At 36.3% G+C, this 71,651-nt stretch overlaps 6 protein-coding genes across 7 annotated transcripts; 5 read left to right on the top strand and 1 right to left on the bottom strand.

Moving 5' to 3' along the window:
* The first annotated feature begins 3,328 nt into the window (after nt 1-3,328).
* On the top strand, nt 3,329-8,884 carry LOC142617415 (uncharacterized). The gene is made up of 4 exons (XM_075790290.1): nt 3,329-3,748; nt 4,266-4,363; nt 8,268-8,336; nt 8,424-8,884. The coding sequence occupies exons 1-3, from the start codon at nt 3,490-3,492 to the stop codon at nt 8,319-8,321; spliced, it is 411 nt and encodes a 136-aa protein (XP_075646405.1). The 5' UTR covers nt 3,329-3,489; the 3' UTR covers nt 8,322-8,336; nt 8,424-8,884.
* Nucleotides 8,885-31,300: 22,416 nt separating this feature from the next.
* LOC142636220 (G-type lectin S-receptor-like serine/threonine-protein kinase At1g34300) lies at nt 31,301-32,105 on the top strand. The gene is made up of 2 exons (XM_075810362.1): nt 31,301-31,373; nt 31,510-32,105. Exons 1-2 carry the CDS (start codon nt 31,301-31,303, stop codon nt 32,103-32,105), a joined length of 669 nt encoding a protein of 222 aa, XP_075666477.1.
* Nucleotides 32,106-34,274: 2,169 nt separating this feature from the next.
* LOC142636214 (uncharacterized) lies at nt 34,275-38,583 on the top strand. Its single transcript, XM_075810349.1, has 7 exons — nt 34,275-34,940; nt 35,089-36,195; nt 36,253-36,434; nt 36,550-36,812; nt 36,969-37,117; nt 37,193-37,700; nt 38,018-38,583. The coding sequence occupies exons 1-7, from the start codon at nt 34,275-34,277 to the stop codon at nt 38,581-38,583; spliced, it is 3,441 nt and encodes a 1,146-aa protein (XP_075666464.1).
* A 2,758-nt stretch (nt 38,584-41,341) lies between these two features.
* LOC142609616 (G-type lectin S-receptor-like serine/threonine-protein kinase At1g34300) lies at nt 41,342-43,470 on the top strand. Of its 2 annotated transcripts, none has more exons than XM_075781254.1 (2): nt 41,342-41,735; nt 41,883-43,470. In XM_075781254.1, exons 1-2 carry the CDS (start codon nt 41,702-41,704, stop codon nt 43,058-43,060), a joined length of 1,212 nt encoding a protein of 403 aa, XP_075637369.1. In that variant the 5' UTR covers nt 41,342-41,701; the 3' UTR covers nt 43,061-43,470. The 2 variants fall into 2 exon arrangements, with proteins under 2 accessions (XP_075637369.1, XP_075637361.1); XM_075781246.1 differs by having other exon boundaries at nt 41,880-43,470.
* Nucleotides 43,471-64,446: 20,976 nt separating this feature from the next.
* Nucleotides 64,447-65,850, top strand: LOC142631230 (G-type lectin S-receptor-like serine/threonine-protein kinase At5g24080). The gene has a single exon (XM_075805378.1). The coding sequence runs from the start codon at nt 64,538-64,540 to the stop codon at nt 65,627-65,629; it is 1,092 nt and encodes a 363-aa protein (XP_075661493.1). The 5' UTR covers nt 64,447-64,537; the 3' UTR covers nt 65,630-65,850.
* A 1,137-nt stretch (nt 65,851-66,987) lies between these two features.
* Nucleotides 66,988-69,961, bottom strand: LOC142631155 (rust resistance kinase Lr10-like). The gene is made up of 2 exons (XM_075805283.1): nt 69,689-69,961; nt 66,988-68,455 (listed from the first exon to the last, which is right to left on the bottom strand). Exons 1-2 carry the CDS (start codon nt 69,873-69,875, stop codon nt 67,152-67,154), a joined length of 1,491 nt encoding a protein of 496 aa, XP_075661398.1. The 5' UTR covers nt 69,876-69,961; the 3' UTR covers nt 66,988-67,151.
* Between the last annotated feature and the right edge of the window lie 1,690 nt (nt 69,962-71,651).

The raw sequence follows: 71,651 nt of genomic DNA, 5'->3' as shown, positions 1-71,651 counted from the left end.
AAGCAGAAACTTCAACAACCCAAGCTTTGTCTTCAACAAGTGCATTCTTCAAACAACACCATGAAAATTACTATCTATGCGTGTGTCACAAACTCTTTATGCTTGGTATCAACTAGTTGACATTTCTCGGTGTTTTTTACGAAGAAATTTTTTGTTTAAATCTTTTCTCTCATATAGTAACTATCAAATTATCGGAAAAAAGAAGTAGAGAAAAAAATCACACACTATAAAAAATTTTAAGTATGATCATCATACTTAAATAGAAAAGAGTGTTTTGGATATGGTTTGAATCAAGAGAATATTAAAACACTAAAATGAAAGTAAAAACAGCAAGAACTCTCAAGAAAATAAGCTTGAAAGAGACAGAGAATTTTAGAGAGAAGGGAGGGGGCTTACTATAAAATTCTAAGCTATAAAGGCACTGAGCAATCTTGTGAGTGTCTGTGTTTTTTTTCCTTTTTATTTTTTAGGTAGAACAAAATCTTACAACATTTTTACAATAATATGAGTTGTTAGCCCACAAAAGGTCCAAATAAAATGAGATAAAATAAAATATATATGTATTTTATCTGAACTTATCATAACTCAAAACAAGACTGTTGACTGTTGTGAAAATGTTGTGAGATTTTATTGTGTCAATTGATTTTTCTCAAGATGCTATTCGTAAAAAATAATTTTTTCGCAAAAACTTCCTTCAAAACACTTGAAATAATTGTTTGAACGATTGAGACTTTAAAGTCAACGAAGACCCATTGAATTCTCATTCAAATTGAAAGGGTATTTGTTTTAGATGAGACTTTTTTCTTTTTTTCTCATAAGAAGGTTGTAAAAGTTTTTTTTTTTTTTTTTGAGAAGAAGGAAGGTTGTAAAAGCCGTTCAACAACAAAATTAAATTTCAAATTTTAATAGTTTTTTAATAATGAAATATTAGGAAATTCCAAATCTTGTTTTATGAATGATGGGAGACAAAAAATAAAGCATAAGTTCTAAAGTCTGTGGCTTTTGGTTTCTATAGATCTATACCATTTGAATTATTGAATTTGTGAAGACTTAGGGCCCATTTGGTTTGTAATTTGTCATCACTCATCACTTAAAATACCCCAATTTTTCAAATCCTCTATTTGACATCTTAACTCAGACCCAGTTTTCAACTTCAACAGTTGGGGGGGGGGGGGGGGTTTCACAGGAAAAAAAAAAAAAAAAAAAACCCAAAGTTTGTCAAACATTGCGGCTGAGTTTCACCAAAAAAAAAAAAATCAGTCTTTTGTCAAACATTGCGGCTGGATATATGGGGTTAATTATGAAAGTGTCATCATAACTCTGTTTCCATAACTTGAAAACACCTAAAATGTGTTTTCAGTTTCTATAACTCATCACTCAAAAATCATAAAATTGAGTGATGGAAACAAGAGTTGAAAACCAAGCCAAACAAAAAAAATTTATGTGGATCCCACGTGTTTTGATACCTCAATTATGAGTTTTGGATCATATCACTCAAAACTCCTCTAAACCAAATAGCCCCTTACTTATTCACTAGTCCTATGGTTGATCTAAATACATCTTAACCGAAAGTTTTGAAGATAGAATTTGTGAAGACTTACTTTGGAATTTAGTAAAATAATAAATGTTGTTGATAACTTTTTATATTTTCCATAAAAGTGGTGTCAAAACTTTCTTATTATGATTTATTAACAATTGCCTTAAAGACATCCATTAATATGACCTATGTAAGTGACATATTACTAGATCAAGTAAAGAAGATTTTTGTTGGATAAGATTTCTCTCCAAATTAATCTTACATTTTTTTGTTGGATATAAATTTTAAAAATCTAACTGTTAGATTACATATTCTTTATATGCTTAACACGCATATCAAATTTCATTCAAATTGGATATTGTTTATTATATAATCAATAAACTTATTTTTTTTATGTATAATTTTAGACCACAAAAACTTGAAATTTAAATATTTAATTGATGATATAGCTATTAATATTTATTTTTCTTGAAATTTTGTAAATACGGAGGATATAATAAGAACATATAATCTAACAGATATATTTTTTAAATTCACATCCAATAATAAGATTGCGAAGGGTTTGAAATGTTTTTCTCTAAACTTTATTTTCTCCAAAATAACACTTAAAGTAGTGTGATTGTGTGAACTTCTATTTGAGGCAAAATCTAGGACCAATAAACCATGGGTTGTGTTAATACGCACCGCAAGGTGCCTGTTAACCATAATTTTTTTTTAATACTTTTTTCAGACAAATTTTGTTTTTTTGCAGTTTGTCATTTTTTTTTTTTTTCAGTTTTGTAGGTACTATTTGGTGTCTTTTATGACTTTTTCTGAAATTTTTTTTAAAAATCTTTTTTGCACTGAACGTTCCCAATAAACTATTATTATTATTATTATTTTTTGGCTGAATTTTCATGATCTTTGTTGACACAAACACGAAATATTGGAAAAAAAGCAACGGGGTAGTCAATGCTGTTTTGGTTTCCACTTTGAAAAGTTTTGAACTTCCTAGTCGTTACTAGTACAGTACTACTAGTTAATACTTAATAGTTACCACTCCACCGCAACACTCCAAAGTGCAGGCCAAACTTACCCAAGTTTTCAAGTACAACATAAATCGAGTAAAAAAACAAATGCCCAAGTTGCCAACTGCCAAAACATCTTTAGTCCCCACACAACATTCCATGCCAGGCACACATGTTATCACATGAATCATATTCTTCTGTTCCAGTTCTACCCCTCTATTTTTAACCAACTATAGCATGCTACATACATGTCTTTTTTTCTTCTTAGTAAATACAAGGTTGGTATTTACTTTAGTTCTTTATCGATTTTAATCCCTGAAATTTAAAATGATTTTAAGTCTCTTAAAGTATCGTTTTTACTCTTTATGAAACGAAGCCCTCCATTTCAAGTCCCATTTCTTCAATTTTATGATTCAGATTAAATTTTATAAATTTGTTTTGATTTTCATGACAATTAAAAGTTATCATACAATAAGATTAAAAGAAAAAAAATGGACGAAATGAATAAGATTTGATACTTGGAAAATCCCCTTTCCTATATGTATATGTTCAAATATTTCTCAAAAAAAAAAATTGAAATTTTTCTTGTTAAAAATATTATAAATAAAATTAAAAACTAGCTGAAATAATATAATACGACTTATAAATAATATTAAAAAATAAAATAACACTCATAAACAACAACAAAAATAAACTGAAAAAGAAATAAGCTTTTTAGCCGGGTAAAAAGTGCACTTGGCATTGATATTTTAGTAAAAAAATTACCAAAGAGAAAGATGGTTGCGTGCAAACTGCAAACACACACACACACTCTCTCTCTCTCTCCAACTTTATTCTTACTCTTTAGCTTCACACTTTCTCACTCACTCTCTCTCTCTCTCTCTCTTTACTCTTCACTCTCTTTCACTTCACTCTTCTTCTTCTTCTTCTTCTCTTCACTCCTCAATGGCTATCAACAGAGACTCAACGCCTCCACCGATGATCGGCAAAATTGGACCATACACTGTGTTCATGACCCCACCATCCACTCCTTCCCCAAAGCCTTTTCAGCAACCTGTCTTCGATTCACCCAAGAAGATCGTGGTTCCTCCGCCGCCGCCGGTGCAGCCTCCGCCGCAACAGTTCACTAAGTCTCTTCAGTCCCCACATTCCAATGACTCTGTTGTTGGTTTCTTCAAGAATGCTGTCACCAAGGTCCAAAATGGTATGTGGGGTCTTTCAGTTTTGGCTCAGTTTTTATGGATTTTTTTTATGATTCTTTGGTTTTTGGGTGAAATGAGAAGGAATATGAAAAACCCAGTTGCAAAAATGTGTTCTTTATGCTCATTTGTTAATGGAAAAAACATATAATTTAACTAAAATTTTTTAAGTACTTAACTGAGAAAATGGAGGAGAAATAAGATTAATAGAAATAGTAAAAGAGAACATGTCATTTACGACTTTGGATAGAATAGAATGGCAGAATAGAATACATAAAAAGTTTGGGACTAAGGCTTGGTGGTTGTTGTTGTAGTATCTATGAAAGCTCAAGTTGGTAGGATAGTCTAAGTTGAAGTTGGTTGTTGGGGGCTGGGTTTGGTGGAGGATTTTTTTTTTTCTCAAATATTTTGTAATGAAATTATGTGATTTAGTGTTTTTTGGTTTAGTAATGATATTGTTATTTATGCTTTCTTTGTAATCGGACAATTTGTAAGAGATTTTTTTTTTGGGGTATTATGCAGCACATTCAAGTTTGGATGACCATTTGGCGCGGTGGTTTGGGTTGAACCAGTCCAAGTATCAATGGGCGCTAGATGATTATTATGAGAGCAAGGGATTGGTAAGCACTTGATTTTGAAGTAAATGTGCACCGAGTATTTCTTATGACTTTGGTTCTCTGAATTTTAGCAGCTTTAGTGGAATGGTTTGGTTGGGTACAATATGTTGATATTGACTGTTGAAGGTATATGGGGAGTAGCTTGTAAGCAACTATTACTTTGCAATGATTATATTGTTTCATTGTGCCTTTGCTACATCATTGATCAAGATTAAGCTTAAAATTTTTTTTTTTTGGAACGTATTCATTATTCTTTGATTTCTTTTGTTGTGATTTTAGAAAGTTAGTTGTGTTAAAGGCTTAAAGCATTTAACCCGAAAACTCCCTCTTACATCCAGGTTGACTAGGCCCAATATAAACCAAAATGAAGACAATCGGGTCCTATGACCCAACCAAAACAAAGACAAACAGGCCTGGTGCACAGATTCCAAGAATAAATAAACCAATATCTGATACCATCTTAAGTCATCCAACTCAAAAACATAAGCCAGTAGGTGGAGTGGTCCAACTTTATCTTAGATCTGAAATATCCATTTAATAGGCTAGCATGCTGTCATTCAGAAATTTAGTTAAATGGCCATGCTTTGCTTGTTTAGTTGAACTTGGATATCCTGATTCTTAGATATGAAACTACTGCAATTTGACAACACCAAGAACCCATACTGCCCCAAGCCATATCTGCCATCCCGAATTGTCCACCCAAAGCCCATGAATGCCGGCCAAGTGATCCATTCAATACCACCGCCACCTTGTGATTTTAATCCTTCATTAAAAAAAAAGAAAAGAAACCTCAATGATTACTTGTGAGCCCTTTTTCACCAACCTTGCCTTGCCCATTGGTTTTTGAATTTTGTGTGCACTATGTTATGTAATTTACAGGCTGCTGAGGGGAGTGAGAGAGAGAGTAGAAGAAGGAAAAAAAATTGAAATGGATTTTAGAACCTTTTTCTCTATTATCAAATTTTAATTTTTTATGAAATTATTGTCATGTGATGTGATAGTATTTTTGTCGATTATAGCACTCCCGTAAGGGGGATTGGGGAGGATAAGAGTTGTTGGCTGCCTTGTAAAAGTAAGGGGTTCACGGTTAGTGCTTACTACCATCTCCTAGTTGGCCATAGTGAGTAGTTTTTCTCTTGAAAAAGCATTTGGAAGCAGAAGATTCCCTCTAGAGTGGCCTTCCTTGTATGGACTGCAGCCTTAGGGAAATGTCTGATAATTGACAACTTAAGGAAAAGAATGGTTTACATTTTGGATTGGTGTTATATGTGCAAGTGCAATAGTGAAAGTGTTGACCATCTTTTTCTCCATTGTCCGGTTGCTTTGGAGTTGTGGGATATGGTTTTCGGTTTATTTGGAGTCTGTTGGGTTATGCCTAGGTCTGTTGTTGGACTTTTGGCTTGCTGGCAAGGTCGTTTTGGTTGCCATCGTAATGGAGATATTTGGAAGGCCGTTCCTCATTGTTTGATGTGGTGTATTTGGAAGGAGAGAAATAATAGATGTTTTGAAGACAATGAGAGTTCCATGCCTGATCTCAAGCTTCTATTTTTCCGAACATTACTTGAATGGTTCTCTGTGTGGAGAAATCAACCTTTTTCTTCTCTTTTGGATTTACTTGACTTTTGTAATGTTCGTTGTGTACTTGGGTGTAATGTCTCTCTCTTTTTATTATCAATGAATCTTTATTACTTATAAAAAAAAAAAGTATTTCTGTCAATTAAACTAAGGGAATGATGACCAAAGGGTCAATTTGGACATTTCTCAAAATACAGGGGTTTTAGTTTCAAACAAAGACTAATAGGCCTGGCGCATGTAGTCTAAGAACAAATAATCCATGCTCTGATACCATCTTAAAGCATCCAACTCAAAAACTTAAGCTAGTAGGTGGTGTAGTAACCAAGCATACACACAATTGATTTGTGATTTCTTAATAAATTGAACAATTTAGATTCATTAAGTTTTCTGTTCATTTAAAATATATAGCATGGTATTAAATTACATCTGCCATAGGGAAAAGTTGCTAAGTTGCTTATGAAACTACTTGCAGTAGGAGTATCTTAGATATGGAATATCCTTTTAATAGGTTAGCATGCTGCTCAGAAATTATTAGGACTATGCTCTGCTTGTGTGGTTGAACTTGTTCTTCCCCAATATTAGTGACCTTATCTTCTTTTTTGCAAGTTTCTATTGCCTGATAAGTGATATGTGATTTCGTTTTCTGTGAATACCATTGATTTAACAATATTTTCACAAATACTGTCTAAGCGCCATAATTCCATTGATTTAGCAATAATTTCACTAATCCTGGCTAAGCGGCAACATGAGTTGAGGGATAACAAAGAATGTCTCCTACTGATTGAATTGTGCAGCTTAGGTGAAACTAGGTTTTCTGATGTCATGATGTATTAAAAGCCTCCATGTGGTGTATTAGGAAGGGGTTTGTGGCTCTTTCCTTTGCTTATTATCATAGACCTCGTATTCCTGTCTATCAGTTTCTACTTGCAGTACTACCTATAAATATGATCCCACTGAATGCAACTCCCATTGATATAATGAGATTATTAGGAAGGGGTCTTCAGCTCCTTCCTTTGCTTAATATCAGAGACGTCATCTTCCTTTTCTAAGTATGGACTCTGATATAAGGCCCTAAGACACATGGGTACAGATATGGGTACGGGTATGAGGATACAACATTTCTTGAAAAACTTAGGGTACAATATGTTGGGGATACGTTTATTAATTACTTATTAGATATATTTTTTATATATTGTTAAGCATATATCAATTTAAAAGCAATAATGGATGATAAAGTGAATCAATAACCATTAAATGCTGTGTAGAATACAAATCAAGATTCAAAAGAATAAATAAAAGATAACTAGATAAGTATTCAACATTGAAACCAATATATGAAGCATATAAATAAAATTCTTACAAGTTTGGGCTATCTCTCACTATCGGGATTGGGTTACAACGGTATCTAAGTCGTATCATAGATGCATCCTAGATGTATTGGCACTTAAAAAAAAAAAATTGATTGGGTGTGTATCTTAGAGGTATCCAGTATGATATTGGTACAATACGTATTGGATATGGGTACGTGAGCAAAAATGGAGTATCTGTGCATCCTAGATAAGGCCATAATATTCAGTTCATGACTGGTTACTGGCTTAAAATAAAATAAACTTGATATAAGACCGTAATATTCAGTGCATAACTGCCTTTTGGGTTAAAATTGAGTAAACTCTGGTTAAGGACAGACAGTCACAGCATTGCGTCATGTTTCTCTCTGGTTTAAGGTAGGACTGTTATTTTTGAATCTGGTTTGCCTGTTTGGATGAGTTAGACCTTGCGAATAAAGTGAAAATGCTACCCCAAGTGGAATTGTTTGGCATTTCTCTGCAAAGTTGCTTCCCTGTGGTACAGGAATTTCCCTGGTATAGCTACTTCCTGCCCTTGTAAGAATGGGGAGGGTAAGGTCCTTGGTTCCAACTAGGTCCCCGTATAACTTACCAATAGAATAAGAAGAAAGGGATTGCCATCGAGCTGGTCAGATAAAAACATGACTGAGATTCAATGTAGACAGTGGCATGTGTTCCTCAACTTGATTTAAAGCAACTATGCTAATATCAAAGAAACAACTAGTTTGCCAAGAGCCTTTTCAAATCCACCCAACTCCGTTGTTGAACTTGTAACCATAAAAAAGAGCCAACTAGTTTTTTGTTTTGTTTTTTATTTTTTATTTTTTATTTTGGGGTGTGGAATAATGCATGTGAACTTTTATGCTGCAATGAATAATGTCGAACCTAGCTTCATGATAGATTTTCAATTACATGGTCTTTATTGCAGTTTCTTGTATTCAGCTCCTATTTTACCATGTAAAACATTTTGAAATTCACTACTGCAGGAAAAGGGGGATGCAAAAGCTAAAGATTTATCTAGCAAAATACAGAGTGTGTAAAATGCTTGTTGGCTGGTAACTTAATATTTGATTTTAAATTTCTGCTTTAACTGGAATTTTTATTGGAGGTTCTTGAACTCTGAAATTTTTTTTGTTATGCAGAATTTATTGAAAGTGGAAGTGTCTGCAAACTACTTTTGAGTATACTATATCTATATACCTATCTATGGAATAGTGGAATTGCATCGAATTTGTAAACGATCCTTTGATCAACATATGTGATCTGGTTAATGCAATTCTCTCTCCTAGTGCAACAGCTAACTGAACTTGGTTGTGTGATGGCCTGAGGCATGTAATCTCTTTTTTTTTTTTTTAGCCAAACTTTTTATTCATGTACTGCCTTGAACTGTTACCTAATTTAGTTTGGGTCAAGTTTTTGGCTTGTGTACCTTGGAACTGTTAATGTGTTTTGAATTTGTATTGTATTTAGTAAAAGCAATTATTTGTAACTTCCGATTGTGGGAGGGCCTTTTAAGCATGTAGCCATATTATTATTGAACTGATATAGGATGGTTAATGTAATCAGGTTACTCAGAATCAGAATATTTCTCTTAATTTAAAAAGGTGTGGAGAGCAGGGTGAGCATAAATGATGGATGGATACATAAATGAATGATTAATGATTGTAGACTAGATTAAGAAAACAATTGCCATTTTCATCTGCAAAATACCGGATTGCGGTCAACAATTTGTCACATTGTTTGGTTCATGTGAATTCACAGCAGTTCAAGAGGGAATTTATGCTTGTGGCTTATTGTGAATGTCGAGAGTGATTGGATTTTGGCTGAGTGAAGACTATAGGGAATTGCAGTTTAAAGGTTTGCCTTTGGACTATGTGACATGTTTTCAGGAAGAATGGGAGACATGATCGATCATTGTACTTAAAATAAAATAGACATGGTTTAATTTAGGGATAATTACAGTTTTTCCACCAGTGGTTTGGGATGGATTTGTTTTGTCTGTGTGGTTTGATTGGTTTCAAATATAACATTTTGTCAACCAAGATCGAATCTTTAGCTTTAAAGGGGTAGAAGGGTGTCTTTTCCTCTTTTCTTTTTATCTTTTTCATCACCTCCCTCTCCCTTAGCTTTTGTCGATTCTCCTCTCTCTTTTCCCTTGATTTTTTTACCTAGAAGCTTCGAGTGTATCAACACAGCATTGTTTTCTCGTGTCACAGAGTGATTTTGGTATGTTGAGAGATCCGGCCCTTTCCAAATGGTGATATCTCCCTCTGACATATCATCATCTCAAGGAAAGTGGGTTGTTAAAAAAATGAGTGCTATTGGTGCTTATTTGGCACTTAACAAAGACATCAACAAAGGACATGGATTGAAGGACTTTGTTTCCAAACCCTATGAAACGCTAGGGGTCTTAATTTACAATTTAAACTTTAGGGGACAAATATATATATATACACACACATTTTTTTTTTTTTAAATTTGGCCGATAAGGGAGTTACAAAAGTTAATAGACTCCCACTTTTAAAACAAGAAGTTGGCAAAACAAATCCGTCCTGAACTACATATGGATAACATGAAAATTGTATTTGGGAGGGTAAAAACTAGTAGGATAGAAGATATTTATTTTCTACTATGTGTGTTTCGTTGGGAGGACGGAAATATATATATATATATATATATATATATTTTTTAAAATTTGGCCGATAAGGGAGTTACAAAAGTTAATAGACTCCCACTTTTAAAACAAGAAGTTGGCAAAACAAATCCGTCCTGAACCACATGGATAACATGAAAATTGTATTTGGGAGGGTAAAAACTAGTAGGATAGAAGAGATTTATTTTCTACCATATGTGTTTCGTTGGGAGGACGGAAAAGTGGAAGGATGTAAATTTCCTTTATTTGCTTGGGAAAAAAAAAGAAGAGAAAATGAAACATGTAATTAGTATAAATTTACTCTCATGTCCCAAAAAATATCGTTTGATTCAAAAAGAAAAAAGAAAGAAATACAAAAGAGAATGATGTAAATGAGTCATTTTCTTTCTATCCCCTTCTTTCATTTTCTTCTCAAATTAGAGAGATTGATTTTTGGTGGGCCAAAGGGAGAACATCTAAGCTCCACCAAAATCCAACCCATTTTCACCTCTCAACCAAACAACCAAAAACCTTATCTCTCTCTCTCTCTCTCTCTCTCTCTCTCTCCTAAATCACCCCAACCAAATGGACACTCAAAAGAATTTTGGTAAGCATTTGGCTAGCTTATTTGAGATAAGCCAATTTATTTGCTAAAGTTTTTGTTGTCTCATCTTTAAGCAAATAAGCTTGACCAAAAACTCAAGGTCTTACAAAATTAAGCTCGGGAAGTTGCTAGATCTGTTGGTTGTACTTGGTGATTAACATAAAATAAGTGGCAGAGAATTAATGGCCAACTAATAACACAAAAATGAGAACTTGGACGAATGATGTGGTTAAGAATATGAGATCAAGACAGTGACTCTTTTTAAAGAAGAATTGATGACTTATAATAATTTTTGAGAAGTTTGAATCAAGAGCGGAGGGTTTGATGAATCTACATGCTAGGCAAGGATTTTGTGGCAACATCGATGCGACTTAGTGCTTCTTCCTTGTATTCAAGAACTACGTAGATTTGGATTTTTTTTTTCACCATGCATTTGACATTGTTTTATCACTAATTTTGATGATTTTATAATCAGTAGTCACATTCGTCTACATTATAAAACTTAAAGGATTACTGCTGGTGCCTGACAGAGGACAAATTATACATGTCTGCTTCCTCTGCATGTCATAGTCTTATGACTTATATGTTCATGTTATGGCCAGGCCGGCAGGCTTGTCATTTTACCATTTCAATAAGCAAGCCAAGCCCCACATGGATTCAAGTATATTCATAGTAGGAAGGGACAGATTAATGAATTGAACTAGGAATATTGGTCAAAGCATGGCTCTCATTTTGGAAGTTTCATTGAATTCAAGATGTGCTATTCTCTCTTTTGTTGTGAACTTGATGTTGTACCAATCATCTATTCACCTTTTTTTACTTGTAAGTTCGTCTCTTTCACATGCCATAGACTATAGAGTTTGTGGGGGTAGTTTTAAGTCTGTATTTCATTTCCTGAATAATGTCCCCAACAGAACTTCTTCTTCTGGGCTTCGGTAAGATTTTAAATCCATCCTTTGAGGTCTATGATAGTAAGCAAAGTACAGAGTGTGTAAAATCCTTGTTGGATGGTAACTTAATATTTTATTTTAGTTTCTGTTTTACTGGAAATGTTTATTGGAGGTTCTTGAACTTGAAAATGTTTTTGTAAGGCAGAATTTGTTGGAAGTGGAAGTATCTGCAGACTTTCCTGTTGAGCATACTATATCAATATACCTATGTATGGAATAGCAAAGTGCATTGAATTTGTACAGGATCCAAAAAATATCTGGGATCTGGTTAATGTGATTCTCTCCTAGTGCAGCAGCTAACTGAACTTGGTTGTGTGACAGTCCATGAGGCATGTAATCTCATTTCATTTTTTTTTCCCTTCGAGCCAAACTTTTTGTTCATATACTGCATTGAGCTGTTACCTAATCTAGTTTGGATCAAGTTTTGGCTTGTGTACCTTGGAAGTGTTAATGTGTTTGTATTTGCATTGTATTTTAATTAGTAAAAGCAACCGTTTGTAACTTCTGATGTGGAAGATGCTTTCAAGCATGTAGCCATGCTATTATTGAGCTGGTTGACCAATATAGGCAGCATTAAATGTAACTAGCCGCGAACCCGCGCGTTGTGTGTGATAATTATTTTTATGGTAATTTTATTAACTTTTTTTTTTTTACAATTTAAACTAATTTAATAAAGAATAATGTATTTCATAATCATATTTTTCTTTATTATAAGAACAATCATAACTATAATATAAGAATAATCATAAATCATAAATATAAATTTTGTCGTACCAAAATGAAAACAATACAATTTTTCTCAAAAATTCAAAAGGCCAGTTAACAAAAATATTCATTTTTTAATAAACGTTATTTATAACATTTTGTGAACCATTAAAAAGATAAAATTTGGAAATTATTTTTTTAGTTTTAAACAAACTTTCTCAAACCTTATTTTTTCTACCACCAATCCAAAACACTAAAAAATGTAACTAAGAAAATTAATAAACTTAATAATGATTAATTGGATCAATTAGGAAAAACAATTTGTTGTTGATAATCTATTAAGGTTATTTTCTTTGTAGAAATTGTAATTTCATCCACCCAAAACATATTATAAAATAAACAATTATTAGCAAAATCTAAGAATTAAATTTCTATATATGCATTGTTATAAAATAATAATAACAATTAAAGTAAAATTGCAAAAGCTAAAATTTGTCACCCATCTAATTATTTTTGTTTGGCTAGCCTTTACTTTTTTCTAAATAAATGACATTATAGAGTACTTCGAATACAATTATTAAGAGTACTGTGGGGAGTAAAAATATCTTAAAAGGGATATGGGCCATTGGGCCTCGCTAAGGAAGGCCGACCTACTCTTGGGTTTAGGGCTTGTTGATACTCTAGGTCGGCCCATACGCCGAGGATCCGAGGACCGAGCCGAGGATGCTTTTCCCCTCGGACTGACACCAAAGAACCCGGGACTTCATGGTACAGGTTAGGGAATGGCACGGTCAAGACCAATGGTTAAAGGGGGTGAACCTCAGAATGCCCCGGAAGCACCGGTGTTGAAGAAATGTCAAAAATAAAGGCTGCTACTTCCACATTAAAGACCCTGCACCTACCACCCTGGCTGCATTAATGGGGAGGTGACACTTGAACAGTGGAAGGAAAACTTCTAGTTACTGTTCAAAGGCACTAAGAAAAGAAATATCTAGGCTAAGGGAGGAATTGGGGCAACACGTGGATAACGTATTAAAAAGAGGAGTATTTAAGGAGGGACTTGGAACAGAAACAAGACGGAACTTTTTGTAACCTAAAAAGACAAAAGACAAAGGGAGAGATATAATATAAGAACAGCTCTCGGCTTACGTCCGAGGAGGCCCAGTTACAATATTCCTTGTTGTTTTCAATTACTTGCAATCTTTAGTTTGTCATTTAATCCTCATATACTTCTAACCTGGGTTTCAAGCCCACACTCTACAAATTCTTATTGTTTAAGGCTCATTGGGCCTGAGCCCATAACTATTCTTGGGTCCAGGTGCAATTGTGCGCTTACAATTGGCGCCGTCTGTGGGAAATCTAGTCTAGAAGTAGTAGGGATATTATGGCAGGCTTAGGCTCTCACCATGCAGAGTCACAAGGATCACAACCGGAAGATCATTTCGAACGTCTTGAACATCGTAGGGATCGTGAGGGAAGCGTCCATACAGAATATCCCGGGGCTAGCCATACTCATGGAGGGGGTAGCACTACCCACGATGAGGGCTCTAAATCCATGTAGAAGGAAATCAATCGTTTGAAGAGGAAGTTACGCTGTGCTAAACGTAAGGTTTCCCCGTCCTCATCTAGTTCTTCCTCAGAGAAGGATGGGGGACATGGCTACGGTTCAAGGTCATATTCCCCCACCAGTGCAACATCCTCTGGTGAGGAGAACGACCAGCCAATCCGCAGACGTAAGAAGCTTCGTCCTAGGGGTTTAGGCAACGATACCATGAGTAGGGCGTTGCACCAACTCTCTAAATCTCCGTTTTCACGTAGGATTGAGAGGGGGAGGCTCCCCAGGAGGTTCACCCAGCCCACGTTTACCATCTATAATGACCGGACTGATCCGGTGGAGCACGTGAGTCACTTCAACCAAAGGATGGCAGTGCACTCACACAACGAGACTTTGATGTGTAAAGTCTTCCCCTCCAGCTTGGGACCTGTGGCTATGAGATGGTTCAACGGTCTCAAGTCGGGGTCTGTAGGCTCGTTTGGGGAACTAACTAGGGCATTTGCTTCTCGGTTCATTACTTGTAGCGAGTCCCTCGGCCCTTGGACTCATTGCTATCCATGGTCATGAAGGAAGGGGAGACACTGAAAGCATACTTCGACAGATATTGGGAGATGTTTAATGAAATAGACGGCGACTTTGATGAGGTGGCGCTAAATACCTTTAAGGTAGGCCTCCCTACTGATCACGACCTAAGAAAGTCTTTGACGAAAAAGCCCGTCCGCAGCGTACGTCGTCTTATGGATCGTATTGATGAATATAAAAGGGTAGAGGAAGACCGGCAACGGGGAAAAGGAAAGGAGAAGGTTATCCCGCAGGAGAGAAGCGATTTCAGGTCTTACAGATATCACAACAACAAGCCGAGGAGGGATTATTTCGGACAATCCGGCTCGGCAGCACCCCAAGCTGAAAATACTGTGAACCGAGAACCAAGACATCGCTTATTAGAAAAAGTTCGTAAAGAGCCCTTCTTTAGATGGCCCGGCAAGATGGCAGGGGACCCTGCGAGAAGAAATCAAAACCTTTTCTGTCAGTACCATCAGGATGTGGGCCACACTACTGAGAACTGCCGGACCCTGTGGAACCATCTAGAGCAGCTCGTCGGAGAGGGAAAGTTGAAGCAGCATTTGTGTCAGCCCACTGGGCAGGTCAGTCAAGTTGGTTCAAACAACCAAAGGAACAGTTCATCTCGGCCAGCATTGGGAACAATTAATGTTATCTTCGCCGCACCTGGTAGGACCGGCTCAGGTCCCACTAGGGTCATGGCGGTTTCCCATCCGCAGGCCGAGGATGTGGGTGGTAGGCCGAAGAGATTAAAGAGCACTTTACCTGTCTTGGGTTTCTCCGAGGAGGATAAAATAGGAACTATCCAGCCCCATGACGATGCTCTTGTGGTTACCCTCAGAATAGGGAATTATGACGTGAAGAGGGTGATGATAGATCAGGGCAGCGGTGCAGATATCATGTACCCTGATCTATTTAAGGGGTTAAGGTTGGAGTTGGAAGATTTAACTCCTTATGACTCACCTCTTATTAGCTTTGAAGGGAGAGCCGTTGTGCCAAAAGGACAGATCCGTTTACCTGTTCAATCCGGCACAGAAACGGTTGAAGTAGATTTCATTGTGGTTGACGCGTACTCTCCATATACAGCCATCCTCGCCAGGCCATGGCTGCACGCCCTGGGAGCCGTCTCCTCTACCTTGCACGTTAAGGTTAAATTCCCCTCGGGGGAACATGTTGAGGAAATCCTCGGCAGTCAGGTAGTGGCCAGACAATGCATCTCCGCTGCAGTACTTCGTCAGTCAGAAGTCGAGTTATCAACCTTGCCCATCCAGGAGTCATAGCAATTAACAGCTCCGGAGGCACCTGGAGCGATGACGGAAGATGAGGCTGTTTGCGAGGAGTTAGAGAAGTTTGTAATAGCAGATGATCCAGAGAGGTTCTTCCAAGTTGGCATACTTTTGCCATACCAAGAGAAGATGGAGTTGTTGCAATTTCTGAAGGACAATATAGATGTCTTTGCGTGGGACCCTTATGAGGCTCCAGGCGTAGATCCGAGCTTTATTTGTCATCGTTTAAACGTCAATCCGGCCATCGTTCCGAGGAGGCAGCCACCTCGGCGATCTTCCCGAGAACATTCTGAGGCTGTGAAGGAAGAGGTTCTTAAACTCAAAAGGGCGGGGGCTATTAAAGAAGTTTTCTACCCTGAATGGTTGGCTCATACTGTTGTCGTTAAGAAGAAAAACGGCAGGTGGAGAGTATGTGTGGACTTTACTGATCTGAACAAGGCCTGTCCTAAAGATTCTTTCCCAATGCCACGGATTGATCAACTGGTAGATGCTACTGTCGGACATCCTCGGATGAGTTTCCTGGACGCCTTTCAGGGTTACCACCAAATTCCCTTGGCGTTAGAGGATCAGGAAAAGACTGCTTTCATTACTCCAACGGGGAACTATCATTATAAGGTCATGCCATTTGGGTTAAAAAATGCTGGGGCTACTTATCAAAGAATGATGACCCGAATGTTTGAACAAAGAATCGGGGAAAACCATAGAAGTATACGTGGATGATATGGTGGTAAAGAGTAAGACGGTACCTTCGCACATGACAGATTTGGCCGACACCTTCCAAATGCTGAGGAAGTATAAGTTGCGCCTTAACGCCTCCAAGTGTTCTTTTGGCGTGGGATCTGGAAAGTTCTTAGGATATATGATCACTCATAGGGGCATAGAGGTGAACCCAGTGCAGGTTAGGGCTATTCAAAATTTGAATCCGCCTAGTAAACAAATGGAGTTTCAGATTTTTACAGTAATGTTTGCTGCGTTGAACTTATTTTTTTCTCGGTCAGCTGACCGGTGCCGCCCTTTCTTTCAGTTGTTGAACAAGTGGAAAGGGTTTCAGTGGACCGAGGATTGTGAGTCAGCTTTCCAACAGCTTAAGCAATATCTATCTCGGCCACCCATTTTATCTCGCCCTGAGGTGGACGAGGTTTTATTCGCTTATCTGGCCGTGGCTATTCATGCGGTGAGTCTAGTCCTTATAAGGAATGAAGATGGAGTGCAGAGGCCGATCTACTATGTTAGTAAGTCCTTGAATGAAGTCGAGGTGCGCTATTTGCCCTTGGAAAAAGCACTTCTGGCTGTAGTCCACGCCACGCGCAAACTTCCTCATTATTTCCAATCTCATACTGTGGTTGTTTTAACCCAGTTACCGCTCAAGGCTGTGTTGCGTAGTGCTGATTATTCTGGCAGAGTGGCAAAATGGGGAACCGTTTTGGGAGCCTTTGATGTTAAGTACAAGCCTCGCACCTCGGTGAAAGGTCAGGTCCTCGCTGATTTGGTGGCAGAGTTTGCTGAACCATTGTTAGAAGAAACTTCAAAGGGAGCGCACATGGGTGAAAAACCAGTTGGTGTGATCACAGCCGTATCGCCCTCGGCTTGGAAAGTTTATGTGGATGGGGCTGCTAATCATAAAGGGTCTGGCGTTGGACTTGTTCTAATGTCCCCTGAAGGAATTGTCTTTGAAAAATCTTTGAGATTGGCTTTCTCGGCTACTAATAATGAGGCCGAGTATGAAGCAGTCTTGGTAGGCATGCGAATGGTACATAAGATGGGTGGCAAGGAAATCCATGTGTTCTCGGACTCTCAATTAGTGGTCGGCCAAGTCATGGGGACCATGGAGGCTAGAGACCCCAGAATGCAAGAATATTTGGCCCAGGTTAAACGTCAGCGAGCTGAATTCGACTCATTTGCCTTAGCTCATGTCTCTAGGAGAGGAAACACTCATGCAGATTCTTTGGCTACATTGGCCACATCCTCGGCACAAGGTCTACCAAGGGTGATTCTCGTTGAGGATCTGGTAGAACCTTCTCTTATAGCTGCTGACGCACCTCGCATCCATCTAATAAGGCCTGGTCCTAGTTGGATGGATTCGATCATATCTTTTCTCAAAAATGACATCCTTCCCGAAGACAAAGTTGAAGCAGAAAAGGTACGTCGAAAGGCGCCGCGTTTCTGGTTGTCCGAGGACCAGAAGCTATACAAACGATCCTTTTCGGGACCGTATTTGTTATGTGTACACCCTGAATCAACAGAATCATTACTGGAGGAATTGCATGAGGGAATTTGTGGAAGCCACACTGGAGGAAGGTCCTTAGCCCATAGAGCCCTGACTCAGGGTTATTGGTGGCCCAATATGCAGAGGGAGGCTCAGGACTATGCCAGAAAATGTGATCAGTGCCAGAGGTTCGCCCCTAATATCCACCAACCTGGAGGGGTTCTTAACCCTCTCTCCAGCCCTTGGCCTTTCGCGCAATGGGGCTTGGACATTGTAGGGCCCTTTCCGAGAGCTGCTGGAAACAAAAGATGGTTGCTCGTGGGAACAGACTACTTTACTAAGTGGGTCGAGGCTGAGCCTTTGGCCAATATCCGAGATGTTGATTCCAAGAAATTTATCTGGAAAAATATTGTTACTAGATTCGGTATACCACATACACTCGTCTCGGACAATGGCGTTCAATTTGACAGCAAGGCCTTTAGGCAATACTGTGGTGAGATGGGTATCATAAATAGATACTCTACTCCAGCTTATCCTCGAGGAAATGGGCAGGCCGAGGCCGTTAACAAGGTCATAGTCAACGGGCTTAAGAAGAGGTTAGACGATGCGAAAGGCAGGTGGGTAGAAGAGCTCCCTCATGTCCTGTGGACGTATCGGACCACACCGCGTAGGTCCACTGGAGAAACTCCATTCTCTATGACTTATGGAGCCGAGGCGGTGATACCACTGGAATCCGGTTTTCCTACTCTAAAGACAAGTTCTTTTAGTCCAGAGAAAAACGAGGGACTTCTAGAGAAAGATCTTGATTTACTTGAGGAACGGCGTGAGGCAGCTATGGTCCAATTGGCGTATTATCAGCAGAAGCTAAAACGAGGGTATGATGCCCACGTGAAGCTAAGGCCACTTGCACCTGGTGATCTTGTATTAAGGAAAGTTGTAGGCACTTCTAAGAACCCAGCATGGGGTAAGCTAGGACCTAACTGGGAAGGCCCCTACCGCATTGTTTCAATAGCAGGCATAGGGTCATATAGGCTAGCTGACCTAGATGAACGAGTTGTACCACGTCCATGGAATGTAAATAATCTTAGAAGGTATTATTATTAATCAAATAAGCTTTTGTCAATTAATATTTCAAAGTTATGGCTAGCTCTCACGTTTGAAGTTACAATTTTTGAGAATCAAACAGAAACTTGGTTAAGTGTAGTCCTCGGACCACAAACCTTGTGGAAATTGATGTCTTATCATTTGTTAAACAGAACCTTAGTTATGCCGGGTCTTCGGACCTCCTACTTTGGGAAAATTAACATTTGAAGTTACAATTTTTGAGAATCAAACAGAAACTTGGTTAAGTGTAGTCCTCGGACCACAAACCTTGTGGAAATTGATGTCTTATCATTTGTTAAACAGAACCTTAGTTATGCCGGGTCTTCGGACCTCCTACTTTGGGAAAATTAACATTTGAAGTTACAATTTTTGAGAATCAAACAGAAACTTGGTTGAGTGTAGTCCTCGGACCACAAACCTTGTGGAAATTGATGTCTTATCATTTGTTAAACAGAACCTTAGTTATGCCGGGTCTTCGGACCTCCTACTTTGGGAAAATTAACATTTGAAGTTACAATTTTTGAGAATCAAACAGAAACTTGGTTGAGTGTAGTCCTCGGACCACAAACCTTGTGGAAATTGATGTCTTATCATTTGTTAAACAGAACCTTAGTTATGCCGGGTCTTCGGACCTCCTACTTTGGGAAAATTAACATTTGAAGTTACAATTTTTGAGAATCATTAGGATACTTGGTTGAGTTTAGTCCTCGGACCACAAACCTTGTGGAAATTGATGTCTTATCATTTGTTAAACAGAACCTTAGTTATGCCGGGTCTTCGGACCTCCTACTTTGGGAAAATTAACATTTGAAGTTACAATTTTTGAGAATCAAACAGAAACTTGGTTGAGTGTAGTCCTCGGACCACAAACCTTGTGGAAATTGATGTCTTATCATTTGTTAAACAGAACCTTAGTTATGCCGGGTCTTCGGACCTCCTACTTTGGGAAAATTAACATTTGAAGTTACAATTTTTGAGAATCAAACAGAAACTTGGTTGAGTGTAGTCCTCGGACCACAAACCTTGTGGAAATTGATGTCTTATCATTTGTTAAACAGAACCTTAGTTATGCCGGGTCTTCGGACCTCCTACTTTGGAAAAATTAACATTTGAAGTTACAATTTTTGAGAATCAAACAGAAACTTGGTTGAGTGTAGTCCTCGGACCACAAACCTTGTGGAAATTGATGTCTTATCATTTGTTAAACAGAACCTTAGTTATGCCGGGTCTTCGGACCTCCTACTTTGGGAAAATTAACATTTGAAGTTACAATTTTTGAGAATCAAACAGAAACTTGGTTAAGTGTAGTCCTCGGACCACAAACCTTGTGGAAATTGATGTCTTATCATTTGTTAAACAGAACCTTAGTTATGTCGGGTCTTCGGACCTCCTACTTTGGGAAAATTAACATTTGAAGTTATTGTTTTAAAGAATCAAACAGAAACATGGTTAAGTGTAGTCCTCGGACCGCAAACCTTGTGGAAATTGATGTCTTATCATTTACAGTTACAGTTTTGAAGAATTAAACGAAAGATTGCTTAAGATTTATCTTCGGACTATGACTTTGATTAAACTTAACTTCTGATTGTGTCTGGATGTTAATACCTTACTGTTTATTAACTCGGATCTTAAGTTTTATATCTCTAAGTATTGAGGAAATTTGTGTAAGGAATGGTCCTCGGATCTTACAACTTACTAAAAACAGTGTTATGCATTATAAGGGCTTAATTGTTATATGAAGTCCTCTTTCCTTTTTTAATCGAGGTATTATTCAAATGAATTAACCATGTCACCTTGTATTAAATCTTTAATAATATACGCATGATTATGTGAAAGTTATGACTATGCAATCCTTGGAGTTAGATTTTGAGGCTCTGAGAAACTTCTGATATGACTTAATGGGAAAACTTTTGTAATAAGTACATAAAGAATAAAGAAAAAGCAGACACAATCCAAGTGAAAAGCAAACGAAATTGTTCTTCATTAATCAAGGTGAATATACATTACAATATATAATTCAAAAACAAAAAAAAGAATGGAAAAAGAGAAGCCCTAAGCTAAGTCCTAAGCTGTTGGAGGAGGATCTTGCTGAGAGGTACTAGTGCCCTCGGTCTTTCTCAACTCCAGCTCAAAAGGAGTCATAACCTGCTTTCCTTTATCCGCTGTCTTTGTTGGAAGGACGTTGGGTTCCACTATCTGGTTCAAGTCCTTCTCTGCATCCACTCCTCCTTCCTTTTCTTTATTGGAACCAGAAGGTTCTGTAGGATCAGGAATTTTTTGTGGGACCATCGGAGGTAGGACAGGAAGAGTTGTCTCAGGGGTAGGAGTAGCAGCAGGAGCCTCTTCAATCTCCTGTATTTCTAGGGGAAGCCAAACGTTCTCGGACTTCCTCAAATCCGAAGACTGGGGAACTCCTGCTACGTTTAAAGCTTCCCCCCATACTTTTTGACAGTATTCGCGGCATAAAGCCGCGAATTCCTCTGTCAGCTGTTCCTCGGTGGTCGCTACCCCTTCGTCAAAACTTGCCTGCTTGGCAGCTTGAAGAGAGAGTTGGAAGGAGCTGGCTTCTTCCTTCATCAGAGCCAGTTGTTTCTTCAGATCCGAGCACTCCCTTTGAGCTTGGGAGAGCTCTTCATTTCTTTCCTTAAGGAGTTTGCGCTGTCCTTCTATCTGGGTCTTCATGGTCTTCAAGTTTGACTCGACCCCATTCTTCTCTCTCCTCAGCTCTGCTACCTCCGAGGTCAGCTTCTCGTTCTCGGCAAGGGCTGTACCTAAGGTCTTCTCAGTCTCCACCCTAGTTTCGAGCTCAGCCCTGGCTACTTTCCGAGCGTCTTCAATAAACTTTTCAGCTACAAAGACCTCCTGAATAGCCTGTAAAAAAGCATGATGGAGTTAGGAATAACAAAAACTAATTTACTTATAAATATTGTTAAAAGGAGAAACACTTACCAGTGCTAAGTCTCTTTTTAGAGAGAGGAATAGTTGTGGTTGGCCCATCTTTTCCAAGGTCTCCATGTCCTTGGGCAGCAGAAGAGGGCGTTCTAGGACCTCGGCCAGGTGGTGGGCGTGGCCTTGTTGAACTGCCCTTATACTGGACTCGGGGAGATAGGAGCGCCGTCCAGCTTTAGATCGGGGGACCAGGTGGCCGGTGCTCGGTGCACTACAACCTCATCCCTGATTTCCCCAAGTTCAGCTGAACGTGCTCTACCCTTGCACTTGTCCAGCTTCTGCTGCTGGGCCGGTGGGAGTTGTTGGCGTGGTTTCTTGGGGTCTTTAGTGATCGCCCCGTCATTATCCCCCTTTCTCTTCTTCTTGGGATCCTCGGCTGGCAGTTTTGGCTCAGCTAGAGGAGGAGGAGGAGGAGGTAAGGCTGGGGGAACTTGGGACGTCCCCGTTTTCTTCTTCTCTGCAACTTTGGCAGCCCTATTAGTGAGAAGACCCTCCATTCGTCCCATGTCTTCTACGGATTCGTTCTCGGGAAGGGCAACTACAAACCCTGCGATTCCAGAGGCCTCGGTGGCTTCTTCCTCCTCGTCGGAAAGTACCACGAACTGGTTTCCGCGAGGTCTCTCGGTGTCTTCGAGATGGAATTGGTCTATCTCGTCGTCAAGAGTGTGTGAAGAAGACACCTCCTCTTCTGGAACGACAGTTGTTTGTGAGTGTATGGCGAGCGGGACTGCTGCTATCGGCCGGTTGTACAAAATAGTGTCAGGAGCGTCCGGGAGGTCACGGTCGTCCAAAAAATGGGGCCGAGCTACGTTTATCCTCTTTCGTCTTCGGTCGCCGGCAATAATGGCGTCCTCTATCTCCTGAAAGTCTTTGGAGAGGGGGGTGTATCCTAGAATAAGATGAGCAGCCCGGAGTTGTAGGTCTGCACTAACGAATACCTCGGAGCGAAGTACTCGGTTTAGATCGGCAACGTTACAGTGACTCAGACGAGGACGCACGTGCTGCTTATCTGCAAAAAAGACGTCAAAACAAACAAACCTGGTCAGATTCACACAAATATTTAACGAATTTAAGTAAATACAAATACGCATTTCTGTGTGTGTGTTAGGAGAAGTTGTGTTGTGGGGAGATTAATCCTATGGTGTCGCACCTGGATCCCCCCACTGAACTGGGCAGTGGAGGCCGTCGTGCCAGTTCCCAGACACGATCAGGTAGTCGTCCTTCATGCCTTTGTTTGATTTGGGCAGACAGGAGATTAGCCTAACGGTGCTAGACCGAGATTTCATATAATAGCCTACCTTAGAGAGCTTGTGGGACTCATATAGGAACACGACATCGTGCCATGTGAGGTTTAAACTCATCTGCTCGTTTAGAGCATCTACACTACCTAAAACTCTAAAAACATTTGGAAGGCATTGGTCGGGGCACAACCGGTGGTTGCGAAGATACTCCCTCATTACGGGTTTCATTGGTAGGGTCATCCCACCCTCTATGAAGGCTATCATAGGAATGATAACCTCTCCCTCTTTCCTAGAACCAGCCACGGCTGTTGCTGGGCAGTATTCTAACCCTACGTCGCTGGGAATATGGTATTTGGCTCTAAAGCCTTCCATCCCAGCGGCGGTATCAACTAAACACTTGAATCTTCCCATTACAGAGAGACGATAGACTAAACTTTAAAAGGGAGAGTGATTGTATTGGTAGCCGAGGACTGTATCCGAGGAGAAAAGGTCAAGACTAGAGAGAGCAAGAACTTACAAAGTTGAAGGTACGGGTTTCCACGGTTTTCTGCTGGTGAAGAATGATTGTTGTTGTTTTGATGGGATTGATCCCTGATGACTTAAATGAAGGCGCAGGTTCCCGAAGCGTCACGACGTGCGAAAAGGCGGCCTCGAAAATTATGTCTGTCCCGCCTAAAATTTCGTGGAGTGAGGAGAACCGTTGGATGCCCATCTCACCGTTGTGCGTGGGAGACAAAGAGTAACTTACAGTAATAAATGCGCGCGTTTTTGAAAATGAAACCGCCAAGTGTCATCTTCTGGGACGCGAAACGATTTCCACACGTGCCGTCACTTATAAAGTGTGTAGAGCAGGTTCTCGTCGGATCAAAACCCTATTTTTCTCCTCGGACGTTGAAAATTAGAGTTTTGAGGGGCTATTGTGGGGAGTAAAAATATCTTAAAAGGGATATGGGCCATTGGGCCTCGCTAAGGAAGGCCGACCTACTCTTGGGTTTAGGGCTTGTTGATACTCTAAGTCGGCCCATACGCCGAGGATCCGAGGACCGAGCCGAGGATGCTTTTCCCCTCGGACTGACACCAAAGAACCCGGGACTTCATGGTACAGGTTAGGGAATGGCACGGTCAAGACCAATGGTTAAAGGGGGTGAACCTCAGAATGCCCCGGAAGCACCGGTGTTGAAGAAATGTCAAAAATAAAGGCTGCTACTTCCACATTAAAGACCCTGCACCTACCACCCTGGCTGCATTAATGGGGAGGTGACACTTGAACAGTGGAAGGGAAACTTCTAGTTACTGTTCAAAGGCACTAAGAAAAGAAATATCTAGGCTAAGGGAGGAATTGGGGCAACACGTGGATAACGTATTAAAAAGAGGAGTATTTAAGGAGGGACCTGGAACAGAAACAAGACGGAACTTTTTGTAACCTAAAAAGACAAAAGACAAAGGGAGAGATATAATATAAGAACAGCTCTCGGCTTACGTCCGAGGAGGCCCAGTTACAATATTCCTTGTTGTTTTCAATTACTTGCAATCTTTAGTTTGTCATTTAATCCTCATATACTTCTAACCTGGGTTTCAAGCCCACACTCTACAAATTCTTATTGTTTAAGGCTCATTGGGCCTGAGCCCATAACTATTCTTGGGTCCAGGTGCAATTGTGCGCTTACAAGTACTTTGTCCACCGCAAAATATTAAAAAATAAGAAAAAATTAGTAAAGTCTCATAGTTTAACATCTAAATTGAGCACTATAAAAAATCATGATGTGTCATAGAATAAATACCAAATTATCCAAATCATGCTATGTAATAGAATAATATTATATTTTTATATGCTATATTTAATTCTTTATAATGCAATAGGATAAAATTTAACAATCAAAGAGAACAAATAAAAATTTTAAAAATAAAAACAATAAATACCAAATTTGACAAATCATGCCATGTAATAGAATAATATTATATTTTTATAGGCTATATTAATTCTTTATAACGCATGACGATAAAATTTAACAATCAAAGAGAACAAAAAAAAAAAAAAAAAAAATTTAAAAAACAAAACTAAATTGCATTAACCTAAAGTAGAGTTTTAAAGAATATAAAAAATTATTAGCCTAAAGTTGAGACACAAGAAAAATAAAAAATCCACCAAAAAATTGAGAGAGAGAGAGAGAGAGAGAGAGAGAGAGAGAGAGAGCCTTTGTTTTGTGAGGGAAAACTATGCATAGAATGGAAGAGATAATGATGAATTTATAGTAAAAAATGTGTGAATAACAAAAGACAAAAAAAAAGGAAGATGAAGGGGAAGAGGAAGAATGATATTAATGTAGAGGGTAGTAGAGAGGTAAAAAGGTAAGAGAAGGAGAAATGTTGGAGAAGTAGTGGAGAGATGAAAAGGTAAGGGAGAGAGAAAGGTTGGAGAAGAATAAATATTAAAAAAGTAAATATTAAAAAAATTATAGGAAAATTGAAAAGAAAAAAATAATAACATGAATGCTAACGTGGCTCAACTGGAGCGTAGTAATAATAAATGCTACGCTTATATATAGATATAGCTATATCTATAGATTGGTTGTTAAGAATCTTTCTCATGATTCAAAAAAGTGCGGAGAGCAGGGTGGGCAAAAGACAATAAAACTATATGGAGTCGCCTAATTTTGGTTGGATATAAATGAATGACGTTTATGATTATAGACTTGTTTAAGAAACCAGTCGCATTTTCTTCTCAAAAGCAGATTACAGTGCCAACAAGTAGACGAAGTGTCCACTGTAGCAAGTAGAGCTTTAGTAGTATAGTTTGTGCAATATAGAGTTGTTGATACTCATTTTCGCGACACATTTCGTACAAGCCCGACTCAACCAAGCTCGACTTCCTTATGGACTTGATTCATGTATTATATTTTATTTATTCTTTTAAGCATGGCCCAAGCCCATGCGACATATGGGGGAAATTGAGGAAGTGTAGTTTGGAGGGTATGGGTCGGTTCTTTTTGGACCTTTTGCATGAGCCCAACCCATGCGTGCTACTAAGTGGACAAGGAACACTAGTAGCACCTTAGGTTCATGGAGGAGGTCTTGTATCCAAAATTTTTACCCCAAAACAGCTTTTTTGCTCTAGGTGACTGTGGCCCAACTTTTCTGCTCCACCATTTTTTTACCTAAAACACATAGCTGGACCTAAGTGGCTGGCCTTGTCTGCTGCAACAACCAAATGTAGACTCCAAGGGCTTGCCATGTTTAGGAAACATCAGCCCGTGAATTTAGGTCACTCCATTTCCCAAATTATGTAAAAAGCAAGTCAACTCTCTTATCCAATTAAAGCAAATCTAACCATAACCTCTTTGATGGAGACCTTGGGGGTTCAAAGCCTCTTCTATTGACCAAAAACCAGTCACTTAGAGCACCCCAAGTTCAATACAAAACGCCCCAATCAGATTCAAAAGGGGGTAACCACGTTCTACCTAGAGACCTGAAACTTCAGAGCAAAAGCCCATTCATCCAATCAACAATCTCACAATTCCGAACCTTAGGGGTGGAAATATGGGTACAGAGGAACCTTCCCTCTCTTCCTCACAACCTCTCTCAATTTCCTCTTCTCGGTGACTGTAGGTCGAAGTTTCAGACCTGTTGAACCACGTTTTCCCCATAGAGCTGAAACTTGAGAGCAAAAACCCACTGAGTCAGGAAACATTCTCACAATTTTGAACCTTAGGGGTTGAAATATGGGTATAGGGGAATCTTTCCTCTCTTCCTCACAACCTATTATGTTTTTATACTTTTTCTACACTTTTGTTATTAGCATTTTGATTTTCTCTTGTAAAAGCACCATTAGTCTTTTGTTCATTATACATTTGGAATTTTGGGCTTGATTCTCTACAATAAACACTTCTAAAGAACCCAAGGGCAGATTTGGGCCATTCTCACATTTTTGGCCCCTGTCGCAATACATCCCGACAAGAGTTTTAATTGAAAGCTCAAATTAAAGCCAATAATGCTTTAAATTTTGGATTTATAGAGACCAAGCTCCAAATTTTAGTGTTAGTTATTAAGTTGTTTTCAAATTTAAGGACCCCCTTATAGTTCTGGAAATTTCAACTAAGAGAGCTATAGCACTTCTTGACTTCAAAACAAAAGCCAATAGGCGGAAAGTATTTCTTTTGAATAGCAAACCCATTCCAAACCACAAGTGGAAATTGTCGAGGTGTCTAGTTGTGTCATGCCCTGAACCCAACCATAAATATAGGCACGTGACAATGGCCGCACGCTTATAAAGTAATCACCCTACAAGTATGCAAGGCTTTCATAGAAAAATTATCCTCAAATAAATTAATAATACCTCAAAATTTTCTTTATGAATAGATCTCAAATAATTTAAAAGGAACAAAATCCAAACCTCATATACATAATGCAAATTGGTCAAAAGATATAAGACTATTACAAGGTCATCTAATTCCAAAATCACTAAGCTTCTTTTTCTGCTCACAACACAACATCAAAACTCCAAAAATTTGCTATTATTCACAATTTGAAATTGGAGGGGAAAAATGGGTGAGCTAATAACTCAATAAGTAACCAGAATCCTAATAAGTTCTATCAAACAATAGATCTGCAAAGTAATAAGATGTAATATGAGTTTTCAAAAGTTATGATATACTATGGGTTTTCAAAAATAACTGAAAAAGTTTCATAGTCTTAAAATAATAAGTTGCAAATAGCTTACATACTTTAATCTTACAAATATATCATAGATGGTTTAGAAAGTAGTCAGTTTTCCATATATCAAAAGCTATAACTTACAATAGGTTCCAAAAATACATAAGCAGTTTTAATGACTCAAAATAGTTCAAATATTCAAACGTAATTCATATTCTTAAATATCTTATGACTATGGTCACGCTATATCCCTGTGACTAGGCATCAGAGTACCAATGAATAACCCCCATTGGTTTGGGTATCAGAGTGCCAATGAATAACTCACATTGGTTTGGGTATCAGAATCAATTCATAATCAGATTGTCCATAATCATATATATGAAATCATAGTTTCTAACAAAAATATATCTTATTCAAATACATATATATATAATCATATATTCAATATTCAAATATATTTGTGATATTTTTATATTCTTTACTTTAAATCAATATAGCTAAAAGAACAATAAAATAAAATAAATCTTATATTCAATGCTTATATATATATTTGTGAAAATTCTTTATTCTTTACTTTGAATCAGTATAGCTAAAAACAATTAAATAAAATACATCATATATTCAGTAATCAGATATATTTATGATAATTCTTTACTTGAAATTAGTAATACAATATAAATAAAATTGTAAAAACTATAAAAAAATTTCAATAGTTAAAATACGCAAAATAAAACCAATTAAGATAAGGTTACTTATCTTCAAAAGCCATACCAAAAGGAACTTCTCCCTAACATTTCGTCTAAAATCCTTAGATATCATCTAACAATTTTACAGATACCATTTACTCAATATTCAAATAATTTTAAAATTTTTTTATAAAAGTACCCAATCAAAAGAAAAATTGCTAAAAATATCAAATAATTTTCCACTATTATCTCACACCAAAATTCCACGTATTCATAATACATATTTCATTTACTTCCTACTACTAATAGTTTCCTACGAATAAAGCCTATAATACGCTATAAACAGCCATATATGGTCAAAAGTCAATCTGAAAAGGACACCACCTAGATCTATCTTCTATACGTGTGCTTTTTTTTTTTTTTTCTTGTTTTTTTTTTCTTTTTAATTTATTTGTCAGAGACTTCAAGTCCACACCATGACTTTTCCTATTCACCAAATCCACAATTCGGTACAACTTCTTAAGGCAGAAACTCGTAAAGAATCGGACTCACCATGCCTCACTTTGTGCAACTTCCATCTACATACACAACAGTGGGCATAGGAAAAAAAATCACAATACCGAGGCAGAAAAAATTTGCAGGTACCTAGCATTCAAATTACTGAAAATATAAATCTAAATTCTTCTTTGTTTACATTATAAAATTCATTAAATATTTAAATAGTTTCACTATTGGCCAAAAATACTCACATAAAAAATATTTTAATTCCAAATAAAGCTTAGATTTGACAAAGAATGTGATTCTTAGGCTCTTACTTCAAGGGTGTGGTCAATTCTTCTCTACTTCAGTCTTTTGGATAGTCTTCTCTCTCAAAAAATCTCTCTATATACGTTGACTTAATAAACTTATATATAGTTAGGGTTTCAACCTCATTTTCTAAAAAAATTGGCTCCACAAAAATTTACTTAAATACCCCTCCTTTTAATCCCTTTTTTTGTTTTGTTTTTTTTTTTTTCGGGTATTACAAGTTGTTAATGATAGATGCTAAAGTGATGTTAGTAAGAACCTTCCAACGTAACTATTGTGAAAAATTTTGTAAAAATTGTTTTGCTTGTAGAACTATTCATTGCAATTGGCTCAATACTCAAAAAGTGTTTAATAAGTGAGACAAATGGTCCGTTTAGATAGAACTTATTTTGCTGAAACTGAAAACTGAAAACTGAAAACACTGTAGCAAAATAATTTTTAAATGTGTGAATAGTACCGTGGGCAGTGGCGAAGCCAGGATTTGACTTCAGGGGGGGCAAAATTTATATACACTATAAACATTCATTAGGACATGTATATGTATATTATTTACTTGATATAAAAAAAATAATACACACATATTTTAGTGATATTTTAATGTAATAAGACCTGCATAATTTAAAATAAAATAATAGAACAATACTATTACTTCTTAAAATATAGAACTTTTTAAGAAAAATACTATATTTTTGGACTGAAACTCTATATTTTTGGACTGAAACTCTATAAGATAGCAAAATACTATACTATTTTTTCTTAAATTTGTTATAAGGCACCAGCACTTCAGATTCTTTTTGGCGGGCCAGGGGGGCAGGTGCCCCCCCTCGACCCCCCCTGGCTCCGCCCCTGACCGTGGGACCCATTTTTAATGAAAAGTTGCCGAAAAGTAAAATTTGTGGGACCCATGAACAGTGCATTTGTGCACTGTTCATGGCTGAAAAGTCCAACCTTGCGGCTGGGTTAAAAAAAAAAAAAAAAAAAAAAAGAAGAAGAAGCAAAACGCAGACGCAGCACTAATAAGCTGGATCCAAACCAGCACAAACTACATAACACTGAAAGAAATAAGAGAAATGCTACGTCTACAAAATTGAGCTGTGGAAATTACTAATCTGTTGGCTTGTACTAGGTGAATAACATAAAGAAGTGGCAGAGACTTAATGGCCAACTAACAACAAAGAGATGAGACCTTGGACGAATGATGCTGTGATGTTAAGGCCAAGGTTGAAATCCTAACAGTGACGAATTGTATTGATCCTATCCTATGGACGGATATGCCTTTGTTTCTTGTCAAGACTGACATCCAGAAACAATATGAGATCAAGACAGTGATTCTTTTAAGGAAGCCTTGGCGACTTATAATAATAATTGTTGAGAAGTTTGAATGAAGAAGGAATTTGAACACCCCTCTTTTATTTTAACAAGAAGAAACTTCACAACTGGAACCCACGTTATGACGAGAGACTTTACAACTAATTGGAAGTTTGGAACCCACCATGTTCCTTGTATTCAAGCACTATGTAGATTCGGAATATTTTGTTTCACCATACATTCCACATTATTGTATCACTAATTTGGATGATTTCCCTTTCATTTTATAATCATTAGTCGCATTCGTTTACATTAAAAATCTGTAGGATTTCAGCTATTTCCTGAAAGAGGGCAAGTTATGTCTGCTTCTTCAAAACTCGTTGCATACATTGTCCTAGAAAATTCAATATTAGTGGTGCATACTATGGTCCTTGGTTGGATTATTCTTTTGAGAATGTCATAATCCTATGAGTTATATATTCATATTTGGCCAGGCCGGCAGGAAGGCTTATCATTTTATCATATCATTAAGCAAACCCCAATTGGATTCAACTTTCAAGTATATTCTTAGTAAAGAAAAAAAGATTAATGCATTGGAATAATACTTATTGGTCAAAACACGGCTCTCATTTTGGAAGTTTTGTAGAAATCAGGAAGTGATTCTCTCTCTTTTGTTGTAAACTTGATGTTATACATATCATGTATTCACCATTTTTTTTCTTAGAAGTTCATCTCTTTCATGTGTTTTAAGTGTATGTATTTCATTTCCGGAATAATGTCCAGTCCTCCAAGCAATGGAGGGTCCGTAGATACAACAACAACAACAGTTGCTGTTGTTGTGACCTTGGGTAAGATTTTAAATCCATCTTTATTATTTTTTTCTTTCCCAGCTTTGTTTTCTCATTACTTTTTGTTCATTATTATCACCAATAATCCTGAAGAGCCATGAGGTTCTTATCGAGTTAAAAATTTTATACTCTGCAGTAGTCATCGTTATAAAGATTGTTATTGTGGTTATGGTATGCCAAAAAAGGGCTAAAATGAGAAGCAGCAATGTTAATCCGGAGTCACGATTTATGACACTCACCATGGATAAATTTCTCAACGATATGGAAAGAGAGAAGCCAATCAAATTTACCTCTCAGCAGCTCAGGATTGCAACAGACAACTTCACTAATTTGTTGGGTTCAGGAGGATTTGGATCAGTCTATAAGGGGATCTTTAGTAATGGATCCATAGTGGCAGTAAAGGTTCTGTATGGGAATTCTGATAAGAGACTTGAGGATCAGTTCAAGGCAGAAGTGAGTACAATAGGAAGGGTTCATCACTTTAATCTGGTACGTCTATATGGTTTCTATTTTGAGAAGAGCCTGAGAGCACTTGTTTATGAGTACATGGGAAATGGCTCGCTTGACAAGTATTTGTTCCGTGAAAACAAGATCTTAGGATTTGAAAAGCTTCATGAGATTGCAGTTGGGACAGCCAGAGGGATTGCATACTTGCACGAAGAATGTCAACAACAAATAATCCATTACGATATAAAACCAGGAAATATTCTTTTGGATGCAAACTTCTTTTGAATAGCCATTCCAGCACATGTTGGCTATTCCTGCGGCTCCTTCCCATCCAACACAGACTGATAGCACTTCTATTACAGACTATTCCTCTCAAATGAGCTTTGTATGTGCTACTCCTGTGATGAGGAAATATGAGATTGAAATGGCCTCTACTTAGGTGGGCTGAAGAGCGTCAGTTTGTGTGTGTGTGTGTGATCAATGTATTAATTTTTCACATGTACATGATTCAAGGACACTTTTTCTCTGTTTATACGAAAATGCATAATGTGCCATTTGAACTGCATTATTTACAGACAAGTAATCTGTTTAGGACGGACCATAGAGTTGGACGTCTGTTTGAGCTCTCTTCGTGAAGGTTCCTTCACATCTGTTGCTGCCACCATCTCAATTGACCTGTGGCATTCGCGTCTAGGTTATGCATCTTTCTCGTGTCTTTCTGTTATTTTTGTTAGTTTTTAGAAGTTTGATTGAATGTCTTATCATCTTGAAAACAAACTTATTTACCTTTTATAAAAGTGATTCCTTCTCTTCTACACCTTTCAATCTTGTTCATTGTGACATTTGGGTTCCAGCTCCGGTTATCATTGAGGAAGGATTTCCTTATTTTGTCATTTTTGTTTACCATTTCCTCTATGATAAAATTAGAACTGACACCTTTTTATAGAGTGGGCTCCAATTTCCTGAAAGTAACTCTCAAACCCACTGAATTTTGAGAGAAAATACTCATTTTCCTCACCAAAAAAAAAAAAAAAAAAACCACTCTTTACTCTCCCAATTCATCAAACACTTAACTCTAGATCATTGGAGACATCCTACCATTCTCATTCTTTAACAAGAAGAGGTAAAGGTACAATTCCCTATATGGGGAACAAGGAGATGATCCTTGGTTAGCTAGATTCAAAGAGAGGAGCAACTGTACTTTTCACAGGCACAAAAGTTTGAGGATCATCCATTGACCTTGTCTTTGTTTCCCTATGTGGGGAACAAGAAAAAATCCGAGCTCTTTAACACTATTTTTTCCAGAACTTTGAGACGAGAGATTTGAATACCCTAAGCTACTTCCTTGGCAGTAAGATCACCTCCTCCTCTTATGGCTACTATCTCTCACAGGATAAATAAGCATCGAACAGTCTTGCAAAGCTGGCTTGGTTGAGAGCAAAACCGTTCTAGTCCTTTAAAGGTTAATGCAAAGCTCACTATAGCTGATGGCTGATGGGGAGCCCTGTCAGGGATATTTGTGGGGATATTTTGTGGTGTAATTGTAATGGGATTTTGGGGGTATTGTTGGGCTTTGTGGAGCCTAGTTTATGTTTGATCTGGTTGACGACCCGATCCGACCCGAATAATATTGCGTGGTTTTTAATGTAGCCCATTCACAGGATGTAGAAAACCGTGATTTTGTGATTAGGGTTTTGGTTAAGTCGGTTTTGGAGAGAGATAAAGTGTCTGTAGCCGCAACTTATATTTTCTCTGATAATAGTGAAATCCCTGCAACTCCGTGGACGTAGGCAAATTGTTGAACCATGTAAATATTGTCTTGTGCGTGTGATTATTTTCTTTGGCGTGTGTTTTCTCTTTTTTTTTTTTCTCACAGGTTTAGGAATTAGTGGAAATTCCCTACAAGTATGACTATAAGGCCATTGTGCACGTGTAGTGTTGGATATTTGGGGGTATTGTGTAGTGTTGGGTTGTAATTGCTGGTGCTGCAATTGTGTATGCAAGGCAGTGACAGGGTGGCAGGTTAGATAGTTAGAAGTTAGTTAGGATATTGGGTTAGTTGGAGTAATGGTTAGTTGGAGTAGTACCAGACACGAGTTAGAGGGCTAAGCATTAGTCAAAGGTATAAAAGGAAGTTGTACAGAAAATATTAGATATAAAATAAGATGATTGTTCCCAAATTTACTTCCCTATTTCTCCGTTTCCTTTCTCTGTTATCTTCTCTTTTCCATTAGAGGGCCAGTTGACCTCAAATCAGCTAGAAAAACCCAAATCCATCTATTCCAACCCTAACATTTGGTATCAGAGCCTTGTTCCTACGTCACCATGACTGAAACTCGTGCCGCTGCCATGAACGTGGTGAATGAAGCTCTTGCTACTCTGCGTACCACTTCGGACCATCACAATAGAGAAATCCAAGAAATACAAAAGATTTAAGGAATCCATACCAGGACCATGAATGAAATGAATCAAAACCTCAATGCCATTCTACAAAAGTTGAGTTCTCAAGATAGCCATTCACACTCTCCTCAAAGAACGAGTCTAGTGAATCAGAGTTCTTCAGCCTTGTCATTTGCAAGATCGGTGAAATTGGACTTCCCACGCTTCTCAGGTGATGATCCTGCTAGTTGGGTCTATAAGGCAAATCAATATTTTGGCTATTATCAAACCCCAGTTACAAAGAAATTGCTAATTGCTTTGTTTTACATGGAATTGGAGGCTATGATTTGGTTCCAAGAGGCTGAGGAGGCAGGTGTGTTCACGGATTGGGATTCATTGGTGCAGGCTCTACACGTGAGGTTTGGGTCAAGTGCTTATGATGATCCTATGGAGGTGTTAACAAGACTGAGACAGTCTTCCACAGTGGCATTGTGCAAGGTAGAGTTTGAAGCTGTGTCTAATAGGATTAAGGGTCTGTCTCCTTTACACAAGCTTAGTTGCTTCCTAAGTGGCTTGAAGGATGAAATTCGGCTTCTAGTAAGGATGCTGAATCCAAGCACCTTGAATGAAGCATTTGGATTGGCCAAGATTCAGGAGGAATATGTGTTCAGTTGCAAGAAGAGTTCCAGATTTCAACAAGAAACATGTAAGAGTTCTATCTTGGCCTTACCAAAGAATAATGTAGTACTAGAAGCTAAATCTAAGATACCAATTAAGAGATTAACCCCTGCTTAGATGGATGAAAGAAGAAAGAGGGGGCTTTGCTATAATTATGATGAGAAGTGGGGGGTTGGGCACAAATGTAAGAATGCTAAACTATTTTTGTTAGAGGGAATTGAATGGTAAGGTACAGTCTGGGGTACAAATCACTGAAGTAGAGGAAGAATTAGGAAGTGAGGTTGCTACTAAGGCTGTTAGTCAGGAAGAAGAGGTGGAGATTACCCTGTATGCACTCATAGGAACTCCTACACCTGGTACTATGAGGGTGAGGGGTAAGATTAATAGTAATGGGTTGGTAATCCTAATAGATACTGGCAGTACCCACAATTTTGTAGATGTTTCTTTGGTTTCTGGGTTACAATTAAGGAAAGACGTTTCTAAGATATTGGAGGTTAAGGTAGCCAATGGTAGTGTAGTTAAAACTCTGGGTTTTTGTAGTAATGTGCTAGTGTGCATTCAAGGTGTGAAGTTTTGCATTCAATTCCATGTTTTAGCATTAGGGGGTTGTGATGCAGTATTGGGTACCCAATGGTTAAGCACCTTAGGTGAAATTCAATGGAATTTTAAACTCTTAACAATGGGTTTTTGCTATGAGGATCATCAAGTACCGCTTCAAGGGTTAACTCCATCCTTGGGATCTTCCATTGTGGATTGTAAGCCGTTTTTCAAGGCATCTGTGAAGAAGGGACTGTTGTTACAGATTGCTAGTGTGGAAGCTATTGTATCAGAGGTTAGGCTACCTGCTGAAGTGGACTCATTCTTACAAGAGTTTGAGCATGTTTTTGAGACTCCTACAGGGTTACTTCCTCTTAGGGGCCATGAGCATCCCATTGTTCTTAAAGAAGGAGCTCAACCCGTTTGCCAAAGACCCTATAGGTATCCATTCTACCAAAAAAATGAGATTGAGAAGATTGTGAAAGAATTGTTGTCGGTGGGGTCAATTAGGAACATAAGTAGCCCCTTTGCCTCTCCTGTTTTGTTAGTAAGGAAAGGTGATGGATCATGGAGGATGTGCATTGATTACAGAGCATTGAGCAATATAACTGTTAAGGATAAATTCCCAATTCCAGTTATTGATGAGCTGTTGGATGAAATGAGTGGAGCTGTCATTTTCTCCAAGTTGGACTTGAGGTCTGGATATCACCAAATCAGAATGAGGGAAAAGGACATACCCAAAACAGCTTTTAGAACACATGAGGGCCACTATGAGTTTTTGGTGATGCCATTTGGTCTAACCAATGCTCCCTTAACCTTTTAATCATTGATGAACCAGGTATTTAAACCTTTCCTTAGACAGTTTGTATTAGTGTTCTTTGATGACATATTAGTTTATAGCAAGTCCTTGGCTGAGCATGTTATCCATCTAAGAAAGGTTTTGGAGATTCTAGCTACTAACAAGTTGTATGCTAAAAAGTCAAAGTGCATGTTTGCTTGTAAGGAAGTAGAATATTTGGGGCATGTTATTACTGCTGAGGGGGTTCATACTAATCCTAGGAAAGTTGCTGTAATGTAGCAATGGCCTATTCCTAAGGATATTAAATCATTGAGGGGGTTTTTTGGGACTGACTAGGTATTATAGGAAGTTTGTCAAGGGGTATGGCCAAATTGCAGCCCTCTTGACAGCCTTGTTAAAAAAAGATTCCTTTTGCTGGTCTAATGAGGCTGAGTTGGCTTTTCATCAACTTAAAGATGCTATGGTTAAACCTCCAGTGTTAGCCTTACCAAACTTTGATCATCCAATTGTGGTGGAGTGTGATGCTTCTGGAAGAGGGATTGGTGCAGCGCTAATGCAACATGGCAGGCCAATAGCTTACCACAGTCAGGCTCTTAAAGGTAAAAACTTGGCTTTGTCAACATATTAGAAAGAGTTGCTAGCCTTAGTGGTTGCTGTCAAGAGGTTGAAAGCTTATTTGGTGGGCAGGCCTTTTACTGTTAAAACTGACCAACAAAGTCTAAAGTACTTGTTGGAATAGAAAATTGGCACACTAGCCCAGCAGAAATGGTTTGCTAAATTGCTGGGCTATGTCTTTGTTGTTGAGTACAAGAAGGGAAAAGACAATCTAGTGGCTAATGCATTGTCTAGAAAGGCTGATTTTGATGATTATACTTCTTTGGAAGTTTCAGAAGATCATAAGGAGGTCTTGTGCATGGTTTCATTTCCCTCTCCAGCTTGGGTGACTGATCTTAAGGCCAGTTATGCTTCTGACTAGCAGGTTCAAGCTATTCTCCAAGCTTTTCAGTTGGGAAAAGGGGTTCCAAAAGGGTATGTTGTGCAGAATGGGTTGTTGTTGTATAAAGGTAAGATTTTTCTTGGATCTTGTGATGCTTTGAAGGCTACTATACTGCAGCAAGTCCATGACAGTTCTCTAGGAGGGCATTCAGGGTTTCTCAAGACCTTACATAGGGTGCAGAGAGACTTTTATTGGCCTGGTTTGAGGTTTGATATGAAGAAGCATGTTAGGGAATCTGATGTATGCCAAAGACTGAAGTATGAAACCTATTATGTGGCTGGGCTGTTACAACCCCTACCTACACCTGACAAACCTTGGCTTGATGTAAGCATGGATTTTGTTGAAGGCCTTCCTAAGTCTCAATCCAAAGATGTGGTTCTAGTAGTAGTGGATAGGCTTACCAAGTTTGTCCACTTTATTCCCTTGTCTCACCCTTATACAGCTGCCAAGGTGGCTAATCTCTACCTGCAACATGTGTTTAAATTGCATGGTATGCCAGCTACAATTGTAAGTGATAGGGATCCTGTTTTCACTTCTCATTTTTGAAAAGAGTTGATGAGGTTGCAAGGGGTGCAGCTGGCTATGTCCTTAGCTTATCACCCTTAGATAGATGGACAAACTGAAGTAGTTAACAAGAGTCTAGAACATTATTTGAGAGCATTTGCAGCTGATAGACCTCAGACTTGGGTGGAATGGCTACCTTTGGCTAAATTTTGGTTCCATACCAATTTTCATACTCTACCAAGTTAACTCCTTTTGTCGCTTTATTTGGCTACCCTCTTCCCAAATTATTGGATTATATTCCAGGTACCACTAAAGTTGATAGTGTTGATGTGCAATTGAGGACTAGACAGCAACTTCTGGTCTTGTTGAAGCAGAATTTGGAAGCAGCTCAGGAAAGGATGAAGGTGAATGCTGATAAGCACCTGACTGAAAGGGAATTTGCTGACGGTGATTGGGTATACCTTAGGTTGCTGCCTTACAAGAAGAAATCAATGAAGCAGAAGCATTTGGGTAAGTTGGCACCTAGATATTATGGACCTTTTCAAGTCTTGCATAGGGTGGGCAAGGTATCCTATAGGTTGGATCTACCACCAGATTCTAGAATCCACCCTACATTCCATGTTTCATGTCTTAAGGAGAAGTTAGGCAAGCATGTGGTTGTGGTTCCTTCATTACCTTTTGTGGATGCAGCTGGCAGTTTGAGTCTTGAACCAGTGACTATTTTGAAGACTAAAACTCATAATTTGAGAAGCAGGACTATTACTCAAGTCCTGGTGCAGTGGCAAAGGGAAAGTGTGGATGATGCCGCCTGGGAAGACCTGTACCTACCGCAACAACAATATCCTCACCTTGTGGGCAAAGTGTTTTAAGGGGAGGGTATTGTCAGGGATATTTGAGGGGATATTTTGTGGTGTAATTGTAATGGGATATTTGTGGGTATGACTGTAAGGCCATTGTGCACGTGTAGTGTTGGATATTTGGGGGTATTGTGTAGTGTTGGGTTGTAATTGTTGGGTGCTGCAATTGTGTATGCAAGGTAGTGATAGGGTGGCAGGTCAGATAATTAGAAGTTAGTTAGGATATTCGGTTAGTTGGAGTAGTACCAGACACTGGTTAGAGGGCTAAGCATTAGTCAAGGGTATAAAAGGAAGTTGTACAGAAAATATCAGATATAAAATAAGATGATTGTTCCCAAATTTACTTCCCTATTTCTCTGTTTCCTTTCTATGTTATCTTCTCTTTTCCATTAGAGGGCCAGCTGACCTCAAATTAGCTAGAAAAACCCAAATCCATCTATTCCAACCCTAACAAGCCCCTTCTAGGTGCCACGTGTTGGGTATGTTTTTAAAATTTAAAGGAAACTAATTTTATTAAATTGTAGGTGCCACCTGGATTGCTATTGACCAAAATTAGTGGATGTAGTTGGAGAGAATTAAATTCACCAACCCCACCATCAGCTTTACCCCATAACCCACGACCTTGTCTCTTTATTTTACAAACAAAATCAGCTCCTCCAAAATATCTGTACTTTCCTTTATCACCCTCACCTATCTCGCATTAGCCAATTCAAATCTCTAGCCAATATTCCTATAATACCAGCAGATGTTGAAGGAAATCAAAGGAATAATTATGGAGTGCTTATATCACGGCAAATTCTTAAATTTGTGCTGGGTTTTGTCAACTCTTTTGCTCATATTCCTTTGGCTCTTCTATATAGCCAAAAAGGCCATTCCTCTTCCAAACGGGGTGTGAAGTAGAGAAAAAAAATTTGAGTTCATCTAATATACTATTTCCTCTATTTTTCTTCAATCTTTATATTGGGCATCTAATGACAAGTTCGAAGTTCTGTTTGTGAGTACACATTAACAGAATTGCTGTTGTATCTTGGAGAGTGACCGCCTAAGCCATTTGCACCGACATAGTCATTCTAGTGGAGGCAAAATCGCTTCTTTAGGACAACAAATTAAGTTCCGTGTCTTGGCTCAAATCGATAAGTTTATATCTCTCTACACTCTCATCTTATATCTCTAATCTGCTTTGTATTTGATTATTAATTTGGGCAATTTTCAAACCTTATTTCCAACACTATGTACTCTCTGCGGCTAGCTAGTTGGTGTGAGCGCCCTGTAGCCCATGAATCATGTCTACCAACAGAATAGCTTTCTTGGGGATTGACCAATGTGGATCTGTTGAACACATTAGATATGGGAATACGCCACTGACTCGAGTTAGGACAGAAAATGGAGTTGTCACCTAGTTATAGGTTCAAAGAATCAACTTTGACCCATGTTCAAAAGGCAAAATATAACCAAACCATAAGTTTAGAGTTAGTACAAAAGTAGAAAACAGTTAAGCACCTAAGCTTGCCTGATCGAATGGATTGGCCTCCACTTCATGCTTTAAACCCACTTTCTAACAAGCAATCCAATATGCTAGATCCCTTGCCAACATGCAAGTTCGAAATAAAAGAGATACATATAATTAGTTAATTACTCCCTGTGATAAAGTGTTGGTTGACACTACGACGGTTTGATTGCTTGGCTCTAATTTTGAATTTTTAGTTTTATTTTTTATTCTTTTATACCAATTTTATAATTATTTTGAGGATAATTATAAGTTTTAAGCCAATTTTTAAATCTTTCAGTGATTGGATTAAAACATTGTTATGGATTCCATTTTATTCCGGCCGAAAAATATCAAACTGGTTAGCAAACTAGAATGAAAAAGCCTCTAATTCCACATTGGGAAAAATTCTAGTCTATTTTGACCAATTTCGGTCGATACTCAAATTTTAGCCGGTATGATTTTGCTCCTTTAATAACTACTAGTTGCATATCCGCATGATGCATAGAAAAACTTGACGATTTGTTTTTTTGTTGAGTGAAAAATGAAAATAGTAAACGAGACTTATAAGTGTTAATCCCAAACATTTCTTAAAATTATGAATTATTTTCTATCAAAGTATGATTGATACAATATATTAGATTTTTAAAATTAAGCTATCTATATTTGTTATTTGAAAGTGTTTTAAATTTTGTAAGTGTTTTTTTTTTCTTCAAGGAAACATAATACAATTTGCATTCAATTATTATATTTTGTAAATAATGTAATATGTTGATGACATTTGTTTTATTACTCGCTACACGTCCCCAATAGCATAAGAGGAAGCATATATAAGTAAATTCATCACTTATATTAAAAAAAATAAAATACTTAAATAATATCAGAAAAATGTAATTTTGTCATAAACTTATCAACATTACGCTGATAATGTGACATAATTGTCAATGAAAAAACTCATTTCTACACAAACCTCTCCACCCAAAGTATCGTCGAGAGATCTTTCTAGAACCCATAATATTTTTTTCATAATCAATCTTGTGTGGTAGTACTATAAGGAGGCATTTTCCTACAACAATTTGTTTGTAGAGCTTTTGCTATTACAAGTCTCCTCAAACTATTTTTTACAAACTGCTGTTGTGACAAATTCATACAAAAGTGAGTGATGTTGGCTAACATCACTTTTTCACTTACCAATAACAACTCATCATAATTTGAGAAAAATTTTGTAATTTTTTTTTTTTGGTAACTATAGCATTTTCCGTAATTGAGAAATCAGAAGTTTGAATCAAGACGGAAGAACACAACCCCTTTATTCAACGAAATTCAACGAAGACAAGAAACTTGGAAATTTAGAACCGACCACATGAATTGAATGTCACAATCCTCTGATAATCCCAGCAATTTCCTTCATATTATGGCCTGGCTGGCAGGCAGGCTTGTCATTTTCACATATCAGTAAACAAACCCCACACGGTTTCAACTAAATTTTTTAATTATAGTTGGTTGTGTGTGCAACAGGTTTTTCCCAAAGATTAATGCATTGAAATAAAACTCAAGTAAATTCATCATTTCTTTTCTCATACAAGTTCGTCTCTTTCAATAGAGTTTGTGGGAGTGCATTGTCTGTATTTCATTTCCTGAATAATGTTCGTACCAGCTGCTATTGTTGTGGGCGTGGGTAAGGTTTTAAATCCATCTTTATTATTTTTTTCTTTTCCAGCTATGTTTTCTCGTTACTTTTTGATCATTATTATTAGTTATTACCAATAATTCTGAAAAGCTGTGAGGTTCTTATTGAGTTAAATTTTTTACATTTCTGCAGTAGTCTTTGTTATGGTGATTTTTATTTGCTTTGTGGCAAATCAAGCATGTTCTGACTGTGATAGCAGCAATGTCACTCCGAACTCAAGATTTATGACACTCACCATGGATAAATTTCTCATCGATATGGAAAGAGAGAAGCCAATCAAATTTACCTCTCAGCAGCTCAGAATTGCAACAGACAACTTCACTAATTTGTTAGGTTCAGGAGGATTTGGATCAGTCTATAAGGGAATCTTTAGTAATGGATCCATGGCGGCAGTGAAGGTTCTATATGGGAATTCTAAGATAATTGAGGATCAGTTCAAGGCAGAAGTAAGTACAATGGGAAGGGTTCATCACTTTAATCTGGTACGGCTTTATGGTTTCTGTTTTGAGGAGAACCTGAGAGCACTTGTTTATGAGTACATGGGAAATGGCTCGCTTGACAAGTACTTGTTTCGTGAAAACAAGATCTTAGGATTTGAAAAGCTTCATGAGATTGCAGTTGGGACAGCCAAAGGGATTGCTTACTTGCATGAAGAATGTCAACAACGAATAATCCATTATGATATTAAACCAGGAAATATTCTTTTGGATGCAAACTTCTTGCCTAAGGTAGCTGATTTTGGTTTGGCAAAGCTATCTAACAGGGAAAATACACATATCACCATGACAGGAGGAAGGGGGACCCCTGGTTATGCGGCACCAGAAATGTGGATGCCATATCCTATAACCCAAAAGTGTGATGTTTACAGCTTTGGGATGCTATTATTTGAAATCATAGGTAAGAGAAAGAACCTTGACGATAGTCTTCCAGAGAGCCAAGAGTGGTTCCCCAGGAGGGTTTGGAATAAGTTTGAACATGGAGAACTGGAAGAGTTGAGCATAGTTTGTGGGATAGAGGAGAAACATAGAGAGACAGCAGAGCGAATGATGAAGGTAGCTTTCTGGTGTGTTCAGTATAGGCCTGAATCAAGACCTTTGATGATTGTTGTGGTGAAGATGTTGGAAGGAGCAGTAGAGGTTCCTCCACCTTTAAACCCATTCCAGCACTTGTTGGTTCTTAATCCTAGTAAAAATGCAAATTCCAATCCAACACTTACTGATAGCACTTTTGATTCAGAATATTCCTCTCAAATGAGCTTTGTAGGCGCTACTCCTGTGATGAGGAAAGATGAGATTGAAATAGCCTCTACTTAGGTGACCTGAAGGGCATCACTACTGAGTCTGTGCAAGTGTGATCAGTGTATTAATTTTTACATAGGTACATGATTCAAGGATACCATTTCTCTGTTTATACAGAAATGCATAATGTACCATTTGAATTTGATTACTTATTTACTTGTAATCTCTAGACCCTGTTAAGATAAATGCCTTATATCTACAGCTCATGTTGCCTCTACAGATCAGGTTGTGAATCGAAATTCCAATTCAAATGCTTCTGCAACTTTCAGATAAACTTGCAGAGGATTTGGTTCCAACTATTGTATTTTATTTAAATTCAAAGGTCTCATCATTATCTTTTATCCTTGGCTTCTATCCAGGATTTTCAGTTGTAAGTTGTAATCAAATAATCTAGTACTCCTTCCGTCCTATTTAGTTTGTCCTCTATTTTATTTTGGGATGTCTCAAAATATTGTCCTGTTTCTAATAATAAAAGTCATTAATTTACTAATATTCCTATTATACCGCTATTTAATTTTCAAAACTACTCAATTTGAAAATAAAATCAACAAATTTATTTAAGGGTAATTTTGAAAACTAATACATTTTTAAAAGTTAGACAAGACAATAAATGATGTTCTCTTAAAAAGTTTGACTTTTCAAATAGGACAAACTAATTGAGACGAAGGGAGTAGTTTTATTTTGTACGTTTATATTTAATTTCAATACAACTCATGGGTTGGTAATTAAGCCAACCCCAATTATTCAGATTTTGATTCAACCAGCTGTTCTGTGAAAGTAAATAGGAGTACAAATAATCTCCTTCGCCACTACCTGCCCAAATTTGATTGGTTTTCTTTTATTAATCATCTGTTAGAAGTTGAGTTGCTCCACCATAATTTTGTTGTGCCTTTTAAGTTATAAGCCACCATCTTAAAATTGAGATTCATAAGCTCTCTTCCTTGAAGTTTCTCTCACATCTACCATCCTCTGCAATCAATCTTAATGCTTATACTGATTTTGATTGGGCTGATGATGTTACAGATTGTTGCTCTACGACAGGTTTTTGTTTTTTTGGAAATTCTCTAATATCTTGGAAGAGTAAGAAACAAACTGTAATTGCGCACTCATCAGCTGATAGTGATATAGCAAGATCGCAATTCAAATAACACATAATACTGTATTTCATAGTTTTTTTTTTTTTTTTTTTTTTTGAGAAGAATGTATTTCATGATTTTGAGCAGGTGTGTGTTTGTTATAATATAAATTATTTGTGTGATAGGTAGACTTAATTAAGGCCACAATATTTTTCACCCAGTCCTTTTTAGACAGTATTTTGTATATTTTGTACATAAGGTTTAAATAATTAACTCAACCGTTTGTACAGTTCACAGCTAGTCCTGTTGGTTGTACATGGTGAATAACATAAAGAAGTGGCAAAGAATTAATCGTCAACAAATAACAAAAAGATGAGACCTTGGACCACTTATAAGGAAGATTTGTGTGGCTCTTTCTAAGGAAGAACTGACAGACTTATTATAATTGCTGATAAGTTTGAATCAAGAGCGGAGGGTTGGTTGAATCTTCTGCATGCGATAAAGGTTCACCAGCTTAAGTCCAGGACTCTAGGCAAGGATTTCTCGGCAACATTGATGCTACTTGCATGGTTTAAAAAACCAAACTGGTCAAAGAACTGAAAAAGGACCGGTCCCTTGTTTTTCCTGGTTCTTGACCGGTTTTTTGCCGGTGTTTTTGGTTTTTATTGGACCAATTCGATGCCTGGTTACTGGTTCAACTAGTTTAATCAGCCAGTTTCCTCGGATTAGGCTCCCGGCCCAATATATACTACTGGGCCAATCCTCCCTATAGGTTTTATTTTTTTAGCTACTTCATTTTAATATTATTTTTTTAATTCTTCCTCATCTCTTTTTCTCTCTTCCTCTTCATCTCTCTCTCTCTTTTCTCAGATACAAGGCAAGCAACCAGCCACCCAAAACTCAAACTACCAATAACCACCACACCTAAAACCCAATCGCACCCAACAGCCACCAATTGCCACCATGTACAACCCACTACCAAAAACCACCACACAATCCGATCAATGACACAAACCACAACCACCATGTGCTACTACTTTACTTGAAACTTAACCACCACACCATCACTATAGCTAAAATCCAAGAAACCCACACCCAAAATCAATCACCACCACCAAATCCAATACACTGACGAACCCACCCAATCCCAGCCACCACCATGAAACTCACCCGACCCACCACCACAAAACACCCACACCCACCCCCACAAACCCACCCACACAGACACCGACCCACCACCACAACAAAATCAAATTAATCTTCTATATCTCTATCTTTTGGGTTAAAACTAAAAAATGAGTTTTTTTTTTTTTTTTTTCCTCTGGTGGTATAGAGCTTTGTGGGCTTTGCCAGATCAACCAAAGGAGAGGGCAATGGCGGCTCTAAGAAATTTTTATAGGGTGATCATTAAGAAATTTCAATTATACAAAATCTAATAAAACAATAACTTGAATATTTGCTACAATTGTGAGTTGAGTCACTAAGCAGAGTAAAATTGTTGTGACTATAAAGCCAAAAAGAATATAACTATCGTCACCATCAAGGAGAACTGACAGCCACAATATTTTTCTTGGTACCATTTTTAATTTAGGGAAAAATGAAATTAGAGATTATTTTTATTGAATAGGTTGAACGAGTTACAAATTTGAATTTTTAATGATTTTTATCTTTTTGTTTTATAGTAGGCTTTTTGTTCAATAATTAGATAACTCGTTGTTTGGTCTTATCTTATTTTTGTTTGGTTTATGTTTGTTGTTATTTGGGCTAATATTTATTATTCTTATTTGATTTTTTTTTATAAAAATTTTATAAAAGGGATTAAGGATTATGTTTGGGGGACTAATGCTACATTTATAATATTTTTACAATAAATCTTATGCAAAAAGATGTTATTGGTGGATTAAAAAATAATATCAGCATTGAGTCCAAATTAGAATCAGTAATAACTTACCACATTGGATTTGTTGTAGAATTATTGTGAATATATTGTGAATGTAGGATTATTTTTATTTTTGTTGAACCCAACTTTTTGTAATTCTCAAGTCAGGGTGTTCAATGTTTGTATTAGGGTGGTCACAATAGGTTAATTTAACATATAATTTTTTTTGGCAAGTGTATATATACAATTTTTTGCAAGTCATGGTGGTCTTAATGACCAACCTAGCTTGCATGTAGTGCTGCCAGTGGGAGAGGGAGAAGGAAAGGGTGAGGTGAAGAAAGAGAAAAAACTAGAGAAAAAATATAGGAAAGGGAATAAAATATTAATATATGGTTTACCTTTGAGTATAGTGTACAACCAAAAATAGGTGTGCATTGTAGCAAAGAAACCAAAATTTTTAGCTTTGCTTCCACCAATACAACCCCAATTTTGTAGTTGATAGTGCTAAAAATAACAATATGGCTTTTTAGCACAACCAATAATAATGCAGATTTTTTTTTTTAGTAAACAGTAATACTTATTTGAACACAGACAAAAATAGTAATAACGGTGTTTTAAACTGGGTTTATAATATATTACTTAACCAGAGTACAACTAAAAAATGGTCTAACCTTTGTAGTTGTAGACTAGGATTATAGACAGCAGACACTAGACACACACAATCTGTTGGTGCAAACACAATGATAATGGAAATAACACGAAGAGAAACTGAATAATACTTCTTATTTTTTATTAGTTTAAAGAAAGAGATTACACAACACTATTTGGACTGAGGCGCGGCACTCGCTCTCTTTAAGGAGATTCAAGCCCTTGGTTGGCTAAACTTTGTAACCGGTGCAGACCGTCTCTGACTTGTCTCCCCCAGGATACAACAGCCCAACAAGTGTCGTATGGCTAGAACAACTTCTGCACAAAGTGTTCAAGCCCAAAACTCCACCAGAAAGAACACCCTTCCTTGCCAAGAATCTCTCTATTTTTTTTTTTTTTTTGTATATTGTAATCACTTGGATTGTGTCTGAATGTTGTTGGATATTATTCTGATGGGCCATTGACTCACCAACGGATATGGTAATTGCTCTGAATGGGCTGTCAAGTAGGAGGATCCAAGGTGTTGATTCATTTCCAAATTTGACACCTCCACCCTTCACCTCCCCCTTGCGCACGTATCTGGCCCAATATTTGAGACAATTCATGTTAGCCCATTAATCACCACAATTAAAAAGAACAAAATAGTCTCTCTCCTTTTCAATGTAGGATTAAACATTTTCACTAACTCCTCATCTTCCACATTCACTCCCACATCTTTACATTTATGTTATAAAATTTATTCATTTTAATTATTTAATATTAAAATGTTCCAACAATCCCCCACTCATTTTAATATTAAAATTTTAGTTAAAGAGAGATTACCAGACAAAGATGGGTCACTATGCATCATGAAGGTGTGCTCTGCATTGAACCTTCAATTAGTAAAATAGCAATCTTAACTCCAGAGTCATAGTGGTCTCCGACTTGAACTAGGACCGCTTTAGGGAAATTAAGCGTCACTGCTTACACATAACAACCCAGGTGTTGACATGAGCTTTTATAGCTGGCACTTTACGGCCATGTGCTGATCCCGGTTTCATGAGTGTATTTGAGATTAAGTCCAAATCTCATAGGGAGCGGCCCCACCCCCACACTCACATAGGTGAAATTTTGTCAAGGGTGCTCTTGTAATTCTGACACCCCACTCATACAAGCTACAAATTTCATTAAGAGTTTTTTACTCAACCTCTCCACATTAAAGGATAAATGCACTTACATCATAGGGATGAGCAATTAAAAAATTATTTACAAAATAAATAATTAACAAAATTAATTGTGCATTTGAACCCAATTTTCAGGATCTCTGGTCTTTGGGTTGGGTATCCTCATACATGGCTCATGATATTATGGACTTTAGTCCCATCCCCCTCGATGTATTCCAGACTCTATCTTTTGCCAAGGCCTTGGTAAATAGATCTGCAAGATTATCATTAGATTTAATATAATCCACAGTTATGATGCCACTACTCAAATAAGATCGTACGGTACTGTGCTTTCTTCTTATAGGTCTGGATTTACCATTGTAATAACGGTTTTTAACTCTACCAATTGTAGCAGTGCTATCACAATGAATTAATATAGGTGGAATTGGCTTTTCCCAAAATGGAATTTCATATAACAAATCTCTAAGCCAATTTGCCTCTTCACTAGCTGAAGCTAATGCTATTAATTCAGCTTCCATTGTTGAATTAACAATTATTGTTTGCTTTTTAGATTTCCAACAAATAGCACCACTACCTAAGGTAAAAATATAACCAGTGGTAGAGAGAGAATCACCTGACAAAGTATTCCAATCGGCATCACTAAAACCTTCAATCACAGCAGGGTATTTTTTATAAAACAAGCCATAACTTTTGGTACCAATTAAATATCTCATGACTCGCTCAATAGCTAGCCAATGATCTTTACTAGGCTTGCTAGTAAATCTGCTTAGCACTCCTACTGCATATGCAATGTCAGGTCTAGTACAATCAGTAGCATAACGCAAACTACCAATGATGCTAGCATAATCCTTTTGATTAAAAATCTCATCATCATTATTCACAGGAAATAAATGAACACTAGAATCAAAAGGAGTAGCTACACTTTTGTGATCATGAAAATTATATTTTCTCAATATTTTATCAACATAATGTGATTGATCAAGATATATTCCATCACATGTTTTTGTAATTTTCATGCCCAAAATAAAACTAGCCTCACCAAGATCTTTCATATCAAAATGGCTTTTAAGCATATTTTTTGTCTCATTAATAACATGCATATTTGAGCCAAAAATCAACATATCATTCACATAGAGGCTAATAATAACATGTAAATTATTCCATGATTTAGAATAAATACATTTATCACATTCATTTGATTTATAACCATTCTCAATCATGCAAGAATCAAACTTTTCATGCCACTGCTTAGGTGCTTGTTTTAAGCCATATAGGGATTTAGTTAACTTACATACCTTGCTTTCTTGTCCAGGCTCTACAAAGCCTTCGGGTTGATCCATATAAATCTCTTCCTCTAGGTCCCCATTTAGAAAAGCAGTTTTTACATCCATTTGATGAATTTTCAAATAAAAAATTGCAGCAATAGCAATTAACAATCTAATAGATGTAATTCTTGTTACCGGAGAAAATGTATCAAAGAAATCAAGATCAGCTTTTTGTTTAAAACCTTTTGCAACAAGTCTAGCTTTAAACTTATCTATTGATCCATCCGGTTTCAACTTTTTTCTAAGGATCCATTTACAACCTATAGTCTTACAACTCGGTGGAAGATCTACTAATTTCCAAGTTTTATTAGAAATTAGAGATTTCATCTCATCATTTACAGCCTTTTTCCAAAATATAGCATCAGGTGATGTTATGGCCTCTTTTAAATTTTGAGGATTTTCCTCAATATTAAAAACATAATAATCAGGACCAAAATCCTTTTCAACTCTAGCTCTTTTACTCCTTCTAGGTTCCATTTCAAAATTTTCTTGATTTTGTAAATGTGAAGTGGAAGAACTAGGTTGTGACAAATATTTTCTTCACCCCCACTATTTTTCAATTTAAAAGGAAATTTTTCTTCATGAAAAATTGCATCACCAGATTCAAAAATTATTTTGTTTTCAAGATCAAAAAATCTATAGGCTGCACTATTAAATGCATAACCAAGAAAAGCACAGGTAGTAGCTCTTATACCTAATTTAGGTATTTTAGGGTCAGTAAGCCTTACATAAGCAAGACAACTCCATACTCTCAAATATCCCAAATTTGGCTTATGCCCTTTCCACATCTTAAAAGGTGTGGTGTGTGACTTTTTATGTGGCACCTTATTTAAAACATGACATGCATTTAAAATAGTTTCACCCCAAAAATGTAAAGGTGCACCAGATTCAATTAACATGGCATTTGTTAACTCAATTAAAGTTCTATTTTTTCTTTCAGCCACACCATTAGAAGCAGGTGAATATGGTACAGTAGTTTCATGGATAATTTTCAAAGACTGAACAAATGAGTTGAATGCACTTGATTCATACTCACGGCCTCTATCACTTCTTATTCTTTTTATTTTTCTACCGAATTGATTTTCAACTTCCTTTAAAAAATTTTGAAATTTTTTAAAAGCATCACTTTTATTTTTCAACAAATAAATAGTTGTATATTTTGAGAAATCATCAATAAAAGTGATAATATATCTATTTCCTCCACGAGTTAAAATTTCCTCAAATTCACATAAATCGGAGTGAATTAACTCAAGCAATTTGGTATTTCTTACAACACTTTTATGAGGTCTTTTTGTAATCTTAGCTTGACTACAAGTTTCACATTTTTCAAAATCTTTTGACAGTCTTGGAATTAATCCTAAACTACTCATGATTCCCACATATCTACTATTTATATGACACAAACGAGCATGCCAAAAATTAACAGAAGAAAGCATATAAACTGAACTGGTAGATGCTTTATTATTCTCAACATTTAATTTAAACATTCCATCACAAGCATAACCCTTTCCCACAAATAATCCCTTTTTAGTGATTACATAATTATCAGATTCCATAGTTTGCTTGAAGCCAGTCTTGTTAAGCAAAAAACTTGACATCAAATTCTTTCTCATGGACGGAGTGTAAAGTAAATCTTTCAATGTTAGCACACGTCTAGAAGTGAATTTCAATTCAACCTCACCACTCCCAAGAACCTTGGTTTTGCTAGAGTCACCAAGCATAACAGTTTTTTCTTTTTCAAAAGGAGTATACAATTTGAACCAATTTTTGTCATAGCAGACGTGCCTATTAGCACCAAAATCTGCCCACCACCCTTCAACATATTGCACCATATTGATGTCTGTAATCATAGCCACTAAAGGCTCTTCGGTTACGTTAGCCTGCGTGACAGATTCACGTTTCCGAAATTTGCAAAATCGAGCAATATGCCCACTCTTGCCACAGACAAAACATGATCTATTAAATTGATCTTGTGAAGGGGGTCCTTGGTTCTTATTGTAATTTTTATTCGGGTTTCCCCTTCCTTGAGGTGATCTATTATTGTTTTTAAAGGCTTTCTTTTTTGGCTTCAATTGACCCTTTCTAGGAAAATGATTTTTGGGCATATTATTATTAGATGAAATAAGGTTTACCTTTGTGGTGGAATTACCATTGCTCTCTTGTGTCATGAGTGCATTTTGTCCTCTAGCCTCCTCCACATGGATGCGCGTGATCAATGTCTCTAAGGATGTCTTCTTTTGTTTGTGCCGCAAAGTCTTTTGGAACTCCCTCCAAGATTGTGGTAGTTTGTCAATTATGCCGGCTACCACCAAATTGTCTCCGATCTTTATGCCTTCGGATCTCAATTTTGCTACAATCATTTGGAAGTCTTGTGCTTGATCCACCACCGATTTTCCATCCACCATTTGGTAACGGAAAAATCTACTAGCAGCATACTTCTTTGCACCTGCCTCCTCGGTATCATACTTGCTTTGTAAAGCTTTCCAAATTTTTTTAGCAGACTTGTAAGTTGTATCATAATAATCATAGAAATGATCGGCAAGACAATTCAATAGATAAGAGCGACAATTATATTCATCTTTTGTATACTTATCTATTTTTTCTTGATGAAGAATATATTCTTCGTCACTCATCTCATCGGTAGGAACCTTTGACGGATTCTTCTCAGTGAGGATGTAGGCAACTTTGAGAAGGCTCAAGTAGAAGAGGACCTTTCCTTTCCATCTCTTGAAGTGGGCTCCCTTAAAGCGAAAGGGCTTGTTGAGATCTCCAACAGGCTCATTTGGTTTCTCTTGTGTAGACTCCATGTGTGAATCTCCTTAAAATTGTTGGTGCAAACACAATGATGATGGAAATAACACGAAGAGAAACTGAATAATACTTCTTATTTTTTATTAGTTTAAAGAAAGAGATTACACAACACTATTTGGACTGAGGCGCGGCACTCGCTCTCTTTAAGGAGATTCAAGCCCTTGGTTGGCTAAACTTTGTAACCGGTGCAGACCGTCTCTGACTTGTCTCCCCCAGGATACAACAACCCAACAAGTGTCGTATGGCTAGAACAACTTCTGCACAAAGTGTTCAAGCCCAAAGCTCTACTAGAAAGAACACCATTCCTTGCCAAGAATCTCTCTATTTTTTTTTTTTTTTTTTTGTATATTGCAGTCACTTGAATTGTGTCTGAATGGGTCTATTTATAGGCTCAATGGGCCTCACGAAATTACTACCCAAATTAATATGATTAATTAGGTCCATTATTCTGATATAGTGGGTGTTACAAGATTAATTGTTGGATATTATTCTGATGGGCTGGAGTTACACAATTAATGGTGAGATAAAGAGTTTTCTGAATAATGAAAAGGCCCAAACGGATAGTCCATTAAGTGGGTTAATGGCTCATTATTTTCCATAATAAAAATAGAATATTAATTCGGACAATTTACTCACCAACGGATATGGTAATTACTCTGAATGGGCTGTCAAGTAGGAGGATCCAAGATGCTTATTCATTTCCAAATTTGACACCTCCACCCTTCACCTCCCCCTTGCGCACGTATCTGACCCTATATTTGAGACAATTCATGTTAGCCCATTAATCACCACAATTAAAAAGAACAAAATAGTCTCTCTCCTTTTCAATGTGGGATTAAACATTTTCACTAACTCCTCATCTTCCACATTCACTCCCACATCTTTACATTTATGTTATAGAATTTATTCATTTTAATTATTTAATATTAAAATGTTCCAACACAATCAATGTGGGGTTATAATACAGATTTGATTGTGCTATTTCTAAGGAAGAACTGACAGACTTACGAGAAATTATTCAATCCTCTTGGAGGACCACTTCATCAATATCCAATGGTCCTCCATACCATTATTATTTTGCCATGTGCCAAAATTAATTGACAAAGCATCCTAGTCATTTTGAGAAAAAAGAAAAAGTTCACAATAACTCCATCACCGATGATGTCCATTGAAGCCTGAAATTTTATTTGAACCTCAGTGACGATTATTGTTGTGAAATTTTAAAATACTCGCAAGTGTACGAACCGTACCGAAGTATAGTTTAACAAGAACAAGGTTGAACCCACAAGGACTTGAATGAACGTAGAAAAATTAATCAAATCTTAACAAATTAATCCTAATTTAGTTTAATAAAATTGGCTGTTTGAAATTAAATATACTAAGAAAATAATTAAACTAAGCAAAAATATAATATAAAGCAGTAAAAATATGTAACAATCTAGAGAAATGAATTAAGGTTTTGGAATCCGTCTTGTTATTTTATATCGGCATATATTTATAATCATTAATTTTTCCCAACCACTACATGACAATCTAGAAATCAATCTTGCTATAATGGAAAACGTTATCATTAAAACTTCTATTTAAATATTTAAAGCATGCTCTTCTTCGCTTCCTAGGTATAAAATCAAATCATCAATTGTATCCGTAGCCAAACAAATTACAAGAGATATCCAATTTAAAAATCAAGAAATAATAAACCAAGCATTCAATTAATTAAGACAAATCCTAAATCATGAGAAAAACATAATTGAACTCATATCTAGAATCTCATCTTAGTCAATTAGTATGAAGCAAGAACAATTTAAATTACTAAAGAACAACTATTGTGGGAAAAATCAAATCACATAAATATTACTGATAATCCTTAACAAGGTTTCATCCTCAACCCTAATTATAAATTTAGCTACTAATAGTAATTGAAAGAAAATACAAAAATAAAATACTAAACATTAAACTAGAAAAATAATTAAAACTAACTGTCATGGAAGAAGTAGCCGCAGCTCTCTATACACATTTACCTGCAACGCAAAGATATTATATAATCAGTAATAAAATAACATAAAAGTAAGGCTAAATATGTATATATGTGAGTACTTTATTATATATATATTTTATGCACATCATCTTTGGCAAATCCAATAATATGAAGTCCTCTGTAAAGATTAAAATAAAACTCTTTTAAGATTTTGCAGAAACTTCAAGATGTCAAAATTATTGGGCAACAAATCTATGTGACCAAACTCATCAAAGATGCAACTCATAATCTTACCAAGTAGATCTTTGCCTTCCTATTGAAAATCCACACAAGTATCAGAAGCGCCTCTGCGCTCTTTGGCTGTTAAATTTCTTTTACGCCAGTGTGGTTTTACCCATGCTACCCAATCCAAAAATCCCAATTGCTGAAAATCCAACCTTCTAAACAGGTCCTTCTTGGTCATGTCCAGATGTGAGAAATCTGAATCGGATCCAGTGGTTTCTCTCATGTATCTTTTGAGCATTGTCGCGTACTATTTTTCCCTCTTGGATGACTACAATATTCCTACTAGAAAAATAAATCAGGGTTGTTCATTCTTGATGACTCTGCAACTTTTAACAGAAGGTCTTGCCGCCGATGACTACAATGTTTTTTCAATCAGAATTCTGAACTGCAATGGTTTGCAGGGAGGCAGCACGTTGAGGTACCACTCTAAGTATTTTTTATGCCCCATAAAATTACATTTTGGTCCATAATTTGGTCTACTTAACAATATATCGAGTCTTTAAATAAATAAAAAAAGCCCAATTTTTTTTTTGAACTAAAATCTATAAAATAAATTTATAATAATAGCAAGCCCAAATGCCCAATAAAGACCTCAGGAAAAAAAGCCCAAGATCAATCCCCCCTCACTTACTACTAAGTAACTCAAACACATTTTTAAATCAACAAAAATAATAATAATTAAATTTTTATAAACTAAATACCTCATTAATCCTCACTGTCGATTGAATCAAATTTTAAACCAAAATAATTCCTAACCTAAAGGGAAATAAGAACCTCAGTCCTCAGTAGTTACTGACCTCAACATGCTGCCCGTTGCCACCCTTGATCCCAAAGTACATAGGTGATGGCGACGGCAACAACAAGATCGGTTGGCCCAAAGCAGTACTGAAGGTAACCCAGCCTGCCTATCCAATTCTGAGTTCTCAACATGCAACGGTGCAACCTATCCAGATCGGAGATTTCCTTGGTGAGACCTAGGCTTAACGTGTTGCCATAGTGCCGGCCCTTAAGGTATTTCAATTCTCTCTCTTTTTCTCTATGTCATCTTTGCTCTGAGAGCAGCTCTCTCTCTCTCTCTCTCTCTCTCTCTCTCTCTCTCTCTCTCTCTCTCTCTCTCTCTCTTTGAAACTAAAAAATTTGGTTCTCTAAATCTCTTTGGAATTGATTCAATTGAATAGCTTTGCCTAATTGCCTTTATTTGACTTTATTGATTTGTGATTTTGTCGTTTTGTGTATGTTTTATATTTCTTTAATGTTTTATGTAAGTGTATGACTATATAGTTTGTATGTAATGTAATTGATAAATTGTGTTGATTGGCTAGCGCTGGCGCTGGCTCTTGTCTCTTGTCTCTTGTTAAATTGTCTCTTGGCTCTTGTCTCTTGTGTTAAATTGTATGACTGTACATTAATAATATTAATATTTCAAATGAACTTATAGTTTATTGTTTATTCTTTTGCTAGTATCATGGATAGGGCTGTCCACGGGTCAATTTTGGACCCAACTTGGACCTGACCTGCTGGCATCGGATGGAAGGAAGAGGGACCCGAAACCGACTGTCGGCATTAATCGCTCAAGTCGATTTTGGGTTCGGGTCGGTTCAATCGGTGGAGAAAGTCTCCGGATCTTGCAAACGTCACCAGAATCTTCAAAAAAATTCACCAGAATCTGCAAAACCCCCCAGATCTACACCAAAAATCGCCGAAATCAGCTTGGATCTCCTCGAATCTCGCCAGATCTCACCAAATATGGTCGAGATCTCGCTTGGATCTCCTCAAATCTCACGGCATCTCACCAAATATCGCTTGGATTTCCTCAAATCCCACCGGATTTGTATATAACGTCGGTCAGGTCAGGTGGCTCGGTTTTGGAAAAGAAAACCCGCCACTCGACCCATCGGAGTCGGGTCTTGGGCGCAGAAACCCATCATCGACCGACGAGAGCGTCGGTTCGGGCTGAAATTGGGTAAGGATCGAGCGGGTTAGTCGGTCGGGCAAGTCTGGACACTCCTAATCATGGAGAAATATTTGGTAAGAAAACCATGTATCCAAGATTCATCTCTTGTGCAAGATCTTTAACTTAGAAAATCGTCATTTAGATCCTAGGCTACGAGAAAGGATATCATCTTATCATCCTGATAATCATGATGAAATAAGAAGATTTTATTTACAAAAAGGTCCTTGTCAACTTATTCTCTATAATGAGACTATCATGCGGATAAGATTTCAATTGTGATCAAATTCATCTTCTCTTTTCTTTTTTTTATTTTTATTTTTATTTTTATGCGCCTTACTCTTTATGTAAGTAGTTTTGGGAGTTATATTTGATTTAGATTGGGTTTATCTAATTAGTTTTTGTTGATCTTTGTAATTAGAAGTTGATATGAACAAAAAGTATAATGTTAATCTAATATTAGTTGATGCAATTTAAGATGCATTAGACTTTATATATATAAATGTTTTCTTTTTAAAATCTAAAAATTTAAAAAAATTTCTTCAATTTCTTCAATGCATTAGACTTCTACATTGTTGCTTTTTTTTTTTTTTTGGGTGTAAATACATAATGTATCATGAAACAAATTCAATAAGTTTTTTTTATTAAAAAAAATTGATAGACATTAATTAATAATTTTTAATAAATAAGAGTCAATGATTTGGCCATGGATCAAGTCAAATACGGCCCAATTACTAACACATGTACATGACATGGGTAAAAGTAAAATCTATTACGTTAGACTAAGTTTAATTCATAATCCCATAAATGCATGGGAAAACTTTACATAAATGTATAATGTATCATGTATAATCCATGGCTATAGTTGATAGGTTCAGTTATTGAACAAAATGAACTAAAAAATTCAAACGTTAAAACTCTCAAAAGGCTAAACATATCAGATTTTGGAGAGAAAAAAAAAAGTAGAAAATCAAAGAATCAGATGTCAAAACTTCCAAAAGTGTAAATAAATAAAAAAAGAAAAAGAAAAAAGAATTAGATGACTCAGAGCCAAGAATTAATTGAAACAATCAATATATATATATATATATATATATATATATATATATATATATATATATATATATGACTACACAACTGAGAAATATAAAAAATAAGGTAGCATATAAGGTAATAGTTTAAGAGAAAGATAAGGTACCCTTGAGAGAATAATCCAAGGTTATAGCTATTGAAATCTGGCAAATAGATTCAAATATTGCAAAAAATGAACCAACAAAATTCAAATGTTAAAACTTTCAAAATATCATAAAAATTAGCAAATCAAACGATTCAAAGCCTAGAGAAATATATAACTGCACAACAAAGAAATATAAGTGAAAATTTGGTTAGCCTCTAAAAAATAATCCATGGCAGCATTGGTAAAGATAGCTATAGCAATAGTGGAGCAGTTGGTAGTGTGGTAGCAAGAGAGAACATTATGTTTAGAGGCTTTGGATTCATGTAGGATTTGAAGTCTAAGAAAAACAACCGCCAAATTAGACACTTCTAAGCTGAGTCGGCTTCGAATGTGTTTTTTTTTTTTTTTTTTTTTTTGTGGTTTTGTCAAGCCACCGAATGGTCATGTCATGTGGTAGTGGTGTTTCTATTTTTTTTTTTTCAATAAATTGACCAACTACCGCCATGTCCATGTGTATGCTCCAGGCTCCAGTGGATCGGCTTGACTCTCTTTTTGTTACAAACATTAAATACAATGAAATTGGATGGAAGGAGATTGAGAAAGATCTAGATACCACAAAGAAGAGGCTTGGATGGAAGTGAATGGGAGTAGGTTCTATTGTTCTAGGTTTAGGGTTTTGTGTGAATGGGAGGCTTGGATGCGTGTTCTTTTTTTATTATATATAAATGTTTTGTTTTTAGGTGTAGTATAGTATAATAATTAAATAAGGATTAGATGAATCAAGTGAAGAATTTGAATTGCAATTAAATTAAGATTTTTATCAACTTAGAAATTATAGGAGGAGAAAAATTTTATCTATATATATATATATATATATATATATATATTTTTTTTTTTTTTTTTTTTTAAATCTAAAATTCTAAATATATATATATATATATATATATTTTTTAAAAAATATTAAAAAAATTGTACAATTTTTTATGTGTAATAAAAAATTTATGGAAGTGTGAAGTTGAATTTTGTTTTAAGCTATTCTACTTATCAACTTATAAATTATAATAAGATAAGGATCAGTTCAAGAATTTGGATTGTAATCAAATCAAAATTTTTATCAACTTAGAAATTATAGGAGAAGAACATAAGAACAAATATATATATATATATATATATATATATATATAATTTTTTAAATTTTTTAAAAAAATCCTGCAATTTGGTGAAGTAACTTGGCGTAACTATGACTTCTAAGCCCAACTTTTATTATATATAATATAATATAATATGATATATATAAATTATTTAGAGATAATTTCAAGCTGTGGAGAATTAGATATATGGGCCCTATGTTTTTATTTTTAGAAGAAAGGACGATTGCGGATTTGATGGTTAGAAGTTTGAGGTCGTTATTGTATTTGTCATCTCTAAAAAATGAGGTTAATAATCATTAGGGTGAGTTTGGTTCAACTTTTTAAAACTGGGCTTTTTGAAAAAGTGGAGTTTTCAAAAAGTGCAATATGAAAAAATGCTTTTTAAAAAAGCTGAGTGTTTGGTAAAAACTGTTAAAAAGTACTTTTTGAAAAATATGAATGTTTGGCTAACACTTATAAAAGTGGCAGTTTGAGAGATAAATTACCAAAAATGACAATGTATATATAAGGGAGTTTATTTCATACTTAAATCAACTACTACATATACTTACTAAAAAAAACTAATTAATAATAATAATAAATATATTGTTGGTATTATTTTAATAATGTTTTGGCAATAATCCAAGTTAAATTGTACTACATAAAAATGTAAAAATATGATAAAATACATACCAATAACCCAAGTTTAAATTGTACTACATGATATTATTAAAAAAAAACTACTAATTATTATCCCCCCAAATGGAACTAGCAATGGAATTACGAAGAACCACCATCGCAGGTTATGTTAAAGTTCCTGGGTTTTGCTCATGACTGCTATCTGCTTCACTATTATGTTCTCTTCTAGAAATTGAATCTCAATTGGCGTGTATGAAGCCCCTATCATCCCTATCATTTAGTCTAACAAAATTATGAAGAACCATAGTAGCAGATAAAATAAGTATTTGGATATGGAATGGAAAAGATGGCATATTTCTGATAATTCTCCATTTATTCTTCCACACAACAAAAGTGCACTCAATCACACATCGAAGAGATGAGTGAGCATGATTAAAATTTTCATGTCTACTTCTAAGGCTTCCACCTCTCCTTCGAAATTCCTGAAGATGGTAAGATATCCCCTTGTATGGTGCCAAGTAGCCTTTCATTATTGGGTATCTAGAATCAACTACATAATATTTCCCTAGAAAAAAAAAACCAATTATATTAACACACACACAATATGTCATTATAATGAACAATTGATTAACCAATGAAAAACCTGGTGGTAGGTGTGGAAAATGGAGGTGTCGTGTGCTGCACCTTCCCATCCAGGCAAAACAAATATGAATAACATATCAAAATCACATGCAGCCATCACATTTTGGGTTGGATATCCCTTTCTTCCAAAGTATGGAATGGACTTATCAGTAGGTACAACCACTATCACATGTGTGCCATCAATCGCACCGATGCAATCCTAATAAAAACATTAATAGTTTTCAGTTCCACATGCATTGTATTATCTTATAGACAATAGCACTTATTCAAATATACAATAGTACACATACTTGGAAATGTGGCCAAAAAATTGGATGGTCTTGTGATTGGGTTGGAACTTCACTAAAAGTTGGATCTGAAGGATTTACATATGCAGCTGCAAAGCGAGCGCCCAACAAAGTGAACATCTTCTCAAAATGTCTACTTATGGTTTCACCCGAATGCTGAAATATTTCTTAAACCATTCAGTTACATGTTCCATGACCAAGTATCAATAAACACATTGCCACTGACTCTTCTAACCTTATATTCCTTGAATGTTGAAGTCCATAATCATGTTGTAAAACTTGACACAAATTATGAAACACCTCCTTTTTCATTCTAAACATGTTGTAACACAATTTCTCATTACCTTCCATACAACGTCTCACCCAAGCCCACCCTGTTTGTTCAAAATCATAACAAGGAGTCTTATTAATGTACTTATTGAAATATGTCACAACTGCTTCACATGTAACTGCCACAAGCTAGTAAAACTCCTCATCAGAATCGTCGTTACTATCATCATCATCAGAATCATTGTCACTGTCATCATCACTGTCACTACTCTCATCATCATCATCTTTCTTATCACCATCATTATTATTGTCAACACTGTTATAATTACCATCATTCAAGTCACCACCATCAAGATCATCACAGTAATTTCTGTAATTCCCATCCATTAACAGTTCCATATAGCCACTCTAATGAGTACCATTATAATCATCCATATTGGTTTAGTCTATACAATAAATTAACAAATAATCAACCATTGCTAATACTACTTTAATAGAAATCAACATAATAATCAACATCAACAAAGTAACAAAAGGCAACAATAACACTTTCATGAAAATTTCAAATGTGTTCACATTACACATATATTAGTCCAAAGCTAATACTAAATATTACATAACTTAGTTTAAAGTTAATACAACATAAAGCTAATACTAGTCCTAAGCTAATACAACATAAAGTTAATATTAGTCCTAAGCTAATACAGAGTACCACATAAAGTTGGTCACTTCTTTTGGTTCCTAATCATTCCTTGTAGCCATTGCAGCTGTGACTCTAGGTCCTTGAAATTTAGGAACATCTCCCTACATGATCTTTTCATTAAGACAAAAGAAGCTTGAACCATAAACGTACTTTCCACTCCAAGAATTGCTCTCACAATCTCGATGACATTATCAATTGAACTTGATGACTCTCAAGAAGTACTTGTGGACTCATTCTGACATACTTTTATTAATTGACTAATACGATCGTCCAACATTGCAGCTCCTCCTATCTTCTTCTTTTTCTTCTGTGAGTGTATTGATTCACTAGTTCGCTTTTGTCTTGAACTACGTGATTGACTAGTATGTCCTTGCTGCAAACTATCAATGTCTAAACTCATGTCACATTGATTATTCTCAAATTCGGAGCTACCATCAGAATCATCAGCACCCTCTGGTGGCATTGTTGGAGGGAGTGTATTGGAAGAAAGGGTCCATGCAGCTACTCCAGTTGCTACAACATCCCTAAACATTCTATCAAGTTGTTCTAGATTTTGTGGACCTTTCAGTCGAAATTTTGTAGCTTTGGGTAATTCCTACAAAATGTAATTGTCATTTCACTCATATTACAATAATATTAAAAAACTATCTCCAACTATGTACATATTAATAAAATCTTCAACTCACCTTCAACTTCCAGTCCCACCAATCATTACTAGCATTAATCATTCCCTTCACTGCATCCCAACCTAAACCTGTGTCATGACTTATCGATTGTTCCAACACTCTCCAATCACCTTTTAATACATGCCACCTACTTTTTAATTGGTCCTTATCATAGTTTTGACCGGTCATTTCACAAAATTTGGACACCAAATTGCTCCAACCTTTGATACTAAAGGTAGCACCTTTTGTTCTATTCCCGGCTTCAATTTGTTCCACACAAAGGTTACAAAAAATAGCTGTCCAACTTGCTTCTCCCCATAATGCTCTAGCCTTTTTTGCCTCGGAGTTGGAAGTGGTCTTTTTACCCATCTATAGAGTTAAGCAACCATAAGAAATGCAAAAAATAGAATTCATAATATTCCAATCTAGTGAACTAGTTACAAACAAACATGATCCAATAAATCCACAAACTAAAAAAAAAGTTTGATGATTTGGTGTGAAACAATTGTTAGTGTTATATGAGTGAAAAGACAGACATTATCTAAAGCTCGCACACACTATACACTCAGGCTGCACTGGCACATGCACACCTCATCAGCTGCATATGCATGCCCCATCAGCAGCAGACACACCCCACATCAGCAGCCCACGCACACCTTGCAACACCTCACCATGCAGCAACACACACATGCCTCATTAGCACCACACGCACTCCTAACATTAACATGTGACACACTAACATGTATTTGCATCCTCAATATAAAAACAATTCAATCAGCATCTTTGCCCTTAATTAAACCCAACTGAAACCTCTTAAGGTTGCCTATACAGGTTCTCTTCATTTATAAGGTACCCTACCATCTATACTGCCCCAAAGACAACCTTATAACTCAATTTCATAGAGTGCCTAAATTCAAATGAACAACCTCGAAGAACAAAACAAATTCAACAGAACAAGCATATTCAACAGGACAGAACTGAACAACCTCGAAGAACAGAACAAGCTCGCACCAAGACAGACCCAAAATCCAACCCGTAACAAAAACTAAAATACCCAAAACAAAACAAATTCAACAGAACAAGCATATATAACAGAACAAAACAAAACAACCTCGAAGAACTGAACAAGCTTACACCAAGACAGACCCAATAGAAGAACCATATTCAACAAAACAGAACAACCATATTCAATAGAAGAACCATATTCAACAAAACAGAACAGAACAACCTCGAAGAATAGAACAAGCTCGCACCAAGACAGACCCAAAATCCAACCTATAACAAAAACTAAAATACCCAAAACAGAACAAATTTTTCAGTACTGGAAGAACAAAACAAATTTTTCAGTACCCAAAACAGAACAAGTAGATCATTAGCAAGAACAAATTAAAGCATGCACATATTTGAAAATTTTTCAACAAATATTTCAGAATCTCTAATGGTATGGTTTTTGGTAGCAGATCAGTGTTGGTTGGTGGTTTGTTGATCAAAGACTCTATCTTCAAAATGTTTTTCTCAAATTAGATTAGACATAAATTAAATTTTTTAAAAAAATATACAAAAACATGCGCGTTGAAGAAGACGAAGAAAGAAGCAGAAGAGGAAGAAGGAAGAAGAAGAAGAGGAAGAGGAAGAAGGAAGAAGAAGAAGAAGAAGACGAAGAGAGACTTACCACGGAGAGGCTTGTAGAAGCACAGAGAGGGCATAGCAGAGAGAAGAGAGGCTGGTGTGAGTCTTCAGAGAGGGCAGAGGGTAGAGCAGAGAGATGAGAGGCTCTGAGGAATGCGTGACAACTGAGAGAGAAAGAAGGGTAAAGTTAGATTTATCAAAGGGTAAAGTGAAGGGCAATTTGGTAACTGCACATTTGCTCTAACGGATACTTTAATCAACGCGCACCCACTTTTTTAATATGGTTTGAAGAGCTCCATAAATGTTTTGCGTGTTCTGTGTACATTTGGGAAACATAACTTTCCCTAAAACTCAGCTTTTTAAACACACCAAACACTGAAACAGTATTTGCTTTTTCAAAAATTGCTTTTTGGGGCTACAAAAGCCGAAACAAACAGGCACTTAGTCACATTCATTTGCTTTTAAAAATTGAGAGGATTAGGGTTGTTGGCTGACATAGGGCAAATAATGTCTGCTTGTTCAAATGTCGTCGCACACAATGCCCTGAAAGTTCTTGTCAAGCTCGTCATTCCTAGGAATGTACGTACGGCGGCTTAAGAATGTCATAATCCTCTGACTGAGCTAAATGTTTTGTCATTTTATCATATATTCACAATAAAGAAGAAAAAACTAATACATTGAAGGGGAATTATTAATTGGTCAAGACAAGGCTGTCATTTTATAGAAATCAAGCTTTGATATTCTCTCTTTTGTTGCGAACTTGATGTTGTATATATATATATATATATATATTTATCATCTATTCAGCAGTTTTCTAATAAGTTCATCTTTTTCGAATGCTATAGACTATGGAGTTTGTGGGGGTGCTTTTAAGTTTTTAAGTCAGTACTCAGCAGTTCATTTCCTGAATAATGTCCAGTGCAGGTGATGGAGGGGAAGCAAATCCAGAAGCAAACAAAGTTATCAATATTGTTGTTTGGAGCAGCAGGGGTAATATTATAAATCCATCATTTTTATTTATTTCTTTTCCAGTTTTGTGTTTTCAACACTTTTTTTTTCTCCATTTACATGCATGATTATTACAAATAATTCTGAACAGCTGTGTGGTTCTTATTGAATTCTCTACACTGCAGAATACATGAGATTCACCAAGCTTGTTATTTTGGTTTTGATATACCTAAAAAGGGCTAGAAATAGAAGGAATAACAGAAATATTAGTTCGGATACAGAATACATGAGATTCACCATGGATGAATTTCTCAACAATATGGAAAGAGAGAAGCCAATCAGATTTAGCTCTCAGCAGCTCACGATTGCAACAGAAAACTTCACTAATTTGTTGGGTTCAGGAGGATTTGGATCAGTCTATAAGGGGATCTTTATTAATGGAGTCGCAGTGGCAGTGAAGGTTCTAAATAGGAATTCTGATGAGAGAATTGAGGATCAGTTCAAGGCAGAAATGAGTACAATTGGAAGAGTTCATCACTTTAATCTCGTACGTCTTTATGGTTTCTGTTTTGAGGCACACGTGAAAGCAGTTGTTTATGAGTACATGAAAAATGGCTCACTTGACCAGTATTTATTCCGTGAAAACAACATCTTAGGATTTGAAAAGCTTCATGAGACTGCAATTGGGAGAGCCAGAGGGATTGCTTACTTGCAAGAAAAGTGTCAACAACAAATAATACATTACGATATTAAACCAGGAAACACTCTTTTGGATGATAACTTCTTTCCTAAGATAGTTGATTTTGGTTTGGCCAAGCCCTTTAACAGGGAAAATGCACATATCACCATGATAGCAGGAAGGGGGACACCTGGTTATGCTGCACTGGAAATGTGGACGCCATATCCTGTAACCCACAAGTGTGATGTTTATAGCTTTGGGATGCTATTATTTGAAATCATAGGGAAGAGAAAGAACCTCGATGATAGTCTTCCAGAGAGCCAAGAGTGGTTCCCAATTTGGGTTTGGAATAAGTTCGAAAGTGGAGAACTAGGAGAGTTGACCATTGTTTGTGGCATAGACGAGAAATATAGAATGACAGCAGAGAGAATGATGAAAGTAGCTTTCTGGTGTGTTCAGCATAGGCCTGAGTCGAGACCTATGATGAGTTCTGTAGTGAAGATGTTGGAAGGAGCAGTAGAGATTCCTACATCTTTAAACCCATTTCAGCACATGTTGATTGTTACTCCTTGCACTAATGCACCTTCCCATCCTACAAATACTGATAGCACTCTTGATTTGGAATATTCCCCTCAAATTAGCTTTGTAGGTACAACTCCCGTGATGAGGAAATTTGAGATTGAATTAGCCACTACTTAGGTGGGCTGAAGAGCATTGGTTTGTGTGTGAGTGTGATCCGTGTACTAATTTTTCGTCTATGTACATAACTCAAGGATACTGTCACTATGTTTACATAGAAATTCATACTGTGCCATTTGAATTTGATTATATATTTCCTTGTAATCTGTACACCCCCCCCCCCCCCCCCTTTAAGGTACAAACCATCATCTTAAAAATGAGATTGATCAGAAAATTGGACGTTCTCCCAATAAAGAACTAGTCATTCAATTCAAACATATTAAAGATATCTAAGCAAGAGCCCCCAGGCCACTGAATAATCAGTTCTTTCCACCAGTTAGAACTAAGCAAGAGAGACCCCCACAGATTGCACAGGATTCTGTTCTGCAGAGTCTTCAAACTTCATGCAGCAACCAGCTCTAGATTTCACATCCCATACAATGGCTTGAATGATGCTCTCTTCAAAATTTCTTCGCAATCATATGTGATACACAGTAGCTTCCCAAGCTACCTTGTATACAAAAGATTTGAGACCCATTCCCTACAGAGCTTTGACACCAAAGTCTAAGATTTCAGACCAGCTCTGCCTCTACAAAACGCACCCAATATATATCACCTTTACATCCCTAATTATGAGTCTGTCATGGTTTGTTAATCTGTATTTAAGTGCCAAGGTTATAGATGCATGTATTTGATCTTTCAAGGATCAACACTGGAGCAAGATTAGCAAAATTGTGTCTCTACTCAGTTAGAAGTAATCTGTGCCTTTCTGAACATGACATGACTGCTAAGCAAACTGTGTCCAAAATTTCTGCTATGAAGTGGAAAATTGTTTGGACTATATTTTTCTTATTGATTTGTACCAAAGTATATCCATTGTGAAATTTATCAGTAATTTAAATTTCTTTCATGATTTTGTTTGTACAACCCCTGCCTCAAAGTCTTCTCAAATTTAGTGTATGATATCTCAACTGTGTCGCTGTCATCTGCCTCTTACAGTTCTCTATTTATCACAAATACACACACACACACAAAAGGGCCAGCAGTATTATGAGTTATTCTTATTATTCCTAAAGAAGAATCACCTCTGATTTACCTTCTTCAACTTGGTAATCCTCTATTTTTGTATACTTAAGAAATTTTCTTTCTTGTCAAATTATAGAATCTAAACATCATATCATAGAGTTAACAAAAGGAAAAAGAAAAAGATGAAAGAATCAAAACCCACATTAGACTATCCTTAACCATTGTTGGTTGGTTTGGAAGGGTTGAACCTGCTAACAACAATTTTTATTATTATCATTTTAATCTCTTCTCAAGTAAAAAAACCTTTGAAGCACTTTTTATTGTATATATGTCATGGCATTGATGTCAATTCATGAACAATGCAATCGTGTATCATGTATGTAAACATTATTAAAGAATGTTATACATCTGCATACATCTATACATATACAACCATAATCTTTTTCTTTTCTTTTTCTTTTTTTTTTTTTTCTTTTTTTTGAGAAAAATATACAACCATAATCTGAGTAACTATAGACTAAGTAGCTAATTCAATCTCAAAAGTTCTATGCACAGGTTTGGAATTAGGTTGCTCAAGAGTGTTTGCACTTAATGATGATATTGATGTAGTATACGAACCCCCATTGCTTCCATTATCTAGGTTCATAGTTGGATTAGGAGATACCATGTGCTCAAAAGGAAAAGGTGGTGGAGTAATTTCCATGCTCCCCTCCAACATCTTCACCACAGTGCTCATTAGAGGTCTGTCATCAGGTGAATACTGAACACACCACAGAGCCACCATTATCACCCTCTCTGCCTTTTCTTTGTCCTTCTCTTCAATCCCACAAAGTGACATCATAACTGCTAATTCAGTATTGTCAAACATGTCCCATGTCCATCGTGGAAGCCATTGTCGTGACTCAGTTTGATTCTCATCAAAATTTCTTCTCCTCCCCACAATTTCAAAGAGCAGCATTCCAAAGCTGTAAACATCACACTTGTGAGTCACAGGATAAGGCTTCCAGAGCTCAGGAGCAGCATATCCTGGTGTTCCTCTGCCATTTGTTAATAGTAAGTGACTACTTCCTCTGTTACAAAGCTTTGCTAATCCAAAATCAGCAACTTTTGGATTCAAATTTTTATCAAGAAGTACATTTCCTGGCTTTATATCATAGTGAATAATTCTTTGTTGACATTCCTCATGCAAATAAGCAATCCCTTTTGCAGTTCCAACTGCAATGTCATAAAGCTTCCCCCATTCCAACATCTCTTGGCTGTTCTCGCGGAATAAGAAGTTGTCAAGGCTACCATTTTCCATGCACTCGTAAACAAGTGCTCTCATCATGGGGTCGAAGCAAAAACCATAGAGTCTAACTAAGTTGATATGGTAGGTTCTTCCCATGGTGCTAACTTCCGCCATAAACTGCTCTTCAACTCGCTTATTCAATTCACCATTAAGCACTTTGACAGCCACTTGCATTCCATTTGGGAATTGCCCTTTGAAGACTACACCAAAACCGCCTGAACCCAATATGGTGGAGTAATTTTCTGTGAATTCTGCAAGTTGTTTAGGTGAGAACCTGATGGGCTTCTCTCTTGCCATGTTGCTGAGGAATCTCTCCATGGTTGCATGCTCGACTTGTGAGTCTCTAAGTACTGGGAAAAGTGGTGTTTCTGCTTTTTCGATGTCTTCGGATGATGAATGTGGATTTGAAGCTTTATCAGTGTCTGCAGTGGCTAAACTGGTATAAGCTGGAATTGCAGTCCCTGCCTTCCTCAAACAATCAATAATGGCATATACTATGGCTACAATTGCAACCATCATCACCACACCTGAAACTGAAAATTGGAGGAGAATTAATTCAATTATGCCATACAAATTTGTACACTCAAATTCAGGACAAACTTATTTTTGGGTAAGAATTTCTAAGTAACAACATTTTCAAAAGTAATAGTATTTTTTCATGAAGGGAAAATTACAGTATACCCTTAAACATTGAGCTCCATTGTAGTTAACTTTGTGATATTTATCTCCTTGTAATTTTTTTTTTTAATGAGCCGTTTCTACTAGCTCTAACAGAATTTGATGATGTAGCAAGTGCCAAATCACATCTTGAGAAAGAATTGAAGAAAAATACGTTTCTACTTTCTACCTCACATTTCTAGTTCTCTCACTTTCTTCTTCAATCATTGTTTGGCTTTCTGTTTGTTCACAAAACATAAGTTCTAACGTAAAAAAATGTTTTTCTTAATTCTTTCTCTATGGGTGTTGTTGTCACTTGCCACAACAACCTTTGGTTTAGCATAAGAGCACATTGCGTTTAATATGATAACCTAAAAGGCTAAAACCCCGACAACATATGGTATTACAAAACCATGGTAGTCCTTGCTAGCAATATCTTATATTTTAGGGGAAGACATATTTATGATTGTTAGAAGTTGGTCGAACTTGGCAAACCAAGTCGCCCATTACTGGTTAGGACCTATTTATTTAATTAGCTCCCCATGTAACATATATAAAGGGACATGCTCTCTATCACTTGGGGGTGGATTATAAAGGGGTGTAACTTGGGTAATTGATGCAAAAGAAAAAAGCAGAAGAAAACTCTCCCTCTCTCTTATGCTCTTAGATTCTCTCTATCATGGTTTTTAGACTCTGGATTTTGTGTGCCTTCTCTAATAGCAAACCCCACCATGAGCAGTAGATATTTGGAACACTAAGGCAAATTTACAATGTAAAGCAACCATATTCAAGGTCATAGATGCATGTATTCGATCTTTCAATGATACTATCACAGGATAGTAGAGAAGGGTTTGATTCCCTCCTTGTGTAACTTCGATTCTAAGTGCGAACTAACATTTCCAGAACTAACAGTACTTCTTTTCAACAAAAAAAAAAAAAAAAGAAAAAAAAAAAGCTGAAAGCTGAAACATCAATGAGAGACTGAAACTGAATAAATATAAACATAAAACAGCAAACTCTTTTTTGGTTAGACTTAGACGCAACAACTGAAACAGTAACCAACAACAGAACATATATGCATGATGATTCAAACACTTCAAATAGCTTACCAATAGAAGCTATTGTAGCCCATTTCATTGTAGAACTAACCCCATCATTGAAATTTTTGAAAACATTCTGGGCTTCATTGTCCATACTGCTGAATCCACCATAGGAATCCACTTGGGAATCCTTGGCACCAATCAAATGGCCATGACTATCAAAAACAAACTGGATTGGAGGAAGGCTCCTAGTCATCACTTTTCTATAGGTATAAGTTTCAACCAAATTCTCTCAAGAAGATGAATATGTCAGTGATGATAATGATAACGATTACGTTACAAAAGCAAGCATAAAATATATGTAAGTAAATCATGGATTTGCCACCACTTACGATCTTGACTTTGACTATATAACGCGTTTTCAATCCTAAAACTTAAAAAAAGTCTCCAAACGAAACTTCCTCGCAAACGTTGTCTTGAAGACCAAAAAAAAGAAAAACTCCTTTCTTGAGATACACTGTTTATAATTCTGACTTTTAAAACTAATAAATATATGATAAATTTACATGATTTTCAGGGTCATGTGTTTGAAATCATCACAAGTTTAGTTCATTTTGACGGTTTGTGGATCCGCACTTGTGTAACAAGTTTTTTTCTTAGGCCATGTTAACAGTACTCTTAAAATAATTATTAATAAATCATGTTATCAATTGTTAATAAATTATATTAGAAAAATTTTAACATCATTTTCATAAGAAATAAAAACAGCTATTAATATAATTAATTGCTTTACCATTTTTTCATAACATTAATTACTGGTTTCCTTTTTTTTTCTTTAATCACTAGTTTAGTTCATTTTGGCCGTGTGTGGATCAACAGGTTTTTCCTAGAAAAAATTGTCTCGAAGTGATAATAAAGTCCAAAAGTCTAAAACCAGGACTTGGTCAAATTAAAAGGGCTCATGTAAATTTCAGCCAGTCTTGGCAAACCAGTAGACTTGGACGGGTTTAGATTCGATTCGGTTGGGTATTGGCTAAAAATGAGTAGGGCCGAAATTGGTTTTAAAATCTTTGATCCGTATCCAATTTTTAATGAGTCGGATTAATCGGTATAATTCATCTTTTTTTTTAACATACGAAAAAAAATTAAAAAAAATAAATAAACTTTGGTATATTACTCTTATCTTCCTTTCAAAAACACCTAAGATGAGAAAAAAAAAATACTCAAAAATAAAAGTTACATGTATAATAGTATATAAATTTTTAAGTTTGTAATTAAAGGTTTACTAAACTAATAATTACATAAAAAATATAAGAATACCTCGATATGGGATACTGTATACCAAATATGAACCTCATGTAAACCTGTCATTTATAAAATGACAAAATTTAGTTACAAAATTAATTGTAACCTTAGGCTACACTATATAATTTATAAACTTATATTTTATAAATAATTTTAAATTACAAAAACTTGCAATTTAAATAATTTATTGATGGTATAACTATTTATTTTTAATTTTCTATAAATTTTGCAAGTATAAATGATATAACAAGAAAATGTAATCTAATGGTGGATTTTCAAAATTCACATTCAATAAAAAGATATTAAGTAAAGTTATAGTCTAAGGTTATAACCAATTTTGTGTCTAAATTTTGTCCTTTATAAAAAATATGAAATAAATTTTTTTGGGATTTAGGTGTATGTTGGCATATTTTTGTGTCAAACCAAGTGTTTACTCAACTTTCAGCGATAATGTTAAAAACAATAAACTAACTTTGATGAACTGCTATTGTGTTCTTTTTATTTCTTTATTATATTGCTTTGAATTGTGGTTTTTTTTTTCCTAAAAAAACTATGACTTTTCTATTTGTTAAACTATTTACTTTAGGAATAAAAACAATATAATCTATTATTGCTATTTGTTAAACTATTTACTTTAGGAATAAAAACAATTAATCTATTAGAATCTCAAGTGATTAGCCTAGTGATTTCTAAAGCCACATGAGATTCTAGATTTGAAACATTTATT

The sequence above is a fragment of the Castanea sativa genome, chromosome 1 (genome assembly GCF_040712315.1).
Source record: "Castanea sativa cultivar Marrone di Chiusa Pesio chromosome 1, ASM4071231v1".
Lineage (NCBI taxonomy): Eukaryota > Viridiplantae > Streptophyta > Magnoliopsida > Fagales > Fagaceae > Castanea > Castanea sativa.
Note: the sequence above shows the minus strand (reverse complement) of the source record. Positions and strands in the feature narration are given on the sequence as shown.

Bases quoted from the DNA above. Each gene is read 5' to 3' on its own strand.
- LOC142636220 (XM_075810362.1), top strand. From the start codon at position 31,301: ATGTCCAGTCCTCCAAGCAATGGAGGGTCCGTAGATACAACAACAACA. The intron at 31,374-31,509 runs GTAAGATTTTAA...TATACTCTGCAG, and splicing joins TGCTGTTGTTGTGACCTTGG to TAGTCATCGTTATAAAGATT.
- LOC142631155 (XM_075805283.1), bottom strand. From the start codon at position 69,875: ATGACTAGGAGCCTTCCTCCAATCCAGTTTGTTTTTGATAGTCATGGC. The intron at 68,456-69,688 runs GTAAGCTATTTG...TCCAATTTTCAG, and splicing joins GGCTACAATAGCTTCTATTG to TTTCAGGTGTGGTGATGATG.
- LOC142617415 (XM_075790290.1), top strand. From the start codon at position 3,490: ATGGCTATCAACAGAGACTCAACGCCTCCACCGATGATCGGCAAAATT. The intron at 3,749-4,265 runs GTATGTGGGGTC...GGTATTATGCAG, and splicing joins TGTCACCAAGGTCCAAAATG to CACATTCAAGTTTGGATGAC. The intron at 4,364-8,267 runs GTAAGCACTTGA...TCACTACTGCAG, and splicing joins ATTATGAGAGCAAGGGATTG to GAAAAGGGGGATGCAAAAGC.
- LOC142609616 (XM_075781246.1), top strand. From the start codon at position 41,702: ATGTTCGTACCAGCTGCTATTGTTGTGGGCGTGG. The intron at 41,736-41,879 runs GTAAGGTTTTAA...ACATTTCTGCAG, and splicing joins TGCTATTGTTGTGGGCGTGG to TAGTCTTTGTTATGGTGATT.
- LOC142631230 (XM_075805378.1), top strand. From the start codon at position 64,538: ATGAGATTCACCATGGATGAATTTCTCAACAATATGGAAAGAGAGAAG.
- LOC142636214 (XM_075810349.1), top strand. From the start codon at position 34,275: ATGAATGAAATGAATCAAAACCTCAATGCCATTCTACAAAAGTTGAGT. The intron at 34,941-35,088 runs GTAGTACTAGAA...TATTTTTGTTAG, and splicing joins TGGCCTTACCAAAGAATAAT to AGGGAATTGAATGGTAAGGT. The intron at 36,813-36,968 runs GTAAAAACTTGG...TTGGCACACTAG, and splicing joins CCACAGTCAGGCTCTTAAAG to CCCAGCAGAAATGGTTTGCT.